The sequence below is a fragment of the Mercenaria mercenaria genome, chromosome 12, assembly GCF_021730395.1.
Source record: "Mercenaria mercenaria strain notata chromosome 12, MADL_Memer_1, whole genome shotgun sequence".
NCBI lineage: Eukaryota > Metazoa > Mollusca > Bivalvia > Venerida > Veneridae > Mercenaria > Mercenaria mercenaria.
In genome coordinates, this window is record NC_069372.1 from 79,752,218 (window position 1) to 79,824,306 (window position 72,089).

General features: G+C 35.8%; 1 protein-coding gene across 1 annotated transcript; it reads left to right on the plus strand.

Annotated features, from left to right (window-relative positions):
• Positions 1-22,864: 22,864 nt before the first annotated feature.
• Positions 22,865-55,458, plus strand: LOC123533519 (uncharacterized). Its single transcript, XM_053520662.1, has 5 exons — positions 22,865-23,233; positions 24,250-24,477; positions 27,721-27,860; positions 55,001-55,185; positions 55,341-55,458. The coding sequence occupies exons 1-5, from the start codon at positions 22,936-22,938 to the stop codon at positions 55,456-55,458; spliced, it is 969 nt and encodes a 322-aa protein (XP_053376637.1). The 5' UTR covers positions 22,865-22,935.
• The last annotated feature ends 16,631 nt before the right edge of the window (positions 55,459-72,089 follow it).

A 72,089-nucleotide genomic window follows, 5' to 3' on the forward strand; every position in this document is an offset into this window, starting at 1 on the left:
TACATATTTATACCTTCCACAAAACAAAAGTTGGGGTGGGGGATATAGTAGTGAGCTTGTTGGTCAGTCAGATGGTCGGTCCGTCCGTCCACCTGTCTGTTGGTTTTCATGGTTTCCAGACAATGATTCAAGAAAGACTTGACAAATTTAAATATTTCTGGTACACAGGTGTAACATCAGAAAATACAGGTCAAGTTTGACTTTGAGGTCAGTAGGTAAAAGGTCAAGGTCACAGTAACCCTGAACAGTTAAATGGTTTCCGGATGATAACTTGAGGAGGCTTGGGCCTAGGATCATATATTTTAGTACACTGGTGTAACAACATGAAGTACAGGTCAAGTTTTACTTTGAGGTCAGTAGGTCAAAGTCACTGTGGCCCTGAACAGTTATACAGTTTCCGGATGATAACTTGAGAAAGCTTGCGCCTAGGATCATATATTTTAATACACAGGTGTAATATCTTGAAATACAGGTCAAGATCGACTTTGAGGTCAATAGGTCAAAGGTCAAGGTCACAGTGATTTGGAATTGTTAAACGGTTTCCGTATGATAACTTAAAAACGCTTGGGCCTAGGATCATAAAAATTGATAGGATGGTTGGTTATGACCAGCAGATGAGCCCTAATGATTTTGAGGTCAGTAGGTCACAGGCCAAGGTCACAGTGACCAGGAACATTTAAATGGTTTTTGGACAATAATTTGAGAACACTTTGGCCTAGGATCACGAATCTTACAAGGGAGGTTGGTCATAACCAGCAGATGACCCCTATTGATTTCGAGGTCCAAAGATCAAAGGTCAAAGTAACTGGGAGCATTTAAACCTTTTTCGGACAATAACTTGAGAACGCTTGGGCAGAGGATCATGAAACTTCATAGGGAGGTTGATCATGACCAGCAGATGACCTCTATTGATTTTGAGGTCAGTAGATCCCATATTCCCATGTTCACATGACTGATGGAACATATTCAGACTGGCAGAACATTTTGTTTTCAAATAATTGAAAGTTGTATCCATGAAACATGATTAGGTTAAAAGATGGATAACGTTAGCTCATAAGACGATTAAATATTTGATATAAGTTTAGTATTTAGCACTATTTAACTACATGTATGTGTATGGCAATGTAACATTTTGCATTTAGAATTTTACAAGTATAAGGCATTTGGCAATTACTATAACACACTAGTCTCCAACACACTGTGGCTTTCCATACAATTCAGTGTTGTGTGAAATATTAAGTGTGTGTTTTTAGCTCACCTGTCACATAGTGACAAGGTGAGCTTTTGTGATCACGCAGCGTCCGTCGTCCGTCGTCCGTCCGTGCGTCAGTCCGTGCGTCTGTACGTCCGTAAACTTTTGCTTGTGACCACTCTAGAGGTCACATTTTTTGTGGGATCTTTATGAAAGTTAGTCAGAATGTTCATCTTGATGATATCTAGGTCAAGTTCGAAACTGGGTCACGTGCCATCAAAAACTAGGTCAGTAGGTCTAAAAATAGTATAACCTTGTGACCTCTCTAGAGGCCATATATTTCATTAGATCTTCATGAAAATTGGTCAGAATGTTCACCTTGATGATATCTAGGTCAAGTTTGAAACTGGGTCACGTGCCTTCAAAAACTAGGTCAGTAGGTCAAATAATAGAAAAACCTTGTGACCTCTCTAAAGGCCATATTTTTCATGGGATCTGTATGAAAATTGGTCTGAATGTTCATCTTGATGATACCTAGGTCAAGTTCGAAACTGGGTCATGTGCCTTCAAAAACTAGGTCAGTAGGTCAAATAATAGAAAAACCTTGTGACCTCTCTAAAAGCCATATTTTTCATGGGATCTGTATGAAAGTTGGTCAGAATGTTCATCTTGATGATACCTAGGTCAAGTTCGAAACTGGGTCACGTGCCTTCAAAAACTAGGTCAGTAGGTCAAATAATAGAAAAACCTTGTGACCTCTCTAAAAGCCATATTTTTCATGGGATCTGTATGAAAGTTGGTCTGAATGTTCATCTTGATGATATCTCGGTCAAGTTCTAAACAGGGTCATGTGCGATCAAAAACTAGGTCAGTAGGTCTAAAAATAGAAAAACCTTGTGACCTCTCTAGAGGCCATACTTATGAATGGATCTCCATAAAAATTGGTCAGAATGTTCACTTTGATGATATCTAGGTCAAGTTCGAAAGTGGGTCACATGCCATCAAAAAATAGGTCAGTAGGTCAAATAATGAAAAAACGTTGTGACCTCTCTAGAGGCCATATTTTTCATGGGATCTGTATGAAAGTTGGTGTGAATGTTTATCTTGATGATATATAGGTCAAGTTTGAAACTGGGTCAACTGCAATAAAAAACTAGGTCAGTAGGTCTTGAAATAGAAAAACCTTGTGACCTCTCTAGAGGCCATACCCTTGAATGGATCTTCATGAAAATTGGTCAGAATGTTCACCTTGATGATATCTAGGTCAAGTTTGAAACTGAGTCAAGTGCCTTAACAAACTGGGTCAGTAGGTCAAATAATAAATAAACCTTGTGACCTCTCTAGAGGCCATACTTTTCATGGGATCTGTATGAAAGTTGGTCTGAGTGTTCATCTTGATGATATCTAGTTCAAGTTTGATACTGGGTCAACTGCGGTCCAAAACTAGGTCAGTAGGTCTAAAATTATTAAAACCTTGTGACCTCTCTAGAGGCCATATTTTTCAATGGATCTTCATGAAAATTGATTTGAATGTTCACCTTGATGATATCTAGGTCAGTTTCGAAACTGGGTCACGTGCGGTCAAAAACTAGGCCAGTAGGTATAAAAATAGAAAAACCTTGTGACCTCTCTAGAGGCCATATTTTTCATGAGATCTTCATGAAAATCAGTGAGAATGTTCACCTTGATGATATCTAGGTAAAATTCAAAACAGGGTCACGTACCTTTGAAAACTAGGTCAATAGGTCAAATAATAGAAAAACCTTGTGACCTCTCTAGAGACCATATTTTTCAATGGATCTTCATGAAAATTGGTCAGAATTTTTATCTTGATAATATCTAGGTCAAGTTCAAAACTGGGTCACATGAGCTCAAAAACTAGGTCACTATGTCAAATAATAGAAAAACGACATCATACTTAAAACTGGGTCATGTGGGAAGAGGTGAGCGATTCAGGACCATCATGGTCCTCTTGTTGTGTTTAGGTGTATTCTTTTTCAACAATATTTCAGTCATATAAATAACAGTGTCTACTTGTAGCAGTGAATCTTATGCCGATTTAAATTCAAACTTTTATAGTGCTGCCTCACTGGAATATCAAACCACAGACAGGTGACATGATACCCCGATCAATCACATTATTCTGACACTTGGCTCACCAGTCCCATTACTGTTTTTAATGCTGATCGAACGCCAAGCTAGGAAGCTACTAGTACCATTTTTCAGGTCTGTAGTATGACATGATCAGGGATCATACGTACGACATTCAGCACTTGAATCAGATGATCTACCATCAGGCTACCAAAGCGATTGAGGTAATATAATGTCATGTACAGGACTTGATTACTACAAAAGGCAGATTTTATGTAGGCAGTCGGTAGAGTACTCGCCCTGTAAGTAAAGGGTCCCAGAGGTCTATCCCCAGGCTGACTGCACATTTTACTCACCCTGTTATATTTGGCGCACAACGTGGACCATGATTATATTTACCTTGTGGTCTGTCACATAAGAAATTCAAGGGTGGAATTTATAAAGCGGGGGAGTGTCATGGTATAGGGCTTGATTACTGCCTAGGGGAGAATGGGACACCTGCACTTTACCGGTATGTATTTTCATTAATACTCTCCATTTATTCTTATGGGAGCTACCGCCCACACACCCTTGTTTTTCTTTTTTGTTTGTTGAAAAGATTATTGCTACAATATTATTTTACAAAGTGATTGTAACAAGTTAAGTGCATTCTATGCGGGAGAAATTGTGCAGGCAGTACGTTAGCTCAGTTGGTAGAGCATTCACCCTGTAAGCAAGGATTATCAGGTTCGAGACGCGTGAAAATGTCACTTGCACAATTTGACGTCATTTTAGCGTAAGTACGTCATTTCAATACAAAATTTCACGCTCGCATTACATACCTGTATCACGAATTGCGCTAACAACAAACGAACGCTAGAGCGAACAAGAAATATCTTTAAAAATGATGGTCGGCGAATTGTAATAAGGAAAGAAGTTTATGAATTTTTCATCTAACATTCATCTTTCATCTAACATTTTTCAAATTGCAAAACTAAACACCGCACTTTAACAATTTAAATGGTTCTCTTTTAATTTTTCGTAAAGGTTTCGTAGGGTTGCAATTTTGTTTCGTTTATCCGTAGACGAATAATTACAGCAGTAGTTTGATGAAGATTCATGAAGCGGTTCATGAGAAGAGGTCATTAAACATGTTTATATTTTTAGCTAAATTGGTCCTTATCCGCATTTGTAACAAAATAGCAGGAGACCTTACGATATTGTTACACATCGAGTTTGATAAAAATCCATTACATTTTAGTGGTTAATGCGAAGAAAGGCATATCTACTTTTAGCTTTAGTGGTCCCTAATAGGGCCCAAGTTCCTATATAAATAAATTTGGAAGAGGACCTTATAATGATGCTCCAAACCAAGTATGACAAAGATCCACCAAGCTGTTCATGAGATAAAGGCATTTCTAGTTTTAGCTCTAGCAGCCCCTAAAAGGGGTCAAATGTCCCAGCTGAACAAAGTTGGCTGCGGGCCTAATAAAGATGCTACAAATCAAGTTTGATTAGAATACATGAGAAAAAATCAATTAAAGGATTTTTTATGCCCCCAAATGGAGGCATATAGTTTTTGAACCGATTGTCAGTCTGTCCGCAATTTTCGTGTCCGGTCCATATCTTTGTCATCGATGGATGGATTTTCAAATAACTTGGCATGAATGTGTACCACAGTAAGACGACGTGTCGCGCGCAAGACCCAGGCACGTAGCTCAAAGGTCAAGGTCACACTTAGACATTAAAGGATAGTGCATTGATGGGCGTGTTCGGTCCATATCTTTGTCATCCATGGATGGATTTTCAAATAACTTGGCATGAATGTGTACCACAGTAAGACGACGTGTCGCGCGCAAGACCCAGGTCCGTAGCTCAAAGGTCAAGGTCACACTTAGACGTTAAAGGATAGTGCATTGATGGGCGTGTCCGGTCCATATCTTTGTCATCGATGGATGGATTTTCAAATAACTTGGCATGAATGTGTACCACAGTAAGATGACGTGTCGCACGCAAGACCCAGGTCCGTAGCTCAAAGGTCAAGGTCACACTTAGACATTAAAGGATAGTGCATTGATGGGCGTGTCCGGTCCATATCTTTGTCATCGATGGATGGATTTTCAAATAACTTGGCATGAATGTGTACCACAGTAAGACGACGTGTCGCGCGCAAGACCCAGGCGCGTAGCATAAAGGTCAAGGTCACACTTAGACATTAAAGGATAGTGCATTGATGGGCGTGTCCGGTCCATATCTTTGTCATCGATGGATGGATTTTCAAATAACTTGGCATGAATGTGTACCACAGTAAGATGACGTGTCGCGCGCAAGACCCAGGTCCGTAGCTCAGAGGTCAAGGTCACACTTAGACGTTAAAGGATAGTGCATTGATGGGCGTGTCCGGTCCATATCTTTGTCATCGATGGATGGATTTTCAAATAACTTGGCATGAATGTGTACCACAGTAAGACGACGTGTCGCACGCAAGACCCAGGTCCAAAGCTCAAAGGTCAAGGTCACACTTAGACATTAAAGGCCATTTTTCATGATAGTGCATTGATGGGCGTGTCCGGTCCATATCATTGTCATTCATGCATGGATTTTAAAATGACTACGCATGAATGTGTGACACAGTAAGACGACATGCCACGCGCAAGACCCAGCTCCGTAGGTCAAAGGTCCTAAACTCTAACATCGGCCATAACTATTCATTCAAAGTGCCATCGGGGGCATGTGTCATTCTATGGAGACAGCTCCTGTTTATTTATTATTTTTATTAGCTCACCTGTCACGAAGTGACAAGGTGAGCTTTTGTGATCGCGCAGCGTCCGTCGTCCGTGCGGCCGTAAACTTTTCCTTGTGACATCTCTAGAGGTCACAGTTTTCATGGGGTCTTTATGTAAATGGGTCAGAATGTTCATCTTGGTAAATTCTAGGTCAAGTTCGAAACTGGGTCACGTGCCTTCAAAAACTAGGTCAGTAGGTCTAAAAATAGAAAAACATTGTGACCTCCCTAGAAGCCATATTTTTCAATGGATCTTCATGAAAATTAGTGAGAATGTTCATCTTGATGATATCTAGGTCAAGTTCAAAACTAGGTCATGTGCAGTCAAAAACTAGGTCTGTAGGTCTAAAAATAGAAAAACCTTGTGACCTCTCTAGAGGCCATATTTTTCATGAGATCTTCATGAAAATTGGTCAGAATTTTTTATCTTGATGCTATCTAGGTCACATTTGCTCAAAAACTAGGTCAATATGTCAAATAATAGAAATAACAACGTCATACTCAGTTCAAAACTGGGTCATGTGGGGATAGGTGAGCGATTCAGGACCATCATGGTCCTCTTGTTTATTTCTAAAATAGGCCAACTGATCCCGCTTTAACAAACGATATTCGCTATTCATGAATCTTTGGACAATGACGTCACACCTATAAAAAAGTGAAGGTCAAGCAAAACATACAATTGTAATTATTTCAATATTTCTGTTTCATAAGCAAACGTTTGACCGTAGTCATATCACATAGATAAACTGTATGCAGCGTACCTTCATTTCAGTGTAATGAGATTCAGTCATTATATAGCATATATATAATGAAACAGATTTCAACTGAGTTCAATATTTGCATACCATACTAAAGAAAAATATTCATATATAATAAATCAGTTAAATAATTTATAACAAATATATCAAAGCAAACAAGTACTCATTTTAATATGCAATCTGAATAAGTCACAAAAGCAAGAAACCTTTTCATATACAGACGACAATTGTAACAAGGAAAATCTTTTAAAAAGCACTTCTCTACATAAAAGACTCTTATCACACCCTTATTCATGTGATACGCAGACTGTATTCAGCTCTTTCTTTAATTTGATATATGTTGGTATTTGAACAGGTTTTTATCATATTTATTAAACTTACTTATCATTTTGAGATATATCAATATTCTTGCTAAATATACTGAGCCAAAGTTAGCTTTAAAACTGTGAACAGCGTCGTTTCGGATAAACGCTTTGTCTACATTTCACTCAGCGTAGCACAATCAACAGAGTGAAAGAAATTGACACTCTAGTCCAATCAGGCAGAGTGTTGCATAAATCTTCCATTTTGATAAATTATCTATAATGCGTTATCAAGTAGTTTGATTTGCAAACTGAAGTCACGTGGCATAGGTAACGAAAACGAATTTAGACGGCGTCGCCGAAAAATGACGTTTTATCATGAAATTTTCTTGTGATTTGACGAAATTGAAATTTGTCCACGAACTTTCGGATAGTCCCTCGTATAAGACTTCTGCAAAGTTTCCTTGCAATCTGTGCATATTTGACGGTATGAGAGCAATTGTAAATTTAGGATTTTAGAGTCCAAGTTTAAGATGAATACAGTCCCTGACTTCTTTGCCGCAAGTAACAACTTCCAAACATGACTCCACAGTGGAGGTCGATAACTTTCTGTCAAATCATCACTAATAGCATACGTCCTACACAAGATCGAACTCGTGACATTTCGATTAATTGTATTTGGCCTTATCTAATGAGGTAATTTGATGTGTGTACATATTATTGACTTAACAGTTGTGCGTGAAGATTACAGCTCAGCAAAGGGTTCGAAACCTCGTTTCTGGTGGAGAATTGTTTCATGATTTGCGGAAGGTCAGTGGTTCTTTCGTGATGCTGTCTGAAATAATTCTTGCAGGGACATCTTGTGTCTCCCTCCACTATGAAATAAAATCTGTGAAAAGATCCGTCTGGAAGAAAATAACGCAACCAAGCAAACTTATAGCAGACTGACTCTGTGTGATTGAGTTGGTCATTAGAAGTACTGCATCAACTATCCTCACAACCCTAGCATGGCCTAAGCGAAATTCTATTACAGTTAAAACGAATATTCTGCACGATCCCAGTGGACCAGAAAATATAAATACACCGAGACCAAGTACGGGGAGACTTTGTACAGATTTAATGATGACGTTGACACAGTCATTTTAAAAAGATATACAATGATATGATCGATTTCAAAATGGGACAAGAGTATAACATCGATATGCAAAGCAATTAACTACAAACAGAAATGAATAAATTAAAAACTGTACATACAGGCTTTTAGATAAACCTTTGAGATCATACGGACAAGCGCATACTATGTAATTTATTCTTCTTATTCAACACACTACTACTTTTAAGTTCATCCCTGTGGAATAATATATACATAATAAGTATACTTGTCGGTGATTTATCAGAACATGTGCCATTACAACGTTTCGATAATGCATTATGAAAGTTTTTTAAGGCGAATCAAATTTAACCCTTACCATGCTGGACACGACTGAATTTGCCTTTGCGACCAGTGTAGACTCATGATCAGCCTGCACATCCGTGCAGTCTGATCATGATCTGCACTGTATGCCATTCAGTCAGTATCTTTTGGTAAGCACCGCTTTTAACAGTTAATAGTACTGTCCAAGCTGAAAGATGGACTAGTTTATTATGGAAATTTAGCAGAATAAGGGTTAAAAGAAAACAAATCCAGCAAAAAATGGTTGTGATTCAGATGAATAAACATTTGCATCATCTGAGTCGAGCAAAGGTTAAGATGTATGCCGAGACTTTCGAAACTGGACTGTCAGGATACCCGCTGCTGACAGCAGTAACTTGCGCCTTACTGCATCCTTCCAACGTGTGTTTTGTTACGTACTAGCTTTTTGTGGTTTGAGAGAATAAAACTGGAGAAATCATCCAATAAACAGAGTTTGTAATGCCTTTTAAAGAGAATTCCTATAGTTTTTTTCCTTTCATAGAATTTTTTTTAATTCACATATATGATAGGAAATTTTGTGCTGAAAACAATGAAGAAATAAAAACAATAGGTCACCAGGCTTGTTTTTGTGAAAAAATGTTTTGAACACACCTACTGTTGCTGAAACTGCCAGCGATTTTTCAACATTTTCATAATTTTCTGCTTTTTTATAAATACCAACCAAAATATACATCAAGACAGCACAATACGGTTTTTTCTTTTTACAGATTTTATTATATATTTATTTGATATCATAGTCATACTTGTAATACTCTATCCTTACAATAATGGGTACAAATGAATAAAAAATATTGTTTCATATTTACTTTCGTGAACTTTTTTCAACGAAAAATACCCATAGTGAAAAATATTTTTTTAAATTTTGAAAAAACTCTTTCATAGAATTTTTTCCTTTTTTTCTTGTGTATAGATAATTGTATTGTGAGCATAAAAATGGCTAAAAATGTATGGGTCACCAGGCTAAGTTTTATGTTAAGACCGCTAGAATACAACACCTGTTCGGACGGAAATGGCTCGAACCTGGCCAAATTTATTACATGTATGTCTGATAAAACTTTAAAAAAGTTTTAAAAATTCTTAATTCTTTCTATAATTGAATACTAAATAATCTGAAAGGTGAATTGTCTTATCAGTACTAAGTCAATTATCTTATATTATATGAACAACACTGTCTTTGTACTAAAATGCGATGTGAAAACACAGCCACAAAAATAGCAAGATACCTGTCAGGCATGATACTTGTCAGTACAACATAAACCAGTATCAACATTTGATTACTGATAAAACTTATCAGAAATGTTATTTCATTCAAGATTCCTCATATTTAAGATTGTCTTTAACATGTTTCAACAAATTTTGACTTCAGTTCAGTTTTCCATAGTAAGTGTCGGCTGCGCAGAAAGATGCGCGTAAAAAACTATAGGAATTCCCTTTAATGTACCAAACCAGAAGTCACATTGAAAGAACGCAGCCCCGTTACTTTGAGTTAGAGTATGTGTGAATGTAGACACGTGCACAGCGGCAGCCTTTAGCCACGCAAGGCATCAACTATTAATGACCCACTGGTTGACGTTGCCTTTCCCATCGGATCGTTGTCTTCGTTTTTGAAACCTTTATCACAATTATTTTAAGGATTGACTGAATACTTTCACTCCATTTCTCTTAAGAAAATTCTGAAACATTAAAGCGAAGATACGACGTGACTTCAACACATTCCGTGGCGAAAACTAGAAATCTTAATTTGTTTTGCTGTGTAATAGTTTATCATGAAGCAACAATTTTATCGCAAAAACTAAAATGTGAAACTAAATCCAATATTTTGATAGTCAGGTCTCGCACTAGAATTAAGAAATAACAGTTTGTTCTATAAACATAGAAAAAAAAGTTAAAACCGATGCAGGCTTTTCCGCCCACTTTTGTTTTGGTAATCAAATGCGGTTGTAAGAGTAGGCTACATCATCAAACAGTTTTAAAAGTTAAGACCTTAAAGTGCTACAGTCTGGTGGATTCTAACTGCATTTCGCAGACAGACACTTTGCTTTTATATGGCAGATCGAATGGTTGGTCGCTTCTGTTAAGAAACTGTTCAAGCTCCAACTGTTGACATTCATAAATATGACAGTTGCTCTGATGGTAAAATCTACATGTTCTTTTCTTGTCATTGACAAACTTATATTTTTCTTAACACTGAGGAAAAGTATTTCACTACAACAACCATAACACTGTCCGAAAGGCAGCATATCATATCGGGTTATATTCAGCATCTACAAGCGATTTTAGCAATCAATTGTTGTTAAGATTTCTGGTAGTTGATTCAAAAATAGTTCTGATTTTGTGGGTTTTTTTTTTCACTTACAAAATTGACAGCATGAAAACAATTTATTTGTACATTTTTCTAATCGCTAATCTAGCTATGTTGCTAGATTGACTAGAAACAGAAACGAGTTTGGTTTCTCCTAATAGATCTATGTTTACAAAATTCTTTCACAGCATTTTAAAAATCAAAAACATACAGATATATCTGCACAAGCACAACTTTCTAACCATGAATTATTCGTGTGTTTTTTTCCGAAAAAAGTGTGTAGCCTACACTTTTCGTTAGGAATGTAAATATTTAATTTAAAATCAGATTTGGACGAATCATGTAATTGCGAGTCGCAAAATCAGCTGTAAGTACACTTTCAACAGTAAATTAAATATTTTCGGATCAGTTCAACTTTCGGTCTGTATTATTTGCACAGAAAAAAAGAACCCAGCTAGGCTGAAAACAATGAATTATTATACAACAATTCACTGTTCTGACGTCACAATTATTGCGTCATAGCGTCAAACGGCATAGCGGCGAGCTGGAAAAGGAAAAAAAAAGATTGAAAACGGGCAAATATTTAATGAATGCCGCCAAGGATGTACTTTAAAGTCCTCGACAGTTAACGTGTTAGAATCGAAATAATAGATCTATATCTCATTTAGTGATTTGCCTCGTGATATAATACCTTCGCATCTGAACTCCAAACAACTATTCAGCGACAAATCACTAAATGAGATATAGATCTTTGATATCTATTATTTTTTAATTAATCCGTGGAAAATAAATAAGTTTCCACAGTAAACTGACGGTAATATGTTTTTTTCTTGACAGTAAAGTCAAAGGTAGACGCGCTAATACCTTTTTACTAAAATAGGTAATTTTCAAGGGGCAGGACGTGAAGTGGTTGCACACTTGGTTCAAGCGGGCGAAATGGTCGCAAACTTACAAAATGGCGGATATTTACTGACATCTTCGCGTGTTCGCTTGCTTTTTTATCAGGTAAGTGTGTTTCTATGTTATTCTGAACTCTACGGGTATGTGCATGCACTAGTTCCATGTCTACGTCACACTCGGTTTTGTGTTTCAGCGTCGTAGACATCGAATTCTCGAAGTTATTGAAGTTATAAAATGGTCATGTCAATGTTTCGATATTTGAAATGCGTCGTTTCTTGCCTATTTTTTCATTCTAATGATCAAACTAGCCTGTTTTGGGACCCTTAAACGCGACAAAACAATTCATTGTGAAGAACTCTATAAAAGTTTGGTTCTGCATGTTTTCAAGGGTAGTGCTATACCCAAATAAATCTAGTTCAAGCTCTTTTTTGTTGCACACTTGCACTTCAAGCAATTTCGGACGCAAACTTTTTCTGGAAAAATAGTGTCCAATTCACGGAAAATGTTTATTGCGCAACTCGTGGTACATTTTTTTCCTGTTTATGTTTGCGAAAGGGTCGTCAGAACGAGGCTATGAATAGGTCGTTCTCAGATCCTATGCGTAGCGTAATAGATTTACTTTAGTCAGATTGCTAATAACTCTGCTTTGCTTTGTTATCCCCTTGTTAAGTCTCCTTTATTAAGTCTAGTCACGTGATCAAGATACATAACGTGTTCAGAAAAAAACAACTCGTGGGCTGAGTGCGAAACTATTGTAACTGTATATGAATAAAGAACAAGATACAATAGTTTCGCGCTCAGCCCTCGAACATTTTTTTTGTTTTGTTTGGTGTTGTTTTGTTTTTTGTGGCAATTATTGTATGCCTATCTCTGAAACATTTGGAATACATTAACTTCATTAGTTAAAAATACAGTTTTCTTTTCATAAAAACATAAGCAGAACATCTAATTTTGATAGAAAAAACAACACATATTTATATATCACCAGTGATGTAATAACATAAATGCATACATTATACTACATTGCCATGATACATGTACAAAAGCATATCTCAGTCTGAAGATATAATCATGATGTAAAACGTTTTGAGTTCATTAGATGAGACTAAAGTACAATTATTGTTGTTGTTTATTCACCTGCACAATCTTGTGACCCATAATTGAGTCAATACGGACAGGAAACAAGATGCATGCAAAATACTTCTTTACGGAAATGCAACATAGTTCATATTTTGTTTCTGAAACATGCATCGTCAACTTTAATTATAAGACATATGTACATACGTATAGCAAAATAATGAATACATGAATACCAACACTTAAACACATGAACGTTTTAAAATTAAAAATTTTCAGGAGAGCAGAACTGAGATAAAATGTTTTAACTGTTGTCACCAAAGTTTCAGTGTAACATCTGCAGTTCCTATCACTTTATCACGTGCTTAACTTCGTCGTTTCTGATTGGATAATTGAATCGTTATCAAACAGAAGGAAGAAGTACCGCAAGACAAAACTCAAGTGTATACGTCAAGCGGAGCGAAGTACCCGTATGCTATCGCGTGTTTCGTTTGGAAATCTTAATTGGTATCCAAAAAGATATAATCTTGAACACATTGAAGTAACTTCGATTAAGGCAAAATTGAACACAGTATTTGTTTAGTTGTTTGTTTTGGGGTTAACGCCGTTTTTCAACAGAATTTCAGTCATGTAACGGCGAGCAGTTAACCTAATCAGTGTTCCTGGATTCTGTACCAGTACAAACCTGTTCTCCAAAAGTAACTGCCAACTTCTCCACATGAATTATCAGAGGTGGAGGACGAATGATTTCAGACACAATGTCTTCTATCAAATCGTCACGAAGAACATACGTCCCGCCCGGGGATCGAACCCGCGACCCCGCGATCTGTGACCAACGCTCTCCCTACTGAGCTAAGCGGGCGGGCTTGAACACAGGAGAACTGGCATTTGAACCTGTGGTAGCAATCAACAGAAGATATCATCTGGTTGTTCATTTCAAGGGAACATTGATTTGATCACAGCCGAACATTTAAGAAATAATTTATAGCAAAACAGTGCCTTATCACTATTATATACGATGGGCGGTTATACCGTGGGCGTATCAATTTCACGAGGGCACAGCCACTCGAGTGTATAAAAAAGTGATAAAGCACCGTTTTCCTATAAATTATTTCGATTCTAATATGTTCTATATTGTACAATTTACATCAAATACATGTATGATGGCACTGTTCCTTTGCGTAAGCATGGCGCCAACAGTAGGTCTTTGTTCATACACGCCAAGACCGGAAACGGTAATACGTCTTGCGGCAGCGTTCAGTTCGGGCAAAAATTATTGCGAATTATTCAGCAAAGCGAATAGCTAACTAAATATGTGAAACATTGTGTGATGGGACACTTCTTAAAATAATGTTTAGTAAAATATTTCATAAAATTTGAAAGCTCTATTTCTTGATGCGTATATTGCGCGAAATATCACTATGACGTGACGTCAACATAATATCGTGATTAAAACTGTTAGTCATATTAGAATTGCTAATAATTGTTTATAGACGTTACTAACTGTATACAGTTTACTTTGTGAGTTCGCTCAACATCTTCGAAATACCAAGTCTAAGTGATGGTAAAATTCTAGACTCGTCCACTTTATAATGAGACCTAACTGGCTGAACTCCTCCGGGCACATCATTTAATTTTCGTAACGTTCCAAATTTAAGTAGACTTCCTTTCCTTTTGTCAAACTCATGATCTCTGCAATAAAAAAAGTAACACTGGTAATTGCGCAATATATTGCGATGTAACGCAAAATTTATATAATATAAGAAACTGAACAAATAACATTATACACTGTTGCGTTTGACGCTTTTTTTTTTTTTTTGTTTCTTTTAGTAACAAATAAAGTGAGCCACGCCACGAGAAAACCGACACTATAGCTTTGCGACCAGCATGGATAAGACCAACCAGCGCGTCTGCACAGCGTGGGAAGGACCCATGCTGATCGCTTACGGTTTTTCTAATTGCAATAGTCTTTAAATTTTAAAGCGAACAGCATGGATCCTGACCAGACTGCGCCGATGCTTTGGCTGATCTGGATCCATGCTGGTTGCAAAGCCACTATGCTGGTTTTCTCAAGGCACGGCTCAAATATATTTCGCAAGTAAACGGCATTTTAATGTTTCGTCCTGCAGCAATTCTTAACATACGTCTTCTATATTTTTGAACTTTAGGTTGCCAACATTGTTGTGCTACAGAATAGGCTAAAACCCGCCCGCTTTGCTTATTAGGGAGATCGCAGATCTACTAGTCGCGGAGTATGAGTTAGGTCCCTGGGGCGGGCGTCTTTTCTCTGTGACGATTTGATAAAAGACATTGGGCCGTATGACGATGTAAAATCTTAAAACATAAACATATGGGAAAATTAGACCCATCGTGAAAATCACCACAAAAGCCGATAATACGTTTGGCCAGGTAAATCGGCTGTCGAGACTGTTCGCTAGTTTTCGGCCTACTCCGTATTTCAGGCCGATGTCTAACCCTTCTTCGCCAATGTACCGTTACATAAATACTTTTGATCATATGGATTAAGGGATATTGTTAAGTCTAATTTACAGTGATTGCAAAGATAGATTAGAAAATAGAAACCTAAATGGTATTTGGTGGTTTAATCAGAATACCATTTATAACGGTATTCTCAACAAACACATTATTATAAAACCAAACAATGACTTTCCAAACGTAATTTCTACTTTCTTACAATCAGATGGAAACTCGCTTATAATGATCGAAATTTATAATATTCCAGAAGCCAAATTTCGATCTCGTATTGAATGAACAGCCTGTTCCAAGATTGATATTGAAATGAAAAAGTCAAATATCGAGCAAGCAATTAGTGTCGAGCCATCTCAAGATTCAAATATTAAAAATCGTGCAAGATCGGATATATCGAAATTCAAGTTTTTATGCCCCCGGCATCTACTGATGCGGGAGGCATATAGTGAGTGTCATGTCCGTCCGTTCGTTCGTCCGTCCCTTCGTTCGTTCGTCCGTCCGTCCGTCCGAGGTTAACCAAATGGGACCGTTTCATGTAGCATCAATACCCCTTACTAGAATGACTTGATACCAATGCAGATGTAACCTGTGACCATTCCTCATCTTCAGACATCACCTGACCTCAGTTTGACCTTGACCTTGAACTTGACCTCGTTTTGGACTTAGGATGCTTTGTATCGACAAGAATGCTACCGGGGACATCAAGCGTTTATTGAACACAGCTCCTTGTTAAAAATCTGAATAGATTATTCCCAGTATTATATTTCAAGCCTGCTCGAATTTTCAAAGCAATCGAATTTAAAACTGGTATTGAATGTGAAACTATCTTTTAAACAGCCAGCTTCCTTGAAAAACCAGTACTGGTGTCATATGAGAAGTCATGGTCATGACCCCTTTGGTGCTCGAACCCACGACCCCTGTGTTGAGCAGCCGACACATTATCCACTGGACGACCGCTCCCCTCAAAATATTTGAATTTCGGTCATCCTGCTGGATCTAATTTCAATTCTGCCTCGAAATTCTTTTTATTTTAATTTCGATTTCCGAGTCTGTGCGAAATTCAATGTAAGCGAAATTCAACATCATCCTTTCAAAATTTGAATTTTGATTTTCTACTTCTAACTTGCCCAAAATATGCCGCCTCAAATTTCAACGTTTCTTTTTTAAATTTTGAACTTCGATCCTCAAGCTGTTTAAAACTGACCATTGGCTGTAAACAAATCATATTATGAAGCGTCCACTAATTTATAAATCCGTACATGCGTGCTGTTAAGCGGGTGAGAAGATATCAGTCTTTACCGTTAAGGAGCTTAAATTCCGTAAGAATTGACGGAAACATACGAGAATGTTCGATTCTTTCCGATAAGGAAAAAAAAACTATACTCATCTGCAAAATGCTTAAAAAAGACCATTTTCTTCTTCACCTAGAAAACTGAAATTAGTATGAAACACTAGCTAAATGAATATAGATTACTAAGTCGTTTGCAAAGGTCTTTAAGCGCACATAAGAATTTATTTATTCTTTGTTAAACAGAAGAAATTTCAGCAAATTATCCATATTTTACTATGTTTCTAATTGTAGATAGACAGACATAAAGTATACGCAAAAAAGACCATTTTCTTTTAAATTCATTTTAAAAATAAAATATTCATAAGAAAGACAATGCACTGAATATTATCACATCGTTTGCAAAGCTAAAATACCTATAATACTTTTTCCATAAAGTAAAAGACTCCTTCTTTGCGCTATATAAAATATTTTCACTCGTGTGAAAAATTGATGGGTCTAATTTTCCCATATGCAGGAAAAAAATGTACCACGAGTTGCGCAATAAACATTTTCCGTGAATTGGACACTATTTTTCCAGAAAAAGTTTGCGTCCGAAATTGCTTGAAGTGCAAGTGTGCAACAAAAAAGAGCTTGAACTAGATTTATTTGGGTATAGCACTACCCTTGAAAACATGCAGAACCAAACTTTTATAGAGTTCTTCACAATGAGTTGTTTTGTCGCGTTTAAGGGTCCCAAAACAGGCTAGTTTGATCATTAAAATGAAAAAAAATAGGCAAGAAACGACGCATTTCAAATATCGAAACATTGACATGACCATTTTATAACTTCAATAACTTCGAGAATTCGATGTCTACGACGCTGATACACAAAACCGAGTGTGACGTAGACATGGAACTAGTGCATGCACATACCCGTAGAGTTCAGAATAACATAGAAACACACTTACCTGATAAAAAAGCAAGCGAACACGCGAAGATGTCAGTAAATATCCGCCATTTTGTAAGTTTGCGACCATTTCGCTCGCTTGAACCAAGTGTGCAACCACTTCACGTCCTGCCCCTTGATTTTGTATATCAAATTCTGTTGTATTGTAATATTCGATTACAAATAAGCAAGTGCCCCCTCAGCGTAGTTGTAACCACCAGTGCCTGTCACTTAAATTCAGCTTTTCGAGTAAAGATTCTAATCTGAAAAATATCATTCTTTTTTCATGTTCAAGTTATAACTTTTTTATTTCTTGTTAATTTGATAAATCCTCCATTTTATAAGAATTTAATAAAGGCAAATCAGGCATGCTGTAGAGACTATGCACTGGCAGTTTCCGAATCTACTTTGATCGTCGGAAAAAGGGGTGCGCCAAAATTATTCTGGACCGTAGTTCAAAGAAATTAGTAGGTATAAAGATATTTGAAATTAAAAAGATCCAACCCATGTTACGAGCCATATCTATTTTTCCATCGTGTGTAAATATCTGAAGTCTCTATCAATTGCGCCACGTTTATGAATAATAAATTGTCTGCAAACGTTGACGGTACCAATATACTCTAATCTGCCTTTGCTATGTTTCATATCTGATGGCGGGCATTCAGGTTATCCCACAACCACTGGTTTAATTTGCCTATGTATAATTTACCCCAAAGGTAACATGACGGGTGTTTGTAATACACAAGAGCTTAAGTAATGATGTTCAAAGCTTATCTACAAATAGTTATGGCTCCAGTTAGTGCTTCCATAAATAAATAAAGCAGTTTTGAAATTTAGATCCTACAACAAACAACGCAAATGGTTTACAAGTGATTTCACTGATTTCGCTACGCACGTCGTTACACACTCCATTAACTTGTTCATTTAACTGCAAAAATGTTTCAAACCGTGAGAGACAGAAGGGCTTTTATACTTCAATTAAATTAAAGCTACTATTATCTACACCTTTTGCCTTTATAAAAGGAGGAGGGCATGGAATGGGGTTGCACTTGAATTTACTAAGGACTATCTCTGTAGGATAGTCTCCGTTATTTGGGCTACAACTTATCCGCCACTCTGTACATGTGACGTCACTTGTTTCTTTCTCGCGGTCTCGCGCAGATTGAGAGCCGCAAAAGTACAAGGAAAATAAAAAAAAATTACTATTCAGAAATATTTTCATTTCGCCATTGAATCCTCATTATGCTTGTAATCATGTCTGAAAGACTGAAATAACTAAATTTTGCCGATTTTAAATAGTGGCTGATGGTGATTCTATGAAAGGTAACTCTGTGCACAGTTTGGGACTCTGTTTGCAATGGAACACGCGTGTTAACTACAAGCGCATAAATTCATACGGGGCAAAGAGGGTTCTTTAATTACGTTTTACACTCTTATATCGATCTCAATACGAAGTTCCAAAGCGAGTTTAATGCAGATAGGGTGCATTTGTCGTCCACGGGCAATGATTTATTTTTGAGCAAATTGATCAGCATAAGAAACTGTATAAGCAGGGGACACCACTGCTAGACACACAATTTAAGGCTGGGCATGGCTAATTTTTTTTTCTCAGTAGGGAGATTCGTCTTAGCCAATCTGAAATTGGCGGTGGCCTCCTACTTAAGCTTGGGGACTTCTCGCAAAAAGCATCAGTGTGATTTGTATGGACTCTTTTGGAGTTTGCCAAAATTTGTGACGAATGACATTTGTTGACTATTTGCTGTACACTATTGGTGGATTTTATAATACATTTGTGTTTGTTAATGGGATGTGTTAAATGACATTTGCTTACTATTTGCTGAACTATATTAGTGATTTTATATATATTTGTTATGTTTAAGGGATGCCCAAACGGGATTTTGAAGAATTGCCCGGTATCCCGATTTAAAAGATTAATTGGAGCCGTGCCCATTATATTATAAGCCATTCGTTAAAATATTTATTTAATGAACAAGACATTCATAGATACATCAAAAAGCTCGCATTGTTTTTTTTTTTTTATAGTTTGTGTATGTTGAATTTGAAAGTAAAATGGATGTAATTTACATTTTGTTTTGTGATTGTAGTCCCAAATAACCTTGTCTTAAAGTCCGGTTTTCCGTCCATCTGAATATGTGTCGTGCATGTCTCAAAACATATTTGACCTAGAGTCATCGAACATCATAAGATTGTTATTCAGCGTGTTTTGTTTGGAAATGCCCAACAGTGTTACGTCTCCTGACTTTGTCAGCAACTACACTGAGGCTGCGCCGATCTCGTCTCCTGACTTTGTCAGCAACTACACTGAGGCTGCACCGAGCTCGTCTCCTGACTTTGTCAGCAACTACACTGAGGCTGCACCGATCTCGTCTCCTGACTTTGTCAGCAACTACACTGAGGCTGCACCGATCTCGTCTCCTGACTTTGTCAGCAACTACACTGAGGCTGCACCGATCTCGTCTCCTGACTTTGTCAGCAACTACACTGAGGCTGCACCGATCTCATAAAAGTATTTGACCAAAGGTCAGGAAGCACTATTAAAGAAATGTTACATAGTACATGAATTTGTGCACCAGGGGTGGTAAATTATTCCGCATTGAACTACATTGTACCGCGGATAGATACGAAATAATTGTGAGACAGTCTAGCTATTCCTGATTAAATTATGTGCGGTTACATAGAAAATCCTTCCAAAAATTCAATTGAAGGAAGGCAACTAGAGTGGTTCAGACGAGGTTACTTTGCCTTTGGAGTGCTATGTTATATGGATTGATATTTCTTTGTTAGCGCAGATTCAATAATGTTATGGGAAATAAACCAGACCACACACCAAGATCCTTGTTTGAACACGAATATACTGATAACTGTTTTAATGAAATTACTAGGTGGGTGACTTCTATAAATTATATCAAAAATGCTTTGCATGTCGATAATTTAACAATAGTAAACAGATTCGTTGTTAGGGATAATATAATTGTTATGTGTAGGTTACTTAACTTGAATAAAGTTATTTTCAAGACGATCCAAACAACAACAATATGCATTCTGTTTTGCCTGTGGTAATGTTGTTGTCAGGCATGATGAACAAGATTCCATAACTCGTCCCAGTATAATGATCCTTATTGAACAAAAAGTATCGCTTTGTCATCTGAATGATATTTATAAGTGTGCAATTTTGACGTGACATAGAAAAAAGTATGATGCCTGAGAGCGGTCTCCTCAGTAAACGTTCATAGGTTTGAAGAGACAGTTGTTAGTTTGCTTTTGTTTCTAACTGGTCCCATCAATGATGTTTTATATAGCATGTTATTTTTTTTAAGTGTCACGTATTTTCTGTATCCCCTAGAGGGATCTGCTTTATATAATCTAATAGCTGAATCAGCACGTACTGCAAGCAATACTGCCAAATTTTTAACAAGTCAAGTCAAGTCAAGTGAAGAAGAAGAAGAAGAAGAAGAATATTTTATTGACTTAAACTGTACACAGTTTCTCGTCATGCATATATACATGTTTCAATAAACGTAACTTAATTAACAAGTCAAGACAAGTTTATTTGCAAATCGGCAGTTATCTGTCTTCGGCAATATACAATTATGAATATGGCAAACATACAATTCGTACAATATAAAATAGTTTAAAAGCGTTAACAAAGAAATTTCATATGTAACATGTAGTAAACATCATGTAGTTAGCATCATGTAGTTAACATATGTCATGTAGTTAGCATCATGTAGTTAACATCATGTCATGTAGTTAACATCATGTCATGTAGTTAACATCATGTAGTAAACATCATGTAGTTAGCATCATGTAGTTAGCATCATGCAGTTAGCATCAGAATTTACGTTGTTCTTAGAATTTGAACTCGAACAAATATGTCAACAGTTTGAAACGCTGATGGTATCTTATGACGATGCTTTAATGCGATTCAAAGCATGGAAATAAAATAAAGTATCAAGCTAATAAATCTCAACTAACACAATGTTATACATTTTGTATTATGAAAATGTTTATACACATGCACACTGATAATTGGGCTGATTATTGGATGCATTTGCATGTACTTTTTATGCCCCCGCCATAAAATGGGGGGGGGGGGAAGCATATAGTGTTACCCCTGTCCGTGTGTGTGTGTGTGTGTGTGTGTGTGTTGGGAAAAGGGTGGTGTTCGTGTCCGGGTCATAACTTTAACATGCATGGTCCGATTTCAGAATAATTTCACACAAATGAAAAGTATGGATAGACAATGTGTCATGCGCAAAAACCAGGTCCCTAGATCTTAGGTCAAGCTCACAGTCCTTGGCTGAACTTAGCCAATTTTCACTAAATATAAACTGATAATGTGGTCTTCGTATCCGGTCCATAACTTTGACATGCATGGTCCGATTGCAAAATAATTTGACACAAACAATAAGCATGGATAGATGATGTGTCATGCATAACAACCAGGTCCCTAGATCTAAGGCCAAGGTCACACTCAGAGACCAAAGAATGACTTTGTCCCGAGTATTTCCTCTTCATGCATGGAGGGATTTTGAGGTAAGTTGGCTCAACTGTACAGCATCGTGAGACAGAATGTCATGCGCAAGAACCAGGTCCCTAGTTTAGAATTACTTCCCTTTGTTGTTACTATAGATAACTTATATTGTAACTTTTTTCAACTGTTTTATAACTGGTCGTAGGGAAAAATCAAGACCACTTTTTTGTAGTACAACATGCATGTTACATCCAATTTTGAGATGTATTTTGACCTATCTCTACCTGTTAAGGATTTTTTGTGGACTTAGTTGTTTTTAAAGATCAACTTCCCTTGGCCAAGGGTCCTTCTTTTTGTTTGTGAGCAGTACCATGCCTGAGACCTTTCTCATGTTGCGGGGGCATCAGTGTCTGTGACACATTTCTAGTAAAACTTTTAACATGGGCTCCACAGCTTTTCTTCATGCCGATTAGCAGTTTTAATGTGAAAAACAACTAATGAAACAGTTTGCATAAATGTTTAAATCTGAAGTCAATGAGTTGATCTCATTCGTCTCATATATTTGTATTAAGACAGGTACTTGTACCCGTTTTACGATGAGTTTCAGTATGTTGTACATGTGATGAGACGTAAATAACATATCTGACTTGACTTTGTCTAGGAAACAAGTATATTTGTGTTGTTTAAGCGTAACGAACTGTTGCCAATATCTATAGCGTTACCCGCCGTTACTCAGTTAGATATTCGATAGTGTTTATAAAGTTTATGAGGTTTCGAATGTTTAGAACATTGACTTACGGACTTCTTGTGGTATTTTCACTTTTGTATTTTTGTACTTTAAAGGTTTCAGGAATAAAGGAACTGACAGTTAAGCATGTCGCATTTCGGAAAGGTATACATAAACTTTATGCTTCTGATGTTCGTGCCATCTGCAACAGCGAGGACACGCAGATATTCTAAATTTGATGTATCAAATGTTAGGTATATGGATATTCTTCAGCTTCATTTGAGCACTCCCAGGGTACAGTGTGTTGCATTGTGTGATGGAACGGAAGGGTGTTCGTCCGTCAATCATAACTCGGATACGGACAGGTGTGAACTTGCCGCCCACATTCCTAGAGTCCTGGCTCCAACAACAGTAACTGAAACCAACTGGATGATCTATTATCACGGTTTGCTGATTTTTTCTACTGTAGCTTGCTTGCGTAAAATCAAGGATGGTACTCGTACTAAGGCAGAAACTGATTTAATACGTTACATTTGACGTAAAACGATTCGTAACATGATGGTGGTCCTAACATTTCAATGAAAAGGCTGAAACCGTTTCGCGTATTTCAGTATTAATGCATCTGAAACTTGCGTAACATTCTTGCCTTTAACGAACTTTATTCGTGCGCAAATGAACACGTTGTATCTCCTATGGTTTCATCCATGAGGCTCTTTCCAATACAACAAAGATGCTGTCCAATTACGTAAAAACCCCATCGCATTGACATCTCACAATATTGGGCCCTCCCGCTATTTACACGCTCGCTACTCCCCATGTTTACTGTCTTTCGGATCTAGCGTAAGAAAAGAAAACATTGTTTCGTTGACACACCTGTATTGAATCGTCCGTAGCTTATTTATCTAAGGAATCATATAAACGATGCTCGGACATATTAACCGATTTCTCATAAAATACATGTACATTTTGGGAGCAAATCAGTTCAATATCGAACTCCAAAACATTCCAACGAAAACGTCAGTTATTAAATTGTTCCCACTGTTTTAACGCATTCTTGAACGTATGCAAAAGAAGCGTTAATGACATGTTTCTAAAAGACAAAGATAAACATTTGCGACTGTAAAAATTGAATACATTTTAAAAATGTCGTTGCTTCGAGCGACCCGGTCGTGGGTATGCTAACCGTTTCCAAGACCGACAGAATGGTAAATAAAAATTGTTCCGGAATCATAAAGTCATCATCTGTAAGAGCGATACATTAAATCTATTGTGTAAAAAAAGAAGAAAAAAAACCCATATATAATCCCTATATTAATCATGACTTTCGTTTGTTTTTAATAATTCATTGCATCTTTGAATTCACAGACCCCTTTATTCGTGAAGTGAAAGCATAACAAAATTTACCTTGTGTTGAAAATCTTCATATTTCTAAGTTAACCAACTGAAGCTTTGTATTTGCAGATCCCCTTATTCGTGGTGTTAATGCATGGCAAAATTCGACATATGTTGACGGTCATCAAGTTTTTCTGACAGCAGACTTGGCCATCGATGGTAACTACGCAAACATCCCCGCGGCTCATGGCTTACCCTGCGCTCATACCGATAACCCCTACTCTTACTGGGCGATGGAATTTGAGCGTTTTGCAGAAGTGTCTTACGCCAATATTTATTTCAGAAGCGATTCATTAAGTAAGTGGTTTGTGTTAGTTTATATTCAAGTTGAATTGTCCAAAATATCGTTTCCGAAATATCTGCATACATTTCTTCTTCTTAAAAACAATTAGAATTTCAGATATATTAAAATGTTGATGGAAAATTACTTTCACTATTAAACTGTTTCAAACTACAGTGGTGTCGGTCCCATTATACTGGTAATAATGTAACGAGGTGTTAACAGAATACATTTTGCATATGGTTTACTTGCGTATTTAGAAGAAAGCTGTATGTACGGATCAGTTCAGATGGGTACCTCTTTCCGGAAAAAGGGGCCTTTCTGGTTGAGTGATTAAAGCCGCTGTGGGTTCGAGCCTCACTCGAGGCGTTGAATTCTTTATGTGAAGAAGCCATCCAGGTGGCTTACGGAAGGTAGGTGGTTCTACCCAGGTGCCCGCTCATGATGAAATCATCATGCACAGAGGGGCACCTGGGGTCTTCCTCCACCATCAAAGCTGGAAAGAAAACAAAAACAAACAAAAAATCTTTCCGGAAAATGGAGAAAGTATGCCATAGCTTAGCTATCACGACATTATTGAAGATGCAAGCTTGGTTTGATTGTGGTAGTGGTAGTGGAAATACAAGCCACCCTATAGAGCCGGGTTGTGCAGAATTCAACATTTACACAGAATATGATTAAGAGACACCCGATATACACAAATGTATTCATACGGCGGTGCGTGCAATAAATTTTTAACGTGATGTTAGCCCATTTTAAGGTTTCTTTTCCCCTTGTCTTTCTATTTTTCAACAAAAAATCGTAAGATCATCGAAATATCCTAAAACAAAGGTGTTATTGCGAGAGGGTGATTTCGGGGATCCAACAAAAGAAAATTTAGAAACTTAAGACTTCAAATCTTGCTGTCTGACAGTTCGGTTCTTGGAACCAGTCATAGTTCCCTTTATCCCGACGCTTCAAATGAATGCCGACATAGTTCTTTTAGCGGCGGCAGATGTGAGTCTCAGATGAGTGGGTGGTGACGCATTTATTGATGATGTCCTTTTTTTTTTTTAAAAAGTAGACCTCCCAAGTCCCCTCCTTACTCTTCTACCGTTCTTGATGTAAGCTCAATTAAAGATTGCGCAGTACTTGATGGTGTGGGTCCCAGGGTACCAGCCATTCCCTCGAACTGCCTGTATATATCTTGAAATATTATCATTCTAAACTTTTCTAGAATATATTATCGTTTGCTTCAATATATTGTTGGCGTTGTCTATATATCTGGTAGCTTGATCGTTTGATCAGTCTCTGTGCATATTAACTAATTGTAGAATACAAATGCAATAATACCTCCTCAAGTCGAGTTTCATATGAATTCTGTGTTTTAACTGACTCGGCAAAATTACTCCCCCTCCCTCACGCTTTCTTTGATCATTCAAGGTGGGTATTGGTAAACATATTGTTATGCTTAAAAAGCTTTGAACCCAAAAAAGTCTACAGCCTAATGTCAAGTTCTATATGCTTAAAGTATGTCAAACAATTATTTTCCTGAAATAGCTCTGGAAGCATTTGACGTATTTCATTGGAGTTTGACTTATAAGAAAGTTCCGACAACTATGACTGTTTTTTATACAAAAGGGTCTCCCATTTGTCTCCCGTAAAGGGAATGAAAAGTATAATTATCATTACTCTGTCTCCGTGACAATTGAGTTATAAACATCCTCCTCTTCTGATTCATAGGAAATGTTGTGTTTTTTTTCCTGCAGAGAACAGGTAAATACTTTTATAAAATCCAGAATCACTTGTTAAGTTAACTGCCCGCCATATTGCTGATTTATGAGACAGATTTTGGTTATACCTTAACTCATACCACTCAGTAAATACACAGTAAAATATTCTATACAGGATTCCGTCATACACACCCTATAACGTGATAACGCGACACCACAAGACAACATGACACAGGATCGGACATTGTGAGACTTTTCGGAGATTGTTTTCGTTTTGTAGCAAGTATTTTCAATTTTGTCTAAACAGAGTGTGATCATACCAGATTTCGAGTATAGAATGATGCATCCAAAGGAATATTTTCTGAATTAAAAAAGCCACAAGTAATCAGACAGATGGCTAATCCACGGCCAGATTTTCATTGTATTCAATGTTGAACCGAGGAATTTTTTTCTCGTTTCTGAGGCAACAGGCTTGGCATTACCCTTGATAAAAAGCCCAGCATTCTATCTCTTTGTCTGCCAAATATCCCAGCGAAATCTCTATTACTTCCGAAAATACGAGGTGTTCAAGTCAGATGTTCTGTCTGACACCAAATGATTTGCCTGGAAGGTTCTTTCTGACAACGAGTTCTGATTATAAGTTGTTCTGTCTGACATTGACATTTGATCATACGTTTGCCTTTCTTTCGCTCGGTTTGCAGTATTTTATCGAATTCACGCGTTTTCGGGTATAACTGATTGTTTAATTAAGTGTTTAGGTTATAATGTAGCAATTCACCATAACTTGTTCGAAAATGTGCCTTCATGTTGTAGTTGCAAGAAGTACCTATAAAATAAACCCTCATTTTTTTCATTTTTTGACACTTGCGTGTAAAAAATGGGGACTTATTCTATTCGTAGAATGTATTTTCAGTAAAATAAGATAGGTTTCATGTTAAATTTCGCGTGTTTGTGGCAAATAATAACATAGATTCTCCTCATAATAATTAAAAATATTTCGCTCACAACAAAGAATGAATAATTTATCGCTATATTAACAGTTACACCTACATTCTGAAATGAAGAGATCAAAAGACACTAAATCACTAGGAGAAAGAGTTGTTTTACATGAAAATTGAACGGTATATAATTAAACAAGTACATTACTTCGTCAAACAGTTCTCAGTTTACAAATACATCTTTATGCGTTGAATACCTGAAAAGAACTGTAAAAAGTGGTCACACTTACAGACAGTTCAATAGCTTATTGTCAATTAGAAAGAAGAGTTACGTAATTTTGTTTTGATGCGTATGCAGTCTTTCCCATAAGTAGATTTAATGTAGTTTTCAGCTATTGTTTAATTTTATATCTGTACAAATGGCATTCTTGTTACAGGGGGCTTAGGGGCAGATTTTCATGATGATATTTAAAGTAACGGGATAGTACAAAAAAAAACATGTATAGGTCACCACAGGTAGGTTGTTGATAAAGATGATAATACATTGTTAAATCTTGACATAAATTGAAGAAACGTCATCAAGCTAACACAAAATGTTTTTGTTTAATAGATAACAGAAACTCAAACATACGTCTGTTGATATCGACAACAAGATTTGATTCTGACAACAACCTCGGCACAGACTGCGCCACCTACGTTGGGCCTCCACAACAGCCTGCATTACCGGTCAAGATCACATGCACTCGACCTGTAAAAGGAAACTTCTTGAAGATTATACATGACTTAGCAGACTACTTGACCCTTTGTGAAGTTGAAGTTTATTCTGTTTAAGTATGCTATAAGTAAAAAAAACTGAAATCTGGTTAAAAAGTATTCTGGAGCGTCTGTAACTAATTAATTGCTCCCAAAATCAGTGCATACGTTTTGCTCCTTTGCTACGTTGCAGTTTTGTTTTAGTGAGCTATTACTGGCACACTCTTTTACCCCCATAAATAAAGTACAAAATGTATATTGCGGCTATATTGGAGCAATGCATATCTGTCCATCCATCCTCGTTGTCGGTCCGTATCTTCCTAACCAGAGCAAACATTTTCATGAAACTAGCATCAGTTGTTCAATTCATCAAGACAACATGCAGAGTGTACAATCATACAATTAAATTCTCTATGTTCAAGGTCAAAGTCCATATTGTTTAAACATCCAAAAAAGATTGTCAATTATTTACTTCTTCGAGCGGACATGCAGAGCACAAAGCCAATGTGTAAGTCAAAGGTCAATGTCATACTTGTTCGGAAAAGGTCAAAAAGCTTATATCTGTGTCCACTCCACATCTGTTAAACCCCTCGGAAGCTGTTTATAATAAAATTTGTAAAAAGATCCTTTGGAAGCAATGAATGCAACCACGAAGAATAATAGCAGACTCGGTTTGATTGAGTCTGTTGATGAGAGGTAAAATAAAGTATAAAACTGGCATCAATTATTAACATCATCAAAATCACGTGCAAACCGCACATCTCAGGTCATAAGGTCAAAGATTAAGATCTCATTTGAACGTCGAATGCCAAATAGATCTATATTAAAGAAAAATCTTAAGTAATATGCTTTGATGTTTAGAAATGTTACATATATAGATCTAAGTGATAATAATACGCATCTAAACAACAAGCACTGTTTTTATTCACGCGCAAAACACTGTTTGAGCTATATTGTTTCCATTCTATGTATATCTGTTACGTACATCCTTGCCGATATCCATCAACTATTTGCCTGATTTATGTTGATTACTTTTCCATCGCGCCGCTATGCCGTCTAACGCTATGACGTAATAATTGTGACTTCAGAAAAATGAACTGTTGAATAATAACACACAGTTTTCAGCCTTCTTTGTTTAATAGGAAAACAAATCAGGTCGTGTTAGAATAAGTCGTAAGAAGTTTTTAAAGGGGTTCATCACAATATTTTGTGCGCAACTTAGTCGCGCAGCAAGCGATAACCACAATAAGCAATTTTCACGATGATTCGCCGCCGAAAGAGAATATTTCTCGGAAATGCTGCGCACTTGCGTAAAAAATCCCATATAGGCCTATATTGAAAATTTAGGTCGTGCAAATTTTGCCTTTTAAAGTGATAGGAGTAGTCGTGGGAAGTTCGTGTCCAAGAAATCATCTTGCTCGATTCGAATACACTTTGGACAGCCAATTAAACTATTTCGTCGTGTAATGATTCAGCCGACTCACGGTCACAAAAATTCCTGAAAATCTTAACGTTTCTCCTTCAAATCTAAATGTGACTGGCTTAAAATATCGTTATATCCTTTTTTGCCCTCACCACAACCCCGCGGCGCGCGCCATAAGTTTTTTTCTAGAGTGGGTGGCGGCGCTCTTAGATTTGCTCTAAAAACGTGTGTCGCATGTATCTTAAAAAGTATATGACCTAGAGTCGTGGAACCATACAAGAATATAATTCAGTATGTGAGATTGTGCATCAGGGGTTTTATTTGACGTTTCACTCAGTAAAAACCAGATTTATGGCTCTTGATTTAGTCAAAAATATGAAAAAATGGCCTGAAAGTATGTGTCGCACGTATCTCAAAAAGTATTTGACCTAGAGCCACGAAACCTTAAAGGAGAATTATTCATAATACGAGTAAGAAAAATAATAACGAAACTGTTTATAAAATTGTGCAATTTGTTTTGCAAGAAAAAAGTTCATACTTTTAGAAGGGTGGGGAAATGAAAAATTATATACTTTTGTGGGTGGGGTGAACGTTGTTTAACTTTTCTTGAAAAAAAAAAAGCATGGATAACCGTTGATATTATTTTTTTGGTTAAGTATTTTTGTCCTAGTTCTAGCTTACATAATCCAAAACTTGGTAAAATTTTGCTAGCTACATTTTTCATATCTTTAGTAAATATTTTGTGTTTTTCTCAGTTTCAGATACTTTCAATATCTTTCAAGAGTTTTTTTCTTTGTAAATATATCTACGTATATGTTGACTTTTTCAACATAATTATAATAGTTTCATTAATTGTTATGTAAAAACAGTAACATCAGAATGAAGTTTTTAAGTAAATAGCTGTTTGCACTTGTTTTATTATGACATACAACAAACAAAAATACCAATTTGGTGTTCATCAATCTATAGATAGGCGAATTTGTAGAAAAAAATCTGCCCGCTTGAAATAATTGTGAAAAAACATCTTTAAACTATATTTGTATTTAAAGTCTCGTTCAGTGGACTTAGAATCGAAAAAGACTGGAATTTGGCGAGAACTGCGTTCATTTACCTGACCCACGTGAAGGTATGGTGTATAAGAAGAGTCATTTTGCCGAGTAAAGAGTTTTACCTTAATTCGGTTAAACTGACTATTATATCAGCTTTAACTATAACTCTTGAAGTGCAAAGGTTCGAGAGATTCTATGATTATATATTTGTAATAAAATTCACTAGATGCTTGAAAGGATGTTTGAATGTATAGACGTAATTGTTGTTATACCTTTCTATATGTATTTTGTGTTTTTGTGTTATATGAGTTTTGATTTGATAGATGTGATACACGTCGTCTAAGACTTTGTTTAGATGTACAATTCACAATGTTGTTTGATCAGGGTTTAAGAGTTACAGTTTTGTTAAATAAAACAACCCAATAGCGACACTGACCAGAAAAGATAGAAAGAAGGCACATAATTTGAAAACTAAAACTGTGCTTAACATTTGATCTTGCTTGTGTTTTAAATGTTATTGAAGAATTGTACAGGAAAAAAATATGTAGGTAACAGGATTTGGCTTGGTTATTGATTTTGTTGAATAGACAGTAACCTTGAATATCGGTACACAAGTAAAGTATAGAAAAGCATTTTATTATATAAATCTATATAGGTTATATAAAAACAAACACGGATTGTAATATGAACAGGCAAACAAACATTCAGTATTGTACCTTTTAGATTCTGTATTGTACCTTCCGTATTGTGTGCATGAACTGACTCAGATCTATAAAAGCGTACATAAAATCTTCACTTAGTTAATATCGATAAACATTGAAGATTTCGTTCGATAACACAACAAAAAAAAAAACAACAAAAAAAAACAAACGGTACAGGTATATACTAAAAGGGTCATTATAACAGTAGCTAGATCTGGGATTTTGTATTCGGCTCTCGTGGATTTTGTAAGGACGGAACACATTCGGCGCATGTGCGCCTCGTGAGATCCGATCTGGCAAAAATCCACTCGAGCCGAAATACAGCATCCCAGTTCGAACTACTGTTATAATAACCCTATTATATCACACATGAAAGCAACCATCAATACAGTCTCTACGATAAAAGAGCATGTTTTTTTATATGAATTGATATCAGCATTTACATTATAGTTTCCTTTTGATGCTTCATTATATATTGATCTCAGTTGTCTACAGGCGCAACTGAAAGTTAGATAATATCTGAGGATCTTCATTACTACGAATATTCTCGACTGATTAGGATTGTGATATATAGAGGATATTTGTTTGTTTCAGTGTAAGATCGAAATATATTTCACCGAGTGAACACTATAATGCAATATTTTCACGAGTGGCGCAGCCACGAGTGAAAATGTAAATTATGGTGTTCACGAGTGAAATATATTTCGATCTTACACTGAAACAAACAAATTTTCTGTTTATTTTATGAATTTTTAATGTTTTTAACCAAATTATATTCAGTTTGTCCGCGCAACGTCACGTGCATCGCATCATAATGTCATAATGTCGTGACGTCAATATTTCTTTGTAGAAAAAACTACAAATAGTTCTATTACCTTTCCTGATTTCTTTTACCTTTCATCATGATAAAATTTAAATATGTATGATCCTTTTATTATTTCTATACATCTTTACCTTTACTAAAAATATTTTGCAAGGAAATTCCAATCATTTATAATTCATATCATTGCGAATTCAAATGTAGTTCCATACCAGTGAAAAATAAAAATGATATTTTCACTGTTTGAAACAGTGAAAATATCAATTTTATTTCACTGATAAATTTCAGTATTTCACAGAAGAGCATAAAATAAAAACAATTTACCTTGTCTATTATTGTGTCGGGCAGAGAGTCCAAATAGTTCTTAGAAATACTATATTTTACATGTTCAGATCATTGTTGATGTCTATTACAGTAGAGCGTTGTCGGGTATTCTGGAACCGTAGGCAGTTTTGGTCCGCATCTCATATTTTTGGCAAGGAACATTGTTCCGTAATCGTTCCTAGTCTAAATTGATAATCAAGTCCACTTGTTTTTGCAGGCGTCTACACGTCGTCTGCATATTCAAGTCATTGCCGTTATTTTAACTTACTGTGAAATTTGAAGCGCAAAATCTTTTAGTTACTTATACCCATAAAAAAGGGACAAAACACCTGACATTATAACAAATAAAAAAATCGCATTTTAACAGTTTAATAGTATTTTCTAGAGTGGAAAACATGTTCGTATCAAAATCAAAGCGTCTGCTTGTTGTTATCGCTGCTTAATGATGCATTGTAAATGGTTCCAAAATACCCTACAACATTTTATCGCTGTCGGGTAGATCTATATTGGAACCAAATGTCATAAGATTGATAAAATTCCTAGGCGTTTTTAGAATGAGTCGGGCCAGATCCAGTGCAAGCAGAATTGCAAATACACAAACGAAACTTTAAGTCATGCTGTAACTATAAGAAGAAGCATTTCGCTTCACAAAGCAGCTAAAACATTTGGTATGCTCAAAACAACTCAATTAAAAATAATTAAGCCTGGAATTGGGGCTCGCAGTGGCTCTTGAACTTATTAACGAAGGAAGAGGAGGACATGCTTGCAGACACGGCAATTACCATGACAAAAATGAGATTTGTTTTATAAGCTAGGGCAGTTCTAAATCCTAGACACCGTTCAAAGTATCATACCTTAATTATGATGGTGTGGCTTCTCCTGTTGTAGATTTTCGACCAGGTAAAGATTGACATCATGTCATTTTAAAGTGACACTCAGACACTCAGAATTAGCTTCTAGAACAACAATTAGCTATAGAGGTATAACACCCAAAAGAGTTGAGCATTGGTTTTCTGATATTGCATTTTTTTGTTGTTCTTTTTTGTTCAAACTTCATGTCAGTAAAAGAGAACGATTCTCTAATATGGAAAGATCTCAGTAGGTGGTTTAACGCAAATGAATCTGGTTTTCTCTTGTGTCCTAAAAGTGGCAAAGTACATTGTACTTGCTCCAAGGGGTGTACCAAACATATATGATATACAATTTTACATCATCTGATAACACTCGGGTAACTATTCTAGCATGTATGAATGCTGTTGGTTTATATCTAGGCCTCTCATAGTGTTTGCTGTATAACCCTCTGGAAGATTTCCCAGATGCTATTCTTGGGCGCACAGACACAGGGAGGATGGACTCAGAACTGTTTACAACCTGGCTTAAAGATGTGTTTCTTCCTGCGCTAGAATGAGAACTCTGTTGAACGGTCGGTCATCATCAACAGTTGGTTGCTGAAGATTATTGATACTTTTTTGTTCCTTTGTGGTTTGATAAGACTAAAGTTGTGTATTACCTTTAACTGATAATAAACATTTAATACCGAATTAATAAACAGAATTCAGTTAATTCCATTCATCTAATAAAGCATGAAGTTTTGTGTTCAATTAACGTTTGAATCTAATCTTTGTGAAAAAAAAACAAACAAAAAAAACTAAAGGTGTCCCAAAATACCCGACATGTCCCAAAACTGCCTCCAACGGTTGTTATTTTCATCCACATAAATTGCACTTAATGTGCATATGCCTTTACCGGGGCCAAATATTATTCGACCGAAAATGATAGGAAATTCGGAATTTTCATGTCCTGTCCCGAAACAAGCATATGTAAAATCAAGGTTAAAAAAGTTTGTTAGGTGTCCCAATATACCCGACAACACTCTAACTCTAGAAAATTTCATAAATACTTTGTTTATCTTTATAAGTGATCGGATGTTGCGAAGTTCTCAACAGTCATTTTCGATTGTATTTGAGTGTATTTTATTTAAAAAATTGGTTAAGAAGTTGGTGACTTTGCAAACCTGATCAGAAAATTGCTTTAGTAAAATGAATCACAGTCGAATTTTAATTTTTTTCTATTAGATTTAATAATTATTTAGTTTGTTAATTTCTGTACTATTAAGTATTTACGAAAATACCCAGGAGTTCTTGCTTCTAGATCTGTTGTCATACTATCTGAAGAAGCTTTCGTGTATACGAGCACTCCGTAAGGATTTTAATTTACCCAACATACAAAACTTTTACACCTATATAAGAATACAGTTCGGCAACAAATAGAGGTTTTGAATGAGGTCGTAGAAATTTAGCGATGTGCCGTAACCATGGAAACGGCTACTGAAGCTGGTAATCACGGAAAAATGTCATATTTCAAAAAGTAATGGTATTAGAAACTTGATTTTTTCACATTTTTATTAAGCTATGAATACCTATTGTTTGCAGTGATTTTATTCTAAATATCTTATTTAATTTCTTAATTGTCGTCAGCACGTGCAATTTCAGTTATTAGCACGTGCATGCAGTTCTGAACCAACAATTTGCCTCTTTTAATCAGAAAATGTTTTCTGGACTTAATTACAACTATTGCTGATTTTTGACTTGAAATTTTTTTTATAATACGCATGCAATTAAAATTCTAAACGTTTTGATACGTCCGTTTGACACCATTTCATATATTAATGCAGCGGATTGCATGCCATAGGCATGTTCTAATCTCTGGCCTGGCCTGGCCCGGCCCGGCCTGGCCTGGCCTGGCCCGATGAGCCCAATTTCCGACTGAGCCGGGCCAGGCCAGGCCAGGCCAGGCCATAGATTTCAATTTCGTGAAAGTGATTTCTATAGCAACTTTAAAATCTGACTTTTGGAATAAGTTTGGATATTTCAGACATTGTATAAATACATTTTGAACTCCCACTCTGTAAAATTATACACCTGGGAATAAGCCTGTGGCTAACAAAACTATTATGTCTAATCTAAAGGTGATGCCTGATTAATTGTTATGACTATTATCAGGGGATCTCCACCTCAATTGACCCTTGACTGGTGGTTTGGTTTTCCCCAAATTGAATAACCTAACTAATTTTATTATTTTGTCTATTGAGGATTATTTGGTACTGTCCGAAATTATTGAACTAGCACTCAAGAATATATTTTGTATACTTCTGTAAAAAAAATTGTGCCCAAACATAAATAAAAATATAAATATTGAAAATCAAATAAAATATAAACATTTCTTTACTGCCAGGTCGTACATGCAGATAAAGTTGTGCTGATAAACGTTCAGCTACCAATCTCGGGACTGTAAGTTCGAAACACCTGTTTGATCATTTTCATTATCATTTATTTTTTAATTTCCTCTGTAAACTTAGAATGCAGGAAAATTACCACTTATCGTGATTTATTGTTCATTTATTGAAAGAAATACACAAGTATTTGACATTATTCTACATACAAGTTATTACCATAAAATGTTGTAAGAATAAAACCAGTATCAATAAAATGACATTATATTGATTTAATGAAAACAATCTGAATTGAAATCGAACCCACGGTAACATGTGTGAAAGTCGGAGAACTTTTCACTACGCCACTGTGCCATTGGTAAACTTTGCATGTTATTTTGGTCAATTTCGGTTACAAAAATGATGTAAAATAAAGAGTGGCACCTGTCAATACTAACGGACAACAACTTTCAATTTCTAAAATAATGCTACCTCCGTTCTAGAACCTGGGATAGTATGGTGCGGGGAAGCGATATATAAATTTTGTAGTTTAGGTTATACACATACTGAATATTTTTGTAAGATTGTTTTTATATTGATCTAAGTATGTGGAAAAAAATCATACAAAGTCTTGTGAAACAGGCTCAAGAGTATCTTTTAGCATGAAATATATCACTTAGAAATAACATAAACACAATGCACCATTATTTTTTTGTGCAAGAAAAATATCAATAATCTAAAATGCCAACACCCTGACAATGAGTTAGAGGTCCCACAATTAATGAATATTATTCTCATTACTTTTCCATAGATTGAACATCAGCTTAACTAAACCAAACACATTAAAAGTTCAACAGAACAGTTAAAAGGTCAGCTAAGGATAGTAGGGACACAACCTGTAATTACAATTCCCATAGAGATGTGTTCTCAGTGCATGTAAATATTCAATTATATTGCAGCAGGTAAACTTATCAATGAAATTAGCCATTAGTTTTTAAAACCAAGTGTTAAAGTTGACTTTAAATAATTTAATTACAGAAAAAATGGGTAGTTATCATTTAGTTACACCATTTTCTTCAGTGCAAATCTGTATTTCAAATAAGATGAATGACGACTAATTAATGATTCTCCAGAGGACTGGTTGACATGCAGCAAGTAAACAATGCAGGTTAATACTGCCTGCTATTGTAATTGTATATTTAGATTTTATGCCATTCATTTGTCTATGTATAATAAAATCTGGCCTGGCCTGGCCTGGCCTGGCCCGGCCCAGTACAAAATAGAGCTCATCGGGCCAGGCCAGGCCAGGCCAGAGATTAGAACATGCCGAAATTATGGCATTTTCATAATCATAATGGGCAACAATTGACATGAATGAATGAAAAATTCATTTGGAAAAATACTTACCTCGAAGTAACTGTTTTGGTCGTTGTGTGTATGTGGGTTTTTTTTTGTTTGTTTGTTTGGGTTTTTTTTTGGAGGGGGTTTGGAGTTTGTATTTTGTTGTTGTTGTTGTTGTTTGTTGTTTAAATACGGAGAAAATGTATGCATTATTGAGAATGCAGCTTCTTATAAATTTTCACTGATTTCAAGTCAAAGGTATCTGAGAAATGATCCGGACAAGAATGGCTCTATAGTTAACTAATATTGAATAATCACAGGGCTAAAACGCGGTGAAAAATCACCGAACCGGATCATGAAGGGAATGCTATACCCCTTAAACTTCTGGTGAATTTTCGCTGAATTCCAGTCAGTGGTTGCTGATGAATACTAAAGACAGGAAATAGTGCTAATGTATACTGAATATTCAAAGCACAAAAAGATCAGTGAAAAAAAAAAATAAACCGACCAGAAAAATAAGATAACATGTGCATATCTTCTTTGGAGTGAGGTTTCCTGTGAAGTCTCGCCAAATTCTAATGAGTTAAAAAGTTGTTACTGTGGAATACTCCGGATGAAATATTGCAGGACAGACGGTTGGATGGACAGACAATACGGCGACATATATGTTTTCCTTCCAGGCAGTGTTAAAACATATCATTCGAAACGCCAATTATATATATATATAGTATACATAATATGGTCCGAGAGCTCACGGACTTTTATTGCAACAATTGAGGCCAAAAGAAGTTTATACTTTTTTGGAAACAATATTTCATATCCTCCATGAAAACCCATTTCTTAAGTGTCAAAGCCGTGCCTATCTATATTTTGTTCACTTATGTTTGTGATAGGGGAGATAAAACTCACTTGTTAAAATTTAGGGGGTAGGGTAAAGTTTACGTCTACCAGTTTTTCCACTGTTTAATTACAGTAGCTATCTGATTGTCAGTAAATGTATATATGTCGACCAATGTCAGCAAAAAGAAATTCATCAAAAAGGAATGAAGGGCAAACTCTATATTTAAGGTCAAAGGTCAGATTTATGTACAAATCACAAAAATTGGCATATCTGAAATTTATTTTTATTCTTAAAAATTAGTTTGTTATCTTAAGTCACTCAGCTTTATATATGTATATGTATATATCAGCCAAAGTCAGAAATGCAAATCTTATTGCTGAACGTCAAGGTCCACGCTGATAATTGAAGGTCAAAGTTCATTTTCATGCGAAAATGTGAAAAATGTTACATTTACTTTTTCTAACGATTTTAATACGTATTCACATTGTTAGTCACTGAAATAATTGTTTTAATGTCTGTATGTCAGGCAAAGTCAGCAGTGCAGATGTAATCCTAAAACTGCCAAGGCTAAAGCTTATATCAAAGGTCAAAGGTCAAATTTGTGTGAAAAATTGCATGAATAGCTTCCTGTTTGAAATATAACAGCTATTTCTGATCATTATTTGTAATTGCTCGTGATTTGTTTTAATGTATATTTGTCCCAAAATGTCAGTAATAAAGATATCGTCTAAAATCAGACAAGTTCAAATGTGATATTAAGGGTCAAAGGTCATTTTCAAGTAAAAGAATGTAAAAATAGCTCTTTAACTTTCTTCTTGTTAATAATATTTTGTCGATATTAATCAACGATATCAGTTCATTTTAATGTATAAATGTTAGGCGTTGTTTAGTATGCACATATAATTTCAAAACATTCAAGGTCAACCATAATATTAAAGGTCAAAGGTCAAACAAGTGAGTAATATCACCTATTTGTAATAATTTTTATTTGTTTAAAAGTATTTGTTATGTCATTTTAGTAACTGATCGTTGTTCATTTTACTGTATATATGTCAGACGATGTCATGGAAAGAAAATAAGTCAAGGTCAAACCTGGTATTCGAATTCAGGGGTCACTTTTGTATAAAAAATCACAAATTGTAGCATACTTACTCATTACTCGTTACTTTGTTAAAAAGGAGATTGTTATAATTTTCTGTTAGCAATTCATTTTAATGTATACATGTCAAGCAAGGTCAGGACTGTAGGTCTGATCCAAATAAGGCAAAGCCAAACCTATTATCAAAGATCAAAGGTCAAATTTGCGTGAAAATTAGCAAAAAAAAAAAACACAGTATTTTTGCAATGATTTTTCTTTATTTTTTGAGGGTATTTCAAAACTATTAAATAATTACTATTCATTTCAAAGTATATATAACAGATATATCATTCTTGAAATAAAAATGAAAAATTAGTCAAGGTAAAATCTGACATTAAAGATCAAAGGAGAGGGCCTTCAAAAAACTCGCCATTATGAAAAAACTGGCTTAAACAAGTTGGGGATCAAATGCAAAGATATTCTGCAAGTCTAGACGAGAGTACAAAGCTTCTGTGCATACAGAGAAGGCAAAGAGACTACCATCCCACCCACTCCTCTCACAATTCGAGAGCAGAACCAAAAACAGACTGAAAAGACCGAGTCTCAACCACATCGTCAAAGAACTGCAAAAAGGGAAAGCAGCAGCACTGGACACAGAGGCAGAGCCGCTCGAGCCCAATGAATGGGTTCCCAGACAATGTGCTCCCAAGATCAAATTGGAGGTGCCAGGAGTAGAAGAAAAGGGAAAGCAACATCAGGCTTACCAACAATCTTTTACGCTAGAAATGATCAACAACCGCTATCTAGTACATGGGAGTGGTGCCTACATCAAATTTTCAGACAGCTCCTCTCTCACACTCTCTCTCTCATCCAGTCGGCAAGAAATGCTCCAACTACAGATCCAGATGCAAGCCCTCACATCGGCGATACTCGAACTGTATGAGCGAGGAGAAAAGGGACAATATATTCCTAACAGACTCCAAGTCAGCTCTTCAGACTCTCTCAGCAGGTCCATCAGACAACTTAATCAGATAGCTGTTGAAAAACATCAATCTGCTGTCTGAGAACAACAATGTAGCTTTTCGATGGATTCCTTCACATGTTGGCATAGCTGGAAATGAAGCTGCGCACAAACTTGCAAAGGAAGCATCCAGGCAAATACAGCCCTAACCTCAAACTTCATACAGAGAAACTCAGACTCTGTGGAAGAACAGCTTTGCGTCAGACTGGAAGAACATAAATGGAGGCTACCTGCCAAATCAGGACAGTCTACACAAGCTAAACAGGCACAGCCAATTAACTGTCTTCCGTCTAGGCACTGAAGACTGTGGCCTAAGAAAACATATAAAGAAGCTGGGTGTTTCAGAGAAAGCTAAATGTCCGTGCGGATCAGAGGAACAAATACAGTTTCACATTCTGCAGAGCTGTTCCTATCTGGAAGAAGCACGCAAGAAAGTTTGGCCAACAGACATCCCATCTGAGACCAAGCTGTGGAGAGATGCCAGCGACCTGCAGAATACGATGCAGTTCATTGCCGCATCTAATCATAAGATATAAAACGGTCATAAGAAGATGGAACGCAGTAAGGAAGTAAGTAAGTCAAGGTTAACATTTAAATGAATTAACATCAAATTATAACAAGATATATTTGAACAAAGAAATAAAAAAAACAGTGCTATCTTTTGAATTTATTACCCGAAAATGAATTTTAAACTTTAACATCAGGGCTGATCTAGACTCATTTCTTATTATATCTTCATTGTTGACATTGACCCATATATATATATACATGTATGAAACTTCAAGGAATAACCATAAGATACTAATAATGACAAAATACCTTTAAACAATGAAAAGTATTGCAAAATGATATTTTTGCAATCTTTCGCTCAAATTTCACCTTTTACCTTTGATATAAGCTTTACCAATCACTGTTTTTGAAATAAGATCTGCATTGCTGAAATTGTCTTGCAAATAAACGTAAGACAGAATTATTTTCAATTAAGAAAATGACAAGATAATTTTTAACGAAGAAGAAATTAAAAATGCTGTATTTTGAATTTTTACATGAAAATGACCTTTGACCTTTAATGTCAGGTTTGACCTTGACTAATTTTTCATTATTATTTCAACAGTGATATTGTCTGTTATACATACTTTAAAATGAATAATGATCAGTTTTACTTGTAGTGACAAAAATAACCTACACAATAAAGAAAAATCATTGCAAAATTGCTGTTTTTTGCGAATTCTTACACAAATTTGACCTTTGACCTTTGATAATAGGTTTGCCTTTTACTTATAGGGACAAGAACTACATTGCAGACCTTGCTTGACATGTATACATTAAAGTAAATTGCTAACAGTGAATTATAACAACAAGCTATTTTTGAACAAAGTAATGAGTAAGTATGCTTCAATTTGTGATTTTTTTATACATAAGTGACCCCTGAACTCCAATACCAGGTTTGACCTTGAGTTATTTTCTTTCCATGACATATTCTGACATATATACAGTAAAATGAACAACGGTCAGTTACTAAAATGACAAAACAAATACTTTTAAATAATAAAAATTATTTCAAATAGGTGATATTATTGCAACATTTTACTCACTTTTTTGACATTTGACCTTTAATATTATGGTTGACCTTGAATGTTTTGAAATTATATGTACATACTAGACATCGCCTAACATTTATACATTAAAATGAACTGATATCGTTGATTAATGTCGACAAAATATTATTAACAAGAAGAAAGTTAAAGAGCTATTTTTTCATTCTTTTACTTGAAAATGACCTTTGACCCTTAATATCACATTTGAACTTGTCTGATTTTAGACGATATCTTTATTACTGACATTTTGGGACATATATACATTAAAATAAATCACGAGCAATTACAAATAATGATCAGAAATAGCTGTTATATTTCAAACAGGAAGCTATTCATGCAATTTTTCACACAAATTTGACCTTTGACCATTGATATATGCTTTAGCCTTGGCAGTTTTAGGGTTACATCTGCACTGCTGACTTTGCCTGACATACAGACATTAAAACGAATTAATTTCAGTGACTGACAATGTGAATACATATTAAAAAAATTAGAAAAAGTAAAGGTAACATTTTTCACATTTTTGCATAAAAATGAACTTTGACCTTCAATTATCAGCGTGGACCTTGACGTTCAGCAATAAGATTTGCATTTATGACTTTGACTGATATATACACATTACATATATAAAGCTGAGTGACTTATGATAACAAACTAATTTTTAAGAATAAAAATAAATTTGAAATATGCCAATTTTTGTGATTTGTACATAAATTTGACCTTTGACCTTAAATATCAAGTTTGCCCTTCATTCCTTTTTGGTGAATTTCTTTTTGCTGACATTGGTTGACATATATACATTTACTGACAATCAGATAGCTACTGTAATTAAACAGTGAAAAAACTGGTAGACTTAAACTTTACCCTACCCCCTAAATTTTAACAAGTGAGTTTTACCTCCCCTATCACAAACATAAGTGAACAAAATATAGATAGGCACGGCTTTGACACTTAAGAAATGGGTTTTCATGGAGGATATGAAATATTGTTTCCAAAAAAGTATAAACTTCTTTTGGCCTCTTTTGTTGCAATAAAAGTCCGTGAGCTCTCGGACCAATACTGTATATACGAGGAATCTTTCCAAATATATGCCACACTTAATTTACCCATCATACAAAACTTTTTTACTATGATAAAACAATTAAGTAAAGTAAGAACTGACATTTAAGATCGGTCGTAGAAATTTAGCGGTGTGCCTTAACCATGGAAGAGGCTACAGAAGCTGGTAATCGCGGAAACTCGAAAACTTTCTTTTGTCATATTTCAAAAAGTAATGGTATTAGAAACTTGATTTTTTCATATTTTCATTAAGTTATAAATACTTTTAATTTCTTAATTGTCGTCAGCACGTGCAATTTTAGTAATAAGCACGTGCATTCAGTTCTAAACCAATAAGGTGCATTTTTTAAATCAGAAAATGTTTTCTTGACTTAATTACAACTATTGCTGATTTTTGGCTAGAAAATGTTGTATAATACGCATGCAATTAAAATTCTAAAAATTTTGATAGGTCAGTCTAACATCATTTTATATATTAATGCAGCGGATTGCATGCCATATAAGCTATTAATTCGCTTCCTTTTTCAATACATATGGACAATGAAGTTAATTAATAATGCGTTAAATATCGGCTTGGGATATTTAATAGATATTATATGAAAAACAACAAAGTTTATTTAATTAATTGTTGGAAAACATGTGGATAAATTGTTTTTGTGACATTGCCTTTTGTTAGATGTCAGTATTACATAGATACGCTTAGCATATTATAATGCATGCATAAAATTGTTCCCTTTTTCGTTGGTATTTTTACCATTACTGTTACGAAATCAAAAATTTTAGATTTGATACTTCAATTGTTTTATCAATTAATCATATTACCGGACTTTAAATTTCTTTATAATTCACTGGAACCATTATCGGAGTAAACGAGGCCTAGAGTAAAGGATCCCAGTGTGTGTAGAGCGGTTCTACCAAAGTGATGCTAATGTAGGGATAATACACGTTTTTTTGTGTATTAACGTCTGCAGAAGCCCGCGGGATTGTTTGTGACCGAGACCGAAGGTCGAGGTCACAAACATATCCCAAGGGCTTCTGCAGGCGTTAATACACAAAACAAACGTGTATTGTCGCTATTCTTGCATAAAAAACATTACACGACGACTAAATGCATTGTTTTCATATGTGATGACTTGACGATTCCGGTACATCTTTTATTTACCATTCTTGTTGTTCTTGGAAACGGTAACATGTTTTAAATATCCATAACCGGGGCACACATAACAACAACACTACTAAAAGCGTGATTTGAAGGTTTTTGAGCATCTTATTTTTATTTTTAGTTATTACAAACGTTACATTACACATAATTTTGCATATAACTTAAAAATCTGATAAACAGGAACACAATTATTTTAAGAGTAACAATTTTACATTCGAATTATTTTGAGTACGAACAAACAGAGTACGGATGAGTACGAAGCTAGTGACTAGTTTTCGAGGTTTATTATATGAATTCTGCGAACAATCAGGTAAAAACAAACCGACTGATACTAACAAAAATCCTTAATATAATACCTAAAAACGGGCAATAGCACAAGTTACACGCGATACTTATTTATTCACAGTTATTTACAATAACTGAACAGACGCTTTGTAAAGGGAGTAAACTCTAAGAGAAGCTAGTGCGTACATAGATGGGGGCAGTACGTTTGGGGTTGGAAACTGATACAGCTTAACATACTATGGATTACATTGTATCTATAATGCTACAAGAAAAGGTTATTATGGAAGAAACAAGATGCAGATGCCAAATATCAGTCTGCGCAGAAATACATACATACGTACCTGGCAAAGCATTTCAAAAATAAAAATCATGTATTAACAGCACGTGAATTGCCTTGTTTGCACACGATTTTTCTCCCGTTTATACATGGGCGGATCCAGTGAAAAAAGTAGTTTTTATGCAAGAATGTACATGTAGAAAGAATGTACGATGAAATTTGCGAAAAATATTAATGTTTTGCGTATTTCTTATTTTCGGGGTGGGTCACTTATTGTTACTCTGTTGAAATCTCGTATTATGCAATAACTTTCCGGAGATATCATCAGCATTGGTATGTTATCAAATACTATATATTTTGTATATAAACCGGATGGAAAAATAAAAGGAAAATACGATGTTTTTGAAAGAGTATGTCTGTATTTCTTTCATGCACATTTGTAGTAGCAATATACATCCTCTGCATGCGGTTACGAAGAAAATACATATGTTAAAGTGACAGTTTGCAAAAGGATGATCAGTAAATGTTATCTTTATACATTTTCATTCCGGCTCCATTGCTTCAATAAGTCGCATATTTCTAGATATTTTATATACAAAACACTTTACAGTTTATTGACAAATTGAAAAACAAAATGAAATCCAAATGATCGTTTTACTATGATGACTTACATTCTAAACATTAAAAAACATACATATACCATCATCTCGTTTTAAAAAGCAAACAGAACGTAAGTATAGGACTATGTGTAAGGACGAATTTCAAGTGTTAATGAGTAACTGCGGATGGCCAAACCCCGGATCCCGCCACCCCCACGCACTACCACTTACTCAAATTGAGCAATTTGAATAAATCCTAGACGTCTAAGTGCTAGGATTTATTCTTTATTCTAACACGACCAGCAAATAACCTACATACATGTAGAGCAAAATCTATCTCGGGTTATTCTGCAATAAACCACTCGCGTGCAATGACGTCATCCGATTTAGGTGCGTAGCACGGTAGTAAAAAGTAGTTACCATTTTTTCTAACATTGTTGATACTAGAATGTCGTGTTAGAATCGAAATAATAAGTTCCCAAGTGTGATTTATCGTAGAATAACCCGAGTTGTTCGTTCTTATGCGAAACAATATATATCACTCAGGCCGACGGCCTTCTTGTTATAATCTTACGGATAAGAACTCAGAACTCGGGTTATTCTATGATAAACCACGCTTGGGAACTCATTATTTCTTAATTGCAATTTTGTACGACTGTTCCGGTACTTATCAATATGCACACGATATTAGAATCAATTTGCTTTGAGTGAAAATACCGAAATGGTACAAGGTCACATTCTTCATTTGTTTCATATAAAAAATTAAATCTTGAAACTTCATTTTCAGTGCTTTACAGCATTTCAGTGATATAAAAACACATATATAGCGATAAAATATAACATGTTTTCACACCAAAAATGAAAAAAATATATATATTGAGATGCTAGGTTACATATATTAAAGAAACATTATCTGTCTGAAAAACATCACCATGTGAAAATACTTCCATGAAATTTGTCATTTAGCGATAACCCGTATACATGTAGACACGGAAATTCACAGTGAAAGTGATCTAGATTTTTTTCAAAGCTATAACTGTCACATCCTTATCTGGCTCATATACAAGATCTCATCAACAACATGGAACTACATTTTTAATTGCAAAAACAGATCATCTAACATCATCTTACATGCTTGGCGAACTTCTCTTTTTGTAACACTGGGGCTCATTGTCCCTGCGCAATTAGTGGGGACCGATGCGCTATGCTAACTGCCAAAGGCTAAATAAGAAGTTGTTGATGCTAAATATCAAAAGCTTAATGTTAATGTCACATACTTAATGCTAAATTCTACGTACAAAATACTATATGCCGTATACAAAATGCTAAGCAGCAATAACAAGGCAGAGACTGAAGCACTCATGAAGGCCTTTTCAATGGTTGAAGACTCGACAGATGAAAGCTCCTCGGTCGTCTTTCTCACATATGCACTGTCTGTTATGGAAGTTCTGATCAACAATAAAGCTCCGCACTAGCCAGGAGAATACAGAGCCTGAGAATAACCTGCAAAGTAGCACTTTAGTGGATTACATCCATTGTGGACTTGCAGGCAATGAAGAGGCAGACAAACTGACTAAGCTAGAAGCTCAGTCAGAACAACCAAAAAAACCTGTGAGTTACAAGAAAAAAGTCACCATCATCAAGGCACTAACGAGACCAAGGATAGAGGAAGATGCTTTTCATCTCCTTGATCGGTCTGAACAAGTGATGTTGGTCAGGCTTCGCTCGGGGCACAACAAGCTCAATGCTCACATGTACAAGAAATACAGAATGGCACCATCGCCAACTTGTTTAAGTGGTTAGGAAGATCAGACTGCGGAGCATATACTTCGGAGATGTAAAAAGGCATGACCATGAGCGAGCTGGCTGCGACTTGGCCGATAGATGCAACAATGCACCAGAAACTGTATGGAGGCATTGAGGATCTGCGGCAAACCAGAAGTTTCATCAAGGCTACTGGTCTGACAATGTAGTTGCGAACGAGAAGAAGAAGATAAAAACAAATTCTTTTTGTCAAATGATAAATGGTAATTCTCAAATTATCAGTCTTTGTGATCTTTATCTCTTCAACTAATGAATGTAACTTTTACTCATTTGGAAAAAAATAGATGTCCTGCCTGTCTAATTTAAAGCAATAACGTTGAAGATGTTACAGGGACATGGAACCGAAACATTTTGCTGTAAAATGTTTATTATATAATAGACTAAGATATGTTACAGATACAAAGTGTAACGAAGGCAATGACTTTATAACTGATATATTCAGCTCTTTATTTCGATGGAAACTTAGCAATGAGCATTTTGACATTTATTGTTTTAACAAAAAAAAAAAAGCATTTATCATTGAGAATTACCGTTCGAAAGCCAATATTTGAAATTAAGCAGTTCATAAATAGCATTTTTATTTTGCATTAACATTTTTGCAGTTACCATTGCGCATTGATCTTCAATAGGCATATCGCATTTGGTTTGTTGCATTTTATATAAAGTATTTGGCATTTTGCATGAAGTGATTGGCATTTAGCATTAAGTATTTGGTGTATAGCATTAAGTTATTGGCATTTTGCATTAAATAATTGTCATTTAACATTTGGCTGTATTTATGGCACACCGGCCTTCAATACATATCAAATGCCAAATGCCATATCCTTTGTGCTAAATGCCTATAATGATTGCCAAATGACAAATGCTACTCGTCAAATGCTCTAACTTTGTGAGTAAATGATCTGTATCCCTTACACTAATGACTGTTACTTTTAATCATGTGAAAATATATGAAATTCTATCAGCCTGATTTGAAGCAATAACATATTCTGAGGGTTAAAGATGACATGATCGAAACTTTTCACTCGAAAATGTTAAGAAATATTTTTAATAGTGACAAAGTTATGTTACAAAGGTCAATGACTATTTACAGGATGCATTTATACACTGATATTTAGCTCTTTACCTCAATAAGTACTTAGCAATACGCATTTGGCATTTATTGTTTCGTATTTGCAATTAACAATGATCATTTATTGTTTGGCAATTACCATTTCACAGGCAATATTTGACATTAAGCATATAGCAAATAGCACTTTGCAATAACTGTCATTTAGCATTTGGCAATTAGCATGGCACACTGGCTTCCCTTAGCCTTCCATAGTACTTAATAAATGTCATTTCGTTTTCAAAACATTTTGCATAAGGTGTTTGGCATTTAGCATTGTTATCTGATTTTCCCCAGGTTTTCATATAAACATGTACATTAGCATCACTTTGGTAGAACCGTTCTACACACACAGGAAGTCTTTACTCTAGGCCTAGTTTCCATTATTGTACTGCTAAACTATGGAGAGAAGTCCGGTAATATGATTGATTATTAAAGTGATAGAAGTATGAAATCTAAAACACTCGGATTCGTAACAGTAATAGTAAAGATATCAACGAAAATGAGAACAATTTTATGCATGCGTTATATGTTAAGCGTATCTATACAATACTGAAATACTGACAGGTAACGATGTCACAACAACAACAACAACAACAACAACAACAACAGAAAAACACAACATAATTTATTCACATGTTTTCCAACAATTAATTTGATAAACATTTTTTTAAATATTACATATGTTAAATATTCCAAGCCGAGATTCAACGAGTTATTCCCTAACTTCATTGTTCATGTGTATTGAAAAAGGAAGCGAATGAATAACGTATATGGCATGGGCATGTTCTAATCTCTGGCCTGGCCTGGCCTGGCCTGGCCTGGCCCGATGAGCTCTATTTTGTACTGGGCCGGGCCAGGCCAGGCCAGGCCAGGCCAGGCCAGATTTTATTATACATAGACAAATGAATGGCATAAAATCTAAATATACAATTACAATAGCAGGCAGTATTAACCTGCATTGTTTACTTGCTGCATGTCAACCAGTCCTCTGGAGAATCATTAATTAGTCGTCATTCATCTTATTTGAAATACAGATTTGCACTGAAGAAAATGGTGTAACTAAATGATAACTACCCATTTTTTCTGTAATTAAATTATTTAAAGTCAACTTTAACACTTGGTTTTAAAAACTAATGGCTAATTTCATTGATAAGTTTACCTGCTGCAATATAACTGAATATTTACATGCACTGAGAACACATCTCTATGGGAATTGTAATTACAGGTTGTGTCCCTACTATCCTTAGCTGACCTTTTAACTGTTCTGTTGAACTTTTAATGTGTTTGGTTTAGTTAAGCTGATGTTCAATCTATGGAAAAGTAATGAGAATAATATTCATTAATTGTGGGACCTCTAACTCATTGTCAGGGTGTTGGCATTTTAGATTATTGATATTTTTCTTGCACAAAAAAATAATGGTGCATTGTGTTTATGTTATTTCTAAGTGATATATTTCATGCTAAAAGATGCTCTTGAGCCTGTTTCACAAGACTTTGTATGATTTTTTTCCACATACTTAGATCAATATAAAAACAATCTTACAAAAATATTCAGTATGTGTATAACCTAAACTACAAAATTTATATATCGCTTCCCCGCACCATACTATCCCAGGTTCTAGAACGGAGGTAGCATTATTTTAGAAATTGAAAGTTGTTGTCCGTTAGTATTGACAGGTGCCACTCTTTATTTTACATCATTTTTGTAACCGAAATTGACCAAAATAACATGCAAAGTTTACCAATGGCACAGTGGCGTAGTGAAAAGTTCTCCGACTTTCACACATGTTACCGTGGGTTCGATTTCAATTCAGATTGTTTTCATTAAATCAATATAATGTCATTTTATTGATACTGGTTTTATTCTTACAACATTTTATGGTAATAACTTGTATGTAGAATAATGTCAAATACTTGTGTATTTCTTTCAATAAATGAACAATAAATCACGATAAGTGGTAATTTTCCTGCATTCTAAGTTTACAGAGGAAATTAAAAAATAAATGATAATGAAAATGATCAAACAGGTGTTTCGAACTTACAGTCCCGAGATTGGTAGCTGAACGTTTATCAGCACAACTTTATCTGCATGTACGACCTGGCAGTAAAGAAATGTTTATATTTTATTTGATTTTCAATATTTATATTTTTATTTATGTTTGGGCACAATTTTTTTTACAGAAGTATACAAAATATATTCTTGAGTGCTAGTTCAATAATTTCGGACAGTACCAAATAATCCTCAATAGACAAAATAATAAAATTAGTTAGGTTATTCAATTTGGGGAAAACCAAACCACCAGTCAAGGGTCAATTGAGGTGGAGATCCCCTGATAATAGTCATAACAATTAATCAGGCATCACCTTTAGATTAGACATAATAGTTTTGTTAGCCACAGGCTTATTCCCAGGTGTATAATTTTACAGAGTGGGAGTTCAAAATGTATTTATACAATGTCTGAAATATCCAAACTTATTCCAAAAGTCAGATTTTAAAGTTGCTATAGAAATCACTTTCACGAAATTGAAATCTATGGCCTGGCCTGGCCTGGCCTGGCCCGGCTCAGTCGGAAATTGGGCTCATCGGGCCAGGCCAGGCCAGGCCGGGCCGGGCCAGGCCAGGCCAGAGATTAGAACATGCCCATAATTTCATCAGTATTTCACTGCTCGCTGTTGATGATATCTTGCTAGGGTAGAAACGTTAAACTGGTAACGGATCTCATCTTCATTACCACAATACAGCCATGCAGGTGGACGTTCACATCCGTACCTACAATCAGTCATATATTCTTTTTCTTGCATGCCGAATTCTACAAATAATAGGCTATTGGTATTTTGCCGAACGGAACGGAATCATGTTTGGGGCACCCTTTGGGGTATAACTGCAATGTTACAGGATCTGGTTTGAATATTAAGAAATTATTACTTATGAATAAAAACTATTAAACTAAATCCCTTAATATCATTAATTCACTCATTTAAATTATTTTACTAGTCTTATTGAAAAAGGACATTATCTGGTTCCGTTCCGTTTCGTTAAATACCATTACCTATATCGGTAATGGTACTTTGCGGAACGGAACGGAACCAACTTAAACAGATATCACACTCATCTGCAATCTTACACTGCTCATAAAAAGTTTCATCAAAATCTGCATTATGATCCCCGTTATAAAGGTTCGCGAAATCAAATTCCCATTTTTCGAAAACAACATTTTCATCCAAGCAACTATTTCAACTGTGATAGTAGAGTTTTAATTTCAACTGGGATAGTAGAGGTTTTTTCTTCAAGTCGGATAACAAGTTTGATACCGAGTGCTTGATACCGGTGTGTTTTATACGGAGTGTTTTATGTGTTTGATACCAAGTGCTTGGTGTGCTTGATACCGGTGTGTTTTATACAGAGTGTTTTATGCGTTTGATACCGAGTGCTTGATGTGCTTGATACCGGGTGCATGATGTGCTTGATACCGAGTGCTTGATTCAGGGTGCTTGGTGTGCTTGATACCGAGTGCTTTATGTGCTTGATACTAGTTGCTTGATGTGCTTGATACCGAGTGCTTGATGTGCTTGAAACCGTTTTTTGACACCGGGTGCTTGATGTGCTTGATGCCAAGTGCTTGATGTGCTTGATACCGAGTGCTTGATGTGCTTGATACCGGGTCCTTGATGTGCTTGATGCCAAGTGCTTGATGTGCTTGATACCGAGTGCTTGATGTGCTTGATACCGAGTGCTTGACCTGCTTGACACCGGGTCCTTGATGTGTTTGATGCCAAATGCTTGACGTTCCTGATACCGGGTGATTGATGTGCTTGATACCGGGTGCTTGATATGCTTGATACCGAGTGCTTGATGTGCTTGACACCGGGTGCTTGATGTGCTTGACACCGGGTGCTTGATGTGCTTGACACCGGGTGCTTGATGTGCTTGACACCGGGTCCTTGATGTGCTTGATGACAAGTGCTTGATGTGCTTGACACCGGGTGCTTGATGTGCTTGATGCAAAGTGCTTGATGTGCTTGATACCGAGTGCTTGACGTTCCTGACACCGGGTGATTGATGTGCTTGACACCGGATGCTTGATGTGCTTGATACCGAGTGCTTGACGTTCTTGACAGCGGGTGCTTGATGTGCTTGACAGCGGTGCTTGATGTGCTTGACACCTGGTGCTTGATGTGCTTAACACCGGGTGCTTGATGTGTTTGATAGCGAGTGCTAAATGTGCTAGATACCGAGTGCTTGATGTGCTTGATACCGAATGCTTGCTGTTCCTGACACCGGATGCTTGATGTGCTTGATACCAAGTGCTTGTTGTTTGATGTCGAGCGCTCGGTGTGTTTCATACCAAGTGCTTGATATTAAGTGTTTGAACTCATTTGCCCTGAGGCGCTGTTGGATCAACCCTTCTCTTGTGATTGCGAGGAGGCAATGTTACATTGTAGCTATTTCATGGAAGCATGAAATTCAATGGACCCATAATGATAATCGGTAATTTACGTGATGTTACGTAAACTTAGATGCTTCTTCGGCATTGTCCGGCAACCAGACGGAGAATGCCGAAGTTCTGTAGGGAGAATATGTAATCCCATCGAAATTACCAGTATTCATGACAGGTCCACTACGTACCTTAATTAAACATGATATTTTGTCTGTTGTATGAGAGACAAACAATGTATGTTTTACTAATAGTATTTAATACACGTGTAACGTATACACTCGAAGGGATATAATGGTTAAGTACTCACTATATGGATAACATGCTTAAAGCTGGGATTTCATATGTCTGTTATAAAAGACACAACATTCACATGCATATTTATATGAATAATAACGATAGCGATGAAACTATGTTATTATTTCTGTTTTTGTTTTTATTTCACCATCATCGTCATCATCATCATCATCATCATCATCATCACCATTTATATTATTATTATTATTATGAGGATTAAATATTTGATATTATATTCAGCAGTGAATATTTGAGTATTGTGAGGTGAAAATAGCATCCGCTGCGTGGTTCTATAGTTAATCAAAAGTATAGTTAATTTCACTTGAGGCTGTTTAAGTTCATAATTTTGACGAGATTTATATATTGGCATATTTTTTTAAATTTTAAATTTCTTTACAGTGCGGACTTGATTTATAATCGAATAATATTCAATGTTGTGCACACTTAAAAACATGATAAAACATTCCCTCTGGATCAATAAACACATTGAGATTTAATGGCGCGAAGGTATTAAGTTTATAATTGGTGGCTGAACACAAAGGCCTTGATTATAATCAGTTTTATACACGCATTTCAAGTTACACGTTAATCTACACTCCATATCTACGGTATTCCTACAGGGCCAGCGCCTTCTTCCGCGAAGGAACGACGATACAATGGCGAATCGCGACAGTTCGATGGCAAAGCACAACAGTACGATGGCGATAACGTACACGACGGAACGGAGGCGAAGGGCGACAGTACGACGGTGACAGTCCATCATATTGCTGCGCTTTGCCATCGTACTGTCGTGTACGTTATTGCCATCGTACTGTCAAGACACTCCATAGTACTGTTACGTTTCGCGTTACGTTTCGCCATCGTACTGTCAAGACACTATTGCGATTCGTCATCGTACCGTCGCGTTTCGCCATCGTACTGTCGCGCTTTAGCGTGGTTGTTCCACCATTGTACTGTCGTACTTCATCATCGTACTGCCGCGCTTCACAATCGTGGTGTCATATGTAAGACTAAATAAACAAGATTATAAGTAAATCCAAAGCACGTACCTTTTTCTGACCCTTGCTTACTAGGTGAATTGTTTGCGCATGCTAGACAAGAAGGCAGCAGATAATCAATAAACGGTTAAGTACTTAATTAAGTGCGATGGCGAAGTGTAACAGTGCGATGGTGAAATGTATTAGTACGATGGTGACACTACGATGGTGAGGCGCAAAAGTGTCACCATCGTATTGTCGCGCTTCGCCAGCGTACTATCGAACCTTCGACATTCGCGTGCAAAAAAGGGAGCAGGCGCTGGCACTAACAGGAGACCATAGGTTTATTATTATTTGAAAAAAAAAAAAAAACACCCTGCTTACCCTTAAAAATAAACTCGTCTAAAGAGTAAGCTCAGAGGTCAATGACGAACTCTATGTCATAAAAGATATAAATAGAAAACGCACCCAGAGGTTTAAAGTTTTCTATATTTTTGCAGAAATTTAAGGAATTCTTTCATATTTAACTCATAAGGTTAAGATACTTGTTCTTAAAAAGTGTGTTAAAACGAGGAAAGTTTAAAAAGGTTGTTCCAATACGTGGACTTGAATTATTTAAGCAAATCAACAATGGACTGGGATATTTGGAATAGTGACAAGGAGGCCAAATTCAACGGGAATAGGCAAATATAGCTAAGGTACTTCCTTTATACTTACCTCAATCTGATTTACATGTACACATCATATCATCAAGGGCGTAGCAAGAGTATGTAAAGCGTGAATGCAAACTGTCTCGAGGGGTCCGGCATGCTCCCCCGGGAAATTGTTGTTGTCTAGAACGTCTGTGGTGCAATGTGGACGTATTTCCACAATAAGATTAAGCTTATTTGCACTATGAAATACCCGCAACTTGAAACTTAACTATATAAACTGACTTCCGTACATACTGCTGCATTAATTTAATAATTAAAAACATTGTCTTGCCCTAATATATGACACTGTCAATTCGCAACTAAATACTTGTATATCTCATTTTTGTCCGTGCAAATCATTTATAATTACCATCATGGAAATACAAAAGAATACAGTTATTTTGTGCCGCCTCTTTAACGTCAATATTCATTACTGCAAATACAGTAGAACGTTTGTCCAGGACACCGCCACGCAGGGTTTGGGTGGGGTTGGGAGGGGGTGGGGTGCTTCCCCACCCTCAGGACCAAGATTGCTAAATGGTATGGTCAAGCAAGTTACCTTCAACGCAATCTAGACTTCACGAAGACAAATTTTCCTTCATATAGATCAAACTGAAAAAAATGTCTCTGTAGTGCTAAAAAGTTTTTCTATGAATTGACCTAGCGACCTAGTAGTTTACCCTAGATAACCGAGTTTGAAACTTGATAATCTGAAAAGAAACTGACTTATTTTCAAACATAATACACGTGCTCCTGTCGGGCATACGACAAAATATAGAGTGGAGTCTTGGAGTGGAGTCTTGGGTTAAAAACTATAATTTCCTCCACCCTTTTTACACACACATCTATTTCAGCTGGATTTTTACTTGCGCGCACATTTCCCAGTTTCTAAATTTCAATCAGCGCTATTACTATTAACAACAATAGAAACACCTATAGTCATCATCAACAACAATAACAACAACAAACTGTTATCTTCCGACGACATCTGTTTTTCATCTTGTTCATCAGCAAAACATCAGTAAAACTAACGATGATAATGACGATGTAATGACAGATGATGATGATGATGATGCTGATGATGATGATTGTGGTGATGATATTGATAACAGTGGTGATAATGAAAGTGATGATTGTGATGATGATGTTAATGATGATTTCGATGGTAATGATAACGATGATTATCTGGTGTTGTTGTTGGTGGTGATGATGATGATTGTGGTGGTGGTGGTGAAAATGATGATGTTGATGATGATGATGCTGGTGATTATGATCTTGATGATGGTGGTGGTGCTGCTGGTGATGATAGTGTTTGTAATGATGATAATTGTCGTTATGGTTGCGTTGATAGTGGTGATGCTGGTGATAGTAATGGTGGTGATAAAAATGCAGATGATGATTATTGTTGTGGTTGTGATGATGGTGGTGGCGGTGGTTGTGGTGATGATGATGGTGATGATGATGATTAGTATTATTACAATGTATTAAGATAATGCAGTAACTTGTAGGTTCATTTGACTAACCCATTTTTGTATGTTTAATGAATAGAAATAACTTTTGACAAAACAACAAAAGGTGCTTATTGTAGAGATTGAATCATACAAACTAATTCATTTAATAAGAATCCCCTCGGTATCAGTTGATTCGTAGCACGAAATAATAGATCTCTCATAATATACAGTTTGATACTGAACTTAGCTGATTGTTGTAGTCACTAGGATGGTTATCTTATAATGCAGTTATCCCATAATAAAGACCACAAAACTGTTGTAAGTCCGAACCATACACGAGGCGTATTTTACTGATTTTTCTTAAAGCATTTTTCCTGTATATTTCAATTGTCTGATACTGTTAAGTTGTGATACATGTTAATTCAGTATGTCATAGAGATATACCACAGGCAAATATTGTGAAATACTAATACATTATTTGCATATTTGTGCATTATATGTGCCACTGCTTTTTTATTTACAGCAAACCACCTTCGTAGTGAACGAAACGAAGAAAGTATGAAACAGATATAAGAATTATAAAATGAAGAAAAAATAATCGCAAAAGTAATAAATATTAAAATAGCGAAAGAGCAAAGAGTAAGTCAGCACGCGACATTGATAATGTCTAAAAATGAAAATAGAATATTGAGGGAAGTTAAGTTATCTCTATAACACGTAACAGTTACTTCGCATTTTCAGTTGTTTCTTTAGAAAAAAGCGTAATGAATTAAGAAATTAAAGTTCAACCACTATAATAGGTGTAAATGTCAAGTTATCAAGTTACCTGTTGACAATAAGTAAATTAAATTCATGGTTAAACTAAAGACTGTTAATCGAGGGTTCGCGAGATCAATACCCAGGTGCGGCGTGTGTGACAAATTTGTAAATCAAATATGGATAAAGAATCATCGGTTACTACAATAATCTCATTCTGTCTCATTTGAGCAACATTTTATGACATTTTTCAGTTTTTACGTTGTTTGTTAGAGATGTATTTTACTTAATAGGAACAAAAAGACACATTAAAGAGAGTTAGGTCCCTGTTGGAAATGTATTTTTTATTACTTTTTATGAAATTTTGTAATTACCTCCTTTTCATATAAAAGTATTTAAAAAGTGGACTACTTCTTTTGATTTAAATATAATATCTTATTTTACATATGCATGGGATTTCAACTACCCGAAAACGAAATATATCTGTTTTCAATCTAACCGAGAAAGACAAAGAGAGGTAATAATTATTTTATGAACTTGCATTTCTAATGAACTTTGTTTTCAGTGCAAATGTTTGACAACTTAAGTATGATAGTGGCTTATAATACAAAAAGAACTGTCTAATGACAGCATCGATTCAGTATCATTTAAAGGTAGATTTTGGAATAAAAAAACATCATTGTCCATATTTGTACTGATGTGCAAGACGTTGCGTTTCGGACATGTTATGTGGACGCTTATTAGGCACTAGGAAAAAGCGTATTTTCCAAAAAATCCGAAGTCAGGCGCTCTGTGCACGTGCCGGAAGGACACATTTTTTAATTCGATAGTACATATCTCATTCGGTATATCGCATGTTACCGTAGAGGGATCGATCCCGATTTTCGTCGCTTCAAATTTTAATAATACTTCCAGTGAAAATCTGACGTATATGAAGAACTAGTCTTGGTGAACACAAATAAGTTTAAATGATCATTTAGTTAAATTCGAACAAATTTATTTGTTGACCAAAAACTGATTAACCACCTTTAATTTGATCACGCAGTAAATGCTGTCAGGGTCGATCGTACACAATTAGCAGATAAACAATCTATTTATTTTTCAACGTAAGTAAGGCGATATCTTCAAGGGCGTTCAATCTTTTGTCAAATACGGAAAACTTTTAAGTCCCACCAAGCTAGTCTATTTATATCAGGTTTCTAGGTATTAAAATCTCTCTATCGGTCGAACAAAAACATAAACAAAAGGGCCAGTATGGCCCTATATCGCTCACCTGAATGATATTTGTGCCAGTGGATGTATATCATATGACAAACATATAAACAAATGGACTGGGAATAGAACTGCTATGGTGAGTATAGTGTTATCAAGGTTTTAGAATAATCATCGTGAGCTAAAACCAAACCAAAGGGAGGTAATCTGACATAAATCAGTCCTGAGGTTTCTAAATTGGTCATCTGAGTACCCTGATGAAATTTCAGATGGTACTGAGATATATCCATTCAAATTAAAATAAAGGGAGGTTATTTGTCAAAAATTATCTACGGAGTTGTCTTCCCTGATTGTCTTGGTCCACTTGATCACATAAATGAAATTTGGAACAAATCATGCAGGTAGTTACCAAAAATATGTTCATTTTAATTAAAGGGAAAGGGAGGTAATTTGAAATAAAATCAGTCCACAGTTATCTACCCTGATAATCTGAGACCACCTGAAGACATATACTTGAACATTTAAATCAATCACATACACATGATAAGGACTGGTGAAGAAAGGAAAATGAAAAACAATGTGAAATATAGCGTTTTTTTTTGGTAAATCAAGGGCGCTTTACTCTGGTCCTACTAAACTGATTTAGCTCTTGGAACTCGTCCAAGATCCATTAATCATACACACTCTGTGTAAATATATTTTGGATTGGTGAAGAAATGAAGTTGCTAGAGTGTAAACAAGGGAAAATATAGCATTTTCTGTAAAATCAAGGGCGAGTAACTCTAGTCCTAATAGTCAGATTTCACCCATAATTTAACTCATCTGAGATCTTTTGCTCATACACATTCTTTAAAGATATGATTTGGATTGTGAAGGAATGAAAGTGTTGTAGTTTATCAGTTTCTGTCATAAGCAAATTTGCACACATGATTCCGTATGCAAAATGCCTCTTTCGTAACCATGAAATAGAAACGGAATAGAATATCTAAATTGAAAGTGTCGGACGCCATCTTAGGGGCTCCGTAGTAAATGTAAAAACGCAAAATATTAAGCTAGTAGTTTATGATTTCTACCACTCATCTTTTAATTAATATGATTTTGAAGCACTGCGTCAGGGAGTCGACTCTTTGGCTGAGCGGTTAGAGCATTGGCCTTCCACCCGTGCGACCCGGGTTCAATCCCGCCACAAGCAGTTGGGATTTTTCATCATGAAATTCTGTCCTCTTCAATGTCTTTGTTTATTTTGGGTTTAACGTCATTTCTTCAACAGTATTTCAGTTATGTAACGGCGGGCAGTTAACCTAACCGGTGTTCCTGGATTCTGTACCCCAGCACAAACATGTTCTCCGCAAGTAACTGCCAACTTCCCCACAGGAAACTGAGGCGGAGGATGAATGATGTCAGACACAATGATTTTTATCAAAACGTCACGGAGAACATACGCCCCGCCTGCGGATCGAACTCGCAACCCCGAGATTCGTAAATCTGCGTTCTCCCTATTGAGCTAAGCGGGCGGGCTTTTCAATTTCTGTTAGGCCCATAAGTCGTTAGATGGGGATTCGTCCGAGAAATGGACTTTATCTAGTGCCTAAAATGGCACTTTCTATGCCCAAATAGCATTCACGTCATCATAAATGATGGCTCCTTTGAAAGTGTTACGGTCACTTATGCATAGCCTTTACGTTTCAAACCCATCTCTGACAACTGCGTCAGGGAGTCGACTCAGTGGTTAGAGCATTGGCCTTCCGACCGTGCGACCCGGGTTCGAATCCCGCCTGTAATAAAATTCTATCGTCTTCAGTTTCCGTTACGCTCTAAAGACGTAAGAACACAAACCGTACAGTTCGAAGATGTTATATCTCATCATGTGCATTTTACTTAAGTTTAATTTGACTGGTATTTTCTTACCTTATAAAATTTAGTTTGTGGTAATTATTATTTTTCAACATGTTCATTTCCACCAAGTTTGGCATATATGACATTGAAAAAATCAATGATAAAGTTAGTGATAATTTAAAGTTCAGTATTGGTTAAAATGTGACAGATTTTTGCAAGATATGCTTATAAATAACCAAAAACGTTGTGCAGGGGATAGTAAACCGTTGAAACGCTTTTGAAATAATGCAGAAAAATTACATTTTTACAAATAAAAAACTTTTTTTATTTTCACCATCTTTATCATTTTTCAGTGTCATATACACAGTCTTTACAAAACTCGGTAGAAATGAACATGTTGAAAATTTTCACCCAAACTGCGGGCGAGTAACTTTAAAAGAGAAAAAGATATCTTAAACACGCCCCTGACGTATTGATCTGTCAAAACATGTTTCTGGCTTTCATGTTAATCTTATAAAGGCGTGAAAAGAATATAACGAAAGCCGGGAACAAGTTTTGACAGGCCAAATAAATTGTACAGTATATATATAAATAGAATGTGCACCCAATCAAATATCAAATGATAGCGAACGGTGTGACTTGCTGTGATCCACTCATTTATTAAATATTGAATTCATCTAGTTGTATACTTTTGAAGAATTATAAGGAATTTATACATTTTCAAACTCATTTACTTATAAGCTTATAAAGAGTGAAAAAAAAAAAAACAGGAACGTTTAAAGAAAGTTGTTCGTCACCTTTAAACTTTATTTAAACAAATCAACAATGGACTGGGATATTTGGAATTAAGAGGCAAACATAGCTAAGGTATTTTCCTTTATATTTATATTGTATATATATGAATTACATGATCACCTTCAGGGGCGTAGATAGAGTTTGTCGGTAGAATGTGTGACATGTCTGGCATGCTCCCCGGAAAATGTTTGTTAGATCTATTTAGAACGTCTGTGATCACGCAGCAATCACGAGGTAATATATATGTAATTCCATAGTGAAATTGAGCTTTCTCGCACTATCAAATATTCGCAGATTTTAGAACATTTTACCATGAGTTGTAATATCGTAGATTTTCATTTTGTATTAGAATGTCCGCTTTTTAATAATTTGAAAAAAAAATGTATAAAGAAATATTACTGATCAAAACCAAATGTACTAAGGCCGGCTATGTGCGTACATAAAGCTTTGTACATTAGAAAGATATTAATATTATTTCACTGTATTGATCATAAGCCTCATTCACCGCACGCTGTACATAGTCGTTATTTATGGAAACAGTTCAGATATCAATAAAATATTGATATTTGGAGTATCTACACCTAATGCTACTTTACATTTAGGAATAAACTTGTTTCTATCTCTTTTTTTTGCATATTATGTTTTAATTCTTGAGAATTGCTAAATCTTTGAAAAAAATGTATTCTTTAAAAATTTGCTCTGCTATAAAATGAAGAATTAATCGAGTCATATGTTGGAAAAATGATTATTTTGTTAGCATATTGTTTCCCGAGAGATAATTTTAGAAAGCTGCTGCATGTATTGCGTGTGATAAAATCATATTTTTAATTGGAAAGTACTTAAAAAGCTATAAACAAATTATGGAAGGGTATATGACCCTATTATAGATACTTTAATTATATTGTTAATTTTGAATGAATTAAAAAGTGAATATCAAAGTATGTTTTCTTATAGAATATGGTCGATATGAAATCCGTTTTGGTTTAAAACGGCTGTAATAGCCCCCTATTTATTCTAATCATGAAATAAAATTTGTAAAAGCTTCTTTTTGATGTGTTATTTGGTGTATTCGGTCAATGTCGTATCAGGAAAATTAAAATTGATCTTCTCAATAAAAATGAGTTTCAATTTATATTCACTTACTATCTGAAACTCGTATGACTGTAATTCGAAATAATTAGGGTTATTACTTTGATGAGAAGGAAAATGCATTATCATTATGCCAATTAAGAGTTAACGGGTGTACATTTTTGCGAAGGTCCTAAAGAGACACTACGCATTTACATGATAGTTTTGTAACCTTATAGAGTTGCTAATTTTGAACATGACTAGCATAGACACTTAAAAACAATGGATTTTTAAAAACGACTTGTGAATTAGGATGAAAGAGATAATCATATGTGTTGTTCTATAATACGATCAATTTACCTGAATGAAATTTACCATCTTAATCCGTTCGTCAGCCCGTGATGAAGTAGTGTACGGTGTAGCACATGGGGTCTTCATCCACGATTAAAGCTGGAAAGTCGGCTGATATCCTATTAAATTAACAAGAATAAATATACCTATTATAAATATTTTCAAGTTTCTTAATACTCACATTTCAGTTCAAGCATAATAAGGATCGATTGATAGAGCATTGGAAGCAATAAGCGCCGTAGCAAAACAACTCATACAAATTATAAATTATCTTAAGAATTCCATCATTTTTTTGCATTGCTAAAACATATTTCTACAACATCAAATAAGGGAATCAGCACGTGGGAATCAACACGTTTTTGTCAAAAACAACATTCCATTATACACAGTGTATTCTGAATTTGCATATTAAAACATTGAAATTAATATGAAAATCAATTATATTTGATGCTAAGTCTAGGAACATTTTTGTTCAACTTAAAATAAACCCAGGAAAAGATAATATATAAACTTATAATTCAAAAATGATTTGGGTTGGAATCACCAAATCTCACATAATTGCTAAAAGCATCACATAGTATTATTCTCGTTGACCCAGTAAAAGTAGTGTTTTCCCGTAATGTGTTTGAAAAAGAATAATTCAGACAGTATTTCAGATAGAAACACCAACCCTCACAAGGTTATTATTATCGTCTTTTCTGTCAATTACCATTATCCCCTTGATCCAGTAAAAGCAGTTTTTTACCTTCATTTGATGAAAATATTGATTTTCAACTGTATCTAAGGAACTAATAGATGTTTTTTTTTTTGATTAACGTATTTCAGGTGTGTGTGGGGGTAACCTAATCGGTATCCCTGGATTCTGTACGACCCTGCATCACCCCTAGAGCGGTGATGCATACACTGTTTTGTCAGGATCTCTTTATGAACCAGAATGATTGCGCTTTAACTATTTTACAACACTTAGGTGGATCTTCTTGAAATTTAACACAAAATTAATGTAGATTACTATAGGTTGGCGGTTCATTCTTACCTTTCATTAGGATCTATTCTAGCATAAACGTTGATAAAGCTGCTGTTATTGTCACTTTTCGGGGGTGTTTTAATAGGAGAGAAAACGTGTGTTAACAGAGAGATTCTCGCGCTCACGTGCTGTTATAACACCTTTTTATATATTATTATTATACCAGATTAATATAGCGCCCTTTTCATGATAAACACGTTCAAAGGCGCTTTACATTTTGCAAATGCAGCCACACAGGGCGCGAAATTCATCCTCTACTAGTACAGACACAGAGCGATCTGACCAGAGGGACAGAGTGAGATAAAGCCCCCAGAACAGATAGAGAGAAATCCTTTTTAGATACAGACTTGTCCGGCTAACTTAGCTAGCTCTTTGCGAATAGATAGTCTGGTTCTTTAACATGTAAACGTATAGACCCTTTTACAGAGAGCTACTTCCTTGAAGAATTTTCGCGCATGCGCACTATACGTAGGGCAAAAAGACACGACTGCACAATATAAATTACGTTAGAGTTATATTGTATTTTAATCTACTCTATCAATAATGAGTTTGCTTCATAGTAATATCCACCGAAAGACAAAGGAAAATATTATGTAGATCTTTGCAATCCCACAGCTTTAACTTATCATTGATGATATTGGATTAATGGAATATTTATTCGGCAATTTTGACCTCGAAAAATGATATTTTCCATGAATTAATTAAGTTATAACAAAGATTTTGTTTTATTTCCTAACGTAATCTCACATAACTTACTACATGTCGCAATTAGCTTACATGATACTTAAAATATAATTAAAAGTCGAAGTTGAAAATAAAATGTTCAATTAACAAAGTTCAGCCTTTGTTCAGCCTTTGGTTTTGTGTCCAATTATACTCAAATTGGGATCATTACATTCAGTATTCTAAAATAATAATAATCATCTTAAAATTCTTGCGATACATTTTCGATATGAAAATGATCCAGCATGTAAACATAAGAAACAAAAAAAAATAATAGAGATTTATGTCAGGTATTTTCCTTCAGAGTGTCTTTGATCTGATTCATTATCTTACGAATTTAGATTTTTGTAACTACACTTTCATTCGTTTTAAAAGTAAATGTCCATTAAAGCACCAAAGTATTCTTATAGATTTAAAATACTAGATATCACGTGAAATGTTTATTTTTTGATTCGCAAAACAGCGCCGGTGTAATGAAGTATTTCGACCCCCATAGAATAATGACCCCCCGGTCATTATTCTATAGAAAAAGTGACCCCCGGTCATAGTATTATGACCTCCAGATCATAGTACTATGACTCCCCCACGTGAAGTAAACTGAACCTCACGAAGAATATTGACTCCCATAAAAAAACGACCCCCGGTCATTTGGTCAAATTTAGTGATAACTCATGTATCTAAAGCCTAATTGCTGCATTTTATGCCCCCACTCGGGGGAGGGGGGGCATATAGATTTGCCCTTGTCCGTCCGTCCTTCCGTTTGACCATTAGCCCCAGATACCATCACTTGACACAGAAATCAGAGCATTCCGCAACGGGAAAAGGGATTCTATTTCTAGACGCTGTATCTTGGTGTATACATTTTTTTCAGGAAAATAACAATTCACAATACGTTCACAAAACACACCAGTGTCAATAATCCCTGCAAACTTCGGTATGAAGTAATTCTTCAGAAGAAAACTGCACAAGAAACTTCCAGCATAGAACTTAGTATTAATAGAAGTTGCAATACTTAGCAGTGGCAGTAAAGTACGGTAGCGGCAACAATAGAAAGTAGTAGTAGTAGTAGTAGTAGTAGTAGTAGTAGTGGCAGTGGTAGTGGCAGTTGCAGTAGCAGTAGCAGCAGCAGCAGCAGCAGAGGAATAAGTGACAGCAACAACAGCAGCAGGAGAAGAAGATGTAGATGTACAAGACGTATTAGTGGAAGCAGGTATAGTAGTATCAGTAGTAGCAGTTGTAGTAGTAGTAGTAGTAGTAGTAGAAGAAGAAGAAGTACATGTAGTAATAACAATAGAAGTAGCGGCACCAGTAGTGGTAGTACAATCAAAATGTTAACTATTGGCAATGGAGGGTAATAGAGTTGTAGATCTAGTAAAATTGTCCGTTAGGTTTGGTGAGGATCACTTTTTAATAGATATTATCGTCGAAAGTCTTTTTAGGAGCCGGTGTTTTACACGGAAAGAGTAACTTTTTTAAATAGAATAATGTCCGGGAATCGATATTGTAGTAATTTCGGCAGTGAGTATTTTACATGGAAGGAGTCACTTTTTCTATAGAATAATAACCGGGGCCGTTATTCTATGAGATTCGAAGGGAGTCATCTTTAGGGAGTCAGTATTTTACTTGGAGGGGTCAGTTTTTCTATAGAATAATGACCGGGGGGTCGTTATTCTATAGAGTTTTCAAAGTGGGTCAGTTTTTTACAGTGGGAGTCAATATTTTACAGGAAAGGAGTCACATTTTCTGTAGAATAATGACCGGGGGGTCGTTATTCTATGGGGGTCGAAATACTTCATTACACCGGCACGTGATATATTAATCCGAGTGCGTATATCACATCAAAACCATCTTATTTGCTTCAGTAACTTTTATGATCCGCTCTAATTAGAGGACACTCTCGAAATTACGTTACGGTCTTGATTACCCAGGTGACCTATGTTTTATCATGTCATTTGCAAAATAGTTACGCAAGGGTTTCCGGTATATCAGTTAAAATAGCAACTTCAGTGACATGGAGCCGCGACCCTAAAGTATGTAGATGTCATTCAAGGCGGAAGAAAAAAATATATAACAACTATTTGGAGTTGTGGGAAAAATAGATGTAATGAAAAAAAAATGAATTTTTTAAATGTAAGGAACAAGTTTTATATTTGTATGATGTGTGGAATAGACTGGAAATGCTTGTTCTTTTCTGACGAAAATAAGAACAAAGCAGGCTTTTCAGGTAAGATATATAGAGAATAATAGGTAAGTGCCGTAGATGGAGAAAGTTATCTGGCGAGGTGGAGGAGGTTATCGGGTGAGCCGAAGGCGAACCTGATAACGGAGCCGAGCCAGATAAACTTTCTCCATCTTAGGCACTAACCTATTTTTCTATTTATCTTGTCATTACTTCATTTTCCGATATTAGGCAATTTATTTTACAAAAATTAGTGTGCGACAACGGTTTTAATGAAGTCATATTCGTAATGACGTCACTTATATAATGACGTCATCCCCGACAAAGTAATGTGGTTACAATTGAAAAATCGCAATAACTTCTTCGTTCGGTCATTTCCAACACAATGGTGATGGTTTCAATGCAAAATTTCTTATGACGTCGGCGTGAGCGTCGCACAAATGTTAAAGTTGGCGTACCACCCCAAATATTTTCAAAGTCCATTGAGATATCGCTTTGATATTTTGCATACTTGTTTATCATCACGACCCCAGTCTGTAAAAAGGGATGAGGCAACTCTTTCAAGCATTTTGACTAAATTTTGGCCCCTTTTCGACTTAGAATATGTTTATTGATTTGTATTGTTAAAGTTCGTGTACCTCCCCAAATATTTTCAAAGTCCATTGAGATATTGCTTTGATTTTTTTTGCATACTAGCTTACCATAATGACCCCAGTCTGTAAAAAGGATGAGGCAACTCTTTCAAGCATTTTGACTAAATTATGGCCCCTTTTCGACTTAGAATATGTTTATTGTAATGTTAAAGTTTGTGTACTACCCCAAATATTCTTAAAGTCCATTGAGATATTGCTTTGATATTTTGCATACTTGTTAACCATCTTGACCCCAGTCGGTAAAAAGGAGGAGGCAACTCTGTCAAACATTTTGACTGAATTATGGCCCCTTTTCGACTTAGAATATGCTTATTGTCACGTTAAAGTTTTACTCGTAGCTTATATTATACTATCAGACACTGAGAATAGTGGAGCACGTTGTCCATTGGCAGCTCCTGTTTTTTTATTCTGTGTTTTATGTGTATTTTAATTCTAGGTGTTTTATTAACATTGTATTAATATTTTTAAATTGACTGATAGGTTTTATGTATGCATTGTCTCCTGTAGCTCTGTATAGAGCGGCTATATACTTATTTATTTGTTAAAATAATTGACTATGTTCTATGTATATGATGTATACAGATGAGACGTAAATAAAAGAAATAACAACAATATCGATCATAAGGTCACATGATCAACTGACCGTATATCACTGGTCACATGATCAACTGACGGTATATCAAGGAAGATATACGGCACCCTGATATCGGGTCGAAAATACTGCAAGTGACAGGATAAGATTAATTTACATGCATGTCTTTAATCAAAGTATACTGTATAATAAATTACTTGACTGAAATATCTTAATAATGGCAAAACAATTCGTAATAAAATGATAATTTTATGTAGGTTGAGAGTTCTTTTGCCACACGAAAAGAGCGCATGCGCGTTAAAATCAAAACATCCGCGGATTAGCATAGCAACCAATAACTTGTGTAAAAACATCTATTACTGACCCAAAACGGATAACTCAAAAGGAAATGACGTCAACGTGAAAAAACAACATAGACTTTACCGCGCATTTCATGGAAATGTAATGTCGTTGAGGGACTATTTATTAATTAACCTGATTTTTTACGCTTTTATGGTAGAATAGCGTTAGCGCATAATCTTTTCGTGTGATAACATCTTCAGAATCCCGCGGGAATCGTTGGTACCCTCGCCCTAACGAGTTTGGGTACTAACCAATCCCTCGGGATTCTACAGATGTTATAACACGAAAAAACATGCGTTATCCCTACATTCAATGACTGCAGAGTTATTGTACTTTAATTGTTTTAAAATCCATGGATTTCCAACAAAAAAAAAATATCCATTGGCTGATCCTAAATTATATAGATCACTACATAACTGAGTTTTTACCCATTATTTTTAAAAAAAAATTACAAGCAAACCATTGAATGGTCCTTTCGTAATACCCTGTGTGTAGCTGGAAATTATATATCTTTTAGAATATTGTCCCCTTATTCTAGCACTAAACTGCTGTTCTTGTCACTTTTCGGGGGTGTTTTAACATATATGCAATATGGGTGTATATGTAGAGCTGGGAAGGTATCCGCTATTTATTAATAGATTTGTGCGCATTATTAAATATTGGTGTAAAGTTATACATTCTAAAAACATTATTGTTAAGTATTTATATGTAGCTATGTTGGATGGTTGTAATAGAGGAGTTAAAAATTGGGCTAGTAATGTTAAGATGCTTTTAGATACCTATGTTTTTTCTTATATTTGGAATAATCCATTAGCTTATAACTTGCAGTCTTTCCACTTACAGTTCAAACAACGAATAATCGATGTTTTTGTGCAAAATTTGAACAATAGCTTCTCTAACAGTCATTCTTTGTTTGCGTATAGAACCTTTAAATGTGTTTTTAGGTTTGAAAAATATTTAGATCTGTTACCTAGTAAATATAGAATTGCTATGTCACGATTGAGATTATCTTCCAATCAATTACGTATTGAATCTAGACGTTATGGTGCTGATAGAATTGACCGCAATTTACGTATTTGTAACTTTTGTCATACTGGTGATATTTATGCCCCCCTTCGAAGAAGGAGGAGTATATTGTTTTGCAGATGTCGGTCGGTCGGTCGGTCGGTCTGTCGGTCGGTCGGTCGGAATGTAGACCAATCCGTTTCCGGATGATACCTCAAGAACGCTTGGGCCTAGGATCATGAAAGTTGATAGGGAGGTTGGTCATCACCAGCAGATGACCCCTATTGATTTTGAGGTCTGTATGTCAAAGGTCAAGGTCACAGTGACCCTGAATAGTAAAACGGTTTCCGGATGATAACTCAAGAACGCTTGGGCCTAGGATCATGAAAGTTTATAGGGAGGTTGGTCATCACCAGCAGATGACCCCTATTGATTTTGAGGTCAGTATGTTAAAGGTGAAGGACACAGTGACCCTGAACAATTAAACGGTTTCCGGATGATAACTCAAGAACGCTTCAGCCTAGGGACACGAAAGTTGATAGGCAGGTTGGTCATGACCAGCAGATGACCCCTATTGACTTTTAGGTCAGTATGTCAAAGGCCAAGGTCACAGTGAACAGGAACAGTTAAATGGTTTCCGAGCAATAACTCAAGAACGCTTAGGCCTAGTTTCAGGAGAATTGATAGTTAGGTTGGCCATGACCAGCAGATGACCCCTATTGATTTTGAGATCATTAGGTCAAAGGTCAAGGTTGCATTGGCCAGGAACAGTCAAACAGTTTCTGATCTTCTTGTCCAAAACCATAGGGCCTAGGGCTTTGATATTGGGTATGTAGCAAAATCTAGTGGTCCTCTACCAAGATTGTTCAGATTTTTTCCCTGGGGTCAAATATGGCCCCATTCCGAGGGTCACATGGTTTATATAGACTTATATAGGAAAAAAATTTGAAAAACCTCTTGTCCAAAACCACAGGGCCTAAGGCTTTGATATTTTGTATATGACATCATCTAATGGTCCTCTACTAAGATTGTTCAAATTTTTCCCCAAGGGTCAAATATGGCCCCGCCCTGGGGGTCACATGGTTTACATAGACTTATATAGGGAAAAACTTTGAAAATCTTCTTGTCCAAACCACAAAGACTATGGCTTTGATATTTTGTAATGTAGCATCATCTAGTGGTTCTCTACCAAGGTTGTTCAAATTATCCCTCTATGGTCAAATAGGTCCCGCCTCAGGGGTCACATGGTTCAACTAGACTTATATAGGGAAAAACTTAGAATATTCATGTCCATAACTTACATCATTCAAATTTGGACCACATTTATAGTTTTGAGTGGCAAGATGAACCTTGACATGAGTTGACCTTGATCTTGACCTAGTGACCTACTTTCACATTTCTTTAGCTACAGCCTTCAAATTTGGACCACATGCATAGGTTTGTGTACTGAAACAAACTTTGACCTTGTTATTGACCTAGTGACCTACTTTCACATTTTTGACCTAGTGACCTACTTTCACATTTTTGAAGGTACAGACTTCAAATTTGGACCACATGCATAGTTTTTTGTTCCAAAATAAAATTTGACCTTGATTTTGACCTAGTGACCTACTTTCACATTTCTCAAGCTACAGCCTTCAAATTTGAACCACAAGCATAGTTTTGTGTACTGAAATTAACTTTGATCTTGAGATTGACCTAGTGACCTACTTTCACATTTCTGAAGGTACAGGCTTCAAATTAGGATCACTTGCATAGTTTTGTGTTCCGAAATAAAATTTGACCTTGATTTTGACCTAGTGACCTACTTTCACATTTTTCAAGCTGCAGCCTTCAAATTTGAACCACATGCATAAGTGAGCATATAATTTGTTTCTTGTGCAATTACTAAATGCATCAAGGGGGGCATTTCGTGTTCGACGAGCTCTTGTGAAGATGAATATCATTTTATAATAATTTGTCCTTTTTATAGAGATATCAGAAAGATGCATATTAAACCATATTTCTATGTAAGACCAATTGTTTTGAAATTTACCGAACTTATGAGCACAACACAATATTCAGTACTCTTGAAACTTGGAAAATTTGTATATCATGCTTTTTTGTTACGTCAGTCTAATGTACTCGCTGTTGCATAGTTTTCTTTTATTGCATACGATATCGTCATTGTATAATATTACAATAGTCAATAAGGATACTTATAATGATTATTTCTTAGTTTACAATATTGCTTATCATATATTTTTGTTCCATGTTATGTTATTCCAATTTAAGAAATGCTTAATTACTTAATTACTTAATTACTTACATCAATATATAATTACATATTTTGAGTTTCAACCTCACGTATATTTCATAAAGAACTGTTAGCTTCAACTTATTTTTAAGGTTTTCGATATATATGATTCTCTATGTGTAAACTTGTCACTGTAATTATGTTTATATGTTTATTTGTGTGTAACAAGAAACAGTATCTGTTTACGTTACAATGTAATAAAATTAATTGAATTGAATTGAACTGAATTTTAACAGGAGAGAAAACGTGTGTTAACAGAGAGATTCTCGCGCTCACGTGCTATGAAAACACCTTTTATATATGCGCATTCCTTTGTCAAAGCGCAAACGTATTGCGGCCCTAAAACGAATAATTCAAAGGGAAATGACATCAACGTGAAGAAACAACGCAGACATTCTCGCGCGTTGCATGGAAATTAAATGACGTTGAAGGGTAATATTTATTCATTTTAACAATTTTATGCTAAAATAGTGTTAACGCGTGTTCATTTCGTGTTGTAACATCTTCAGAATCTCTCGGGAAACGTTTGTACCCTCGCCCTGCCAGGCAGATGTTACAACATGAAAAAACTTAAAAACGTATTCACAGAAGCTTCTTTTTTAACTGCAGGTACTCAGTCGTCTGAACCCAAAACACGGTTCAAAATCTGCAACAACTCATTGATGAATGTAAAAAAAATCCTCTTGATCCAGGGGCTGATAAACGAATACAGCAAGAAAATAAGATGACGGAAAGATTGAAAACCGATGTAGAACTTGTAAAGGAAGACGTACACGTTGTTTCAATGGAGGCTGACAACGTTAAACATGAGGTTGTTACAAATGACTTTGAAAATGTAGAACAGGAGGCTCGGGAAGTGAAGGATGAGGTTAAGGACTCTCTGAATGCTGCTGAACTAGAATATGAAAGAAGAAAAGAAGGTAAATCATTATGTTTGATAATTATGTGATGATAGTTACCTATCTGAGACTTTTTATTGAGCTTTGCCTAGCTTTCGGCTCCATCTTGGAACCTTCATCAGGGCAGACTTATGTCACGTGACGAACGATGATCACGTGACAGGACCTTCCTATACACCGGAGGGAGTTCATAGCCTGTATTTTCGTTCAACGATGGTGCCCCCTCGATGATCTCAAGGGCTTCCCTGATCCTGCGCCGAGTCGTATTGCCTTCTCTGCCCTTGACTTTGATACTGTCCCATTGAGACTCTGTGCTCAGTAGCTTTACAATGTTCACCCAATGAGGTCAGTCTGCTGCGTGTCACATTCATATCTTCCTTGGCCCTCGTGGCCGAGTGGTTAAGGTCGCTGACTTCAAATCACTTGCCCCTCATCGATGTGGGTTCGAGCCTCACTCGGGGCGTTGAATTCTTCATGTGAGGAAGCCGTCCAGCTGGCTTACGGAAGGTCAGTGGTTCTACCCAGGTGCCCGCTCGTGATGAAATAATGCACGGAGGGGCACCTGGGATCTTCCTCCACCATTAAAGCTGGAAAGTCGCTATATGATCTATCATGTGTCGTTGCGACGTTAAATAATAATAAAAAATGACCCTCGTTTCCAGACTTCTCGTTGTTTCTCCTATATAATTTGAGTCATAACCTTCACAACTGATTTTATAATCACACCACATTTCTTTTCTGGTGGGATGGGGTCTTTTGGATGTACTAGCTGGGATTTCAAGGTATTATATGGTTTATGGTAAGACTGCACAACATGCTTTTGGAAAACCTTTTGCAATCTCTCTGACAAACCTTGCAAGTAGGGTATTGGCACTGAGATCTTTCTCTTTTTCTCACCACTTTTCCCACTATTATTGG

Bases quoted from the DNA above. Each gene is read 5' to 3' on its own strand.
- LOC123533519 (XM_053520662.1), top strand. From the start codon at position 22,936: ATGTCGCATTTCGGAAAGGTATACATAAACTTTATGCTTCTGATGTTC. The intron at 24,478-27,720 runs GTAAGTGGTTTG...TTTGTTTAATAG, and splicing joins TTTCAGAAGCGATTCATTAA to ATAACAGAAACTCAAACATA. The intron at 55,186-55,340 runs GTTGGTGGTGAT...TTGCGTTGATAG, and splicing joins GATGATTATCTGGTGTTGTT to TGGTGATGCTGGTGATAGTA.